Source organism: Carettochelys insculpta, chromosome 1, assembly GCF_033958435.1.
Source record: "Carettochelys insculpta isolate YL-2023 chromosome 1, ASM3395843v1, whole genome shotgun sequence".
NCBI classification, from domain to species: Eukaryota; Metazoa; Chordata; order Testudines; family Carettochelyidae; genus Carettochelys; species Carettochelys insculpta.
The window spans coordinates 78,999,196-79,071,284 of NC_134137.1; positions in this window are offsets into that span (position 1 = coordinate 78,999,196).

Genomic DNA, 72,089 nt, shown 5'->3' on the forward strand with positions numbered 1-72,089 from the left:
AGCAGCTGCCAAACTGCAGTGGTACTAACCAAGGACACAGGATTTTAAGCCTTCCACAGTAGTAGAATTCTAATATATATTTTTTCTGAAAGAACATCATCAGCTGTAGTTGAAGTACTATTTCATGTATAAATATTCTATTTGCAGCATACATAGATAATCAGTAAGAAAAGCTTTTAGTCTTTTAAGATTCCCATAAATGACTTCTAGCACCAAATGGCTGGTATGAAAGTTGCATTTAATTTTCAGAGGTTTGGAGTATAGGATTTAATAATTTTACATTTCTTGTGAGCACTAAGTAATAAATGTCAAGTTAGAGCTAAAAACTCAGTCATCCAACATCATTTAGTATTGAGGAAATACTAGCTGACTTCAGTATTTTAAGCCCTAATGTTCAATTGACAAAGAAGATGTAGCATGCATTAAAATCTATGCAGCATAAACCTAATACAAAATAATACTTACACATCTTTTCCCTGCAATCTATAAACTACCATTTCATTTAATAATACTTGAATGGCAGCGTGCAACCTGAATTCCAATGTGGTGCAAGGAATGCAATTTGATTATTGAGATCTTCATAGCATGAGACTTAACTTGACCTTTTCAGAAATCTCCCAATAACTCAGCCAGATTATGTGATTAGCAATCTTTCATCATGCTTTCTAAACTAAGAGAGTATTAGCTAGCTTCAAATAAATTAGGTATTTTTTCATACTGAATCCCTATGTCAAAAGTTTATATAAAAATTCCTATTCATATTAACAAGTTGGTTTGCAATCAAGTTTCTGACTTGATTTATCTTGTTTGTCTAGTCAACATGTAAGGACAGGAGGATTTATAATAGCATAGACCATTTTTACTGATTTTTTTTCACATATCAAATTACTACCTATAGATACAATATTTGTTAGAACTGATCAGAAATTTCCTGGCACCATTTTTTTTGTTAGAAAATTATGATTTGTTAATCCTTAAATCATATGTGGAGAGGGGTACATTTGACTGATCTCCCATTTTGACATCTTTAAAATTACGAGTTTGATTTTCCAGTTCAAAACTCCTTTTTCTCTAGTAATTTTATTTTCTTAATGTGAATGATTATGTTTAAAAATCAAGATTGAAATGAAATATTTTGAATCATTTTAATTAAAACTTTTTTCATATTGTTGTTTCATGAACATTTGTGAGATTTTGTTATGCCACATATTGTGTTGTGTCATATAGTCCAAGTTAGATTTCATAACATGAGAGCAACACTTTATCCACTTGGAGATAGTCTGTGTATTTGTGTTAGTGTTGCTATGTTAGGTTTTCTGTAGAGGGTTCTCAGTTAAAGTTTGTTTTCTATGTTGATCTCTAACTAGAGACAATTCTGGCGGTAGAGTTGCCCTTTGAGAACCAGGATATAGTATGCTCATCTCTTTTTAAACGCGTGCTTTACTTATGAATACTCATTAAAAAAAGGGACACATGTACTTACCTTAGTTCACCAGATGAGTGAACTCCCCCTGATAATATGAGCCTGAACCCACCTCCCCATGGCTCCAACCTGCCACAGCCTGACCCCTACCCCGCCGACTCCACAGCTCCAATCTGCTACAGCCTGAAGCCCCTGAGGCCCTGCACACAAAACACACTGCAGCCTGAACCCCACCCCTCCAGCCCTGCACACCCAACCTGCCACAGCCTGCCCCCACTCCCACCAGCTCTGTGGCCCCAACCCGCTGCATCCTGACACCCCCTCTGGCCCACACACCCAAACTTCTACATCCTTAACCCCCACCCACCCGCCCCATGGACCCAACCTGAAGCAGCCTGAACTCCCCCCGACCTGCCTGCCTGCCCCACGAACCCAACCCACCACAACCTTAACATTCCTCGTCCGCCCCACAGACCCAACGCACCAACAGGTTTTAACCCTCCCTCCTGCTTATGGCCACAAACTGCCCTCAGCCTTTAACCCTCCCCACACCAAACCCAACGTTCACTTACCTTTCAAAAGCAGCACCACATGCTGCCACTCCTTCGCTGAGTTAGGAGCACTAGGAACCAATCAGAGACTTTTTGTGTGTATTTTAATCATAATTTAGCATCCCTCTTATAAGTTTTCACATATGAGCAGAAAGCTGGGAACGAATTGTGCTCGTATATTGAGCGATGATTGTATTTGGCTGAGATTCCTGGAAGTGGTATCTTGCTTGTTGTTCTTCCATTTCTATTCCATGGATGGTGCATGTGTGAAAATAAAATAATTTACACTTAGATTACACATAGACAATATGTCACAGATTTCTCCTCCACTAGGAAGCCAAGCTGCAAGGCCCTGAACATCTCCTACTTAACAGCAAAGGGGCAACAATGTATATCTGATGAGTGATAAGCATGATGCAAATAAAAACTGAAATGGCCTTACTCTCCTTTATCAATACATACATGGATAAAGTCTTAAAATTTCACTTGCCCTTTGGGAAAGGAAAGTGTTTTTTTTTTTTACAGGCACTTAATGTTACTCAGTTAATTCATTCTCAAGGGCAGACATTTTCCTAAAAGACAGGATCATGTAGATTCCAGGACTATGTACAACTGCTAGCATATCAGCAAGTGTGCAGTCACACGTCTTTGGTATGGGAAGTCAGATCTCACATATCTATTTGTTATGATGTATTCAGGGGCATGCAGGGACAATAAAAATTGGTGACAAGTTGTAGTCAATAGCTTTTATCCCTAAGTATTTACTAAATGAATGTCCTGACTTGGTTCTGAATAATTTTGGAAGTAACTTTTGAATGACACATTAAGTAGAAGCCTGGACTAATTGTGACTCTTAGGGAACCCAGAGCACTTTCCCTCCCACAAATAAGGGCATTAGATGTGATGCCCCAGTCAAAAATCCATTTAGGTAGCTCTGGTCTGTTTCTGTAAACTTCCTCCACACTTTCTGCTATACAAGGTCAATTTCGTCGTCTTGAGCCTTTTGTGAAGCATTGGTATGCACTTAAAATAGATGATACATTCCCTCCCACAAGGGGCTGCACTGTCTTGTATCAGAGGGGTAGCGGAGTTAATTTATCTTCAAAAACAACAAGAAGTCCTGTGGCCCCTTATAGACTAACAGAAATTTTTGGAACATGAGCTTAAGTTTCTATGAAGCAGGTCTTGCCCAGGAAAGCTTATGCTCCAAAATATCTGTTAGTCTATAAGGTGCCACAGGACTTCTTGTTGTTTTTGCATCATCATGGAGACTAAAGTGATTCCTTTATCTTTGAAGAGTACATGTGACTCTTTTAGGATGTGTAGGAACAGTGCTGGACTTCAGAATACTTTTTCATTTAAAATAAAACCAGAAGTGATGATTTTTCACTAGAACAGACATTTTTGATAAGTGCCAGCTTGTTCAATGAGATGGGGAACTGAACATGCTGCCAACCAACTGTGGAGCAGATCACCTGGAGATTAAGGAGTCAGACGGTCTCGGGAATTTTAGCTTCCTGACTGCCTTCCTGGTATGCTGTTGGGGAAGCTAGGGCTTTCAGGAAGCTTGTGCAGCCCAGCAGCCAGCTAGATGAGCAGTGGCATAGCAAGTCTCTTAATATTCCAATGAGTGCGGCAGGGCTCTAGTAGATTGTCTGGTTGGCTACATCCTCTGATTGGCTTAAAAAAACAAACAAACAAAAAATGGAAGATCATCTTTTAAACCCAACTACAGCAACTGCTGTTTGAGGGATGCTCAGAGCATTCGCCCATGTGTGTGAGAGCTTCTGCTTGTTACTAACCTTGCTTCTGCCTTGGACCTATCCTTTTTCTTGTCTTATTTCACTCTAGGTTACCCAAGTCTGACTCTCACCTCAGATTCGTGACTTCTGACTCCATCTCTGAACCTAGGATCCAAATCCAGCTCCAGTTACTGGGCCTGACTCCAACTCCAGCTGCCCCAGCTATCAAGCAGACTGGGAGCACAGCTTGTCTGTTTAGATGGATGGCATGTAATGGAACTTTCATTCCCTGCAGCAGCAGCCACAGAGCTTTTTTTATCTCCAGGCATCAGTGGAGCTGGGAGGAAGCAGAAGGGGTGAGAAGAAAGTAACTGAGGGGGAGGCTTTGAGGAAGAGGTGGGGATGTGAGAAGAATGGGGGCAGGGCAACATGGGAAGGAGTGGAATGGGGACGGGGCTTGGAATTCTGTTGCTGTGGCCTCCAGACAGGTAGAATGGAGGAGGGGCTGAACTATCCACCCCCTGCCCACTGGCCAACTCCATGTGAAGGGCACAAAACTGAGCAGGAGCCTGGCCTCAGTTGGAACAGGCAGGACAAGAGGCTACCCATCCCAAGGGGAAGCTTCACCTGTTGCCCATATCTGTCTACCTGTTGTTCAATCAATACATTTTTGTGAAACTTTTCAATTTTTTTTTATAATTTGGAAAACTCATATTTCAGAACATTTGTGACAAGCTCTACTTTAGGATATAAGACCTTTAATATGTGTGTGGTGTCGGGGGAGGTGTTATGAAGCTGTCCCACACTTCTGCATTTATCTTGCTAGAGTGGGGAAGGAGCCATGACAGGAGGTTTTATGTATATTGACACAATGCTTCCTAGACTAACAGCCCAAGATCTCCCAGAAAGTGCAAAAAGGTGTAGAGGTGGATATAAACCCAAACTTCACTTCTTAACACTAATGAAGTTTAAATTCTGGCACATGGTTACTTTAACTTGTTTGCGATTCTCCCACATTATCAAGGTGCTAAAAGAAGTTCTGTGCAGGCAGTTGTGGATTCCTTCAGTGCGAGGAAGAGCTCATGCAATTAATGTCATCACCTCCACTGCGCCACCAACACTGAGAGATATCGGGGGTGGAGTGTGATGAGTGGCACTCTGGCAAGCCCCAGCCAGTCTAATGGCTTTTAAGGGTCCTTGCCATGTTGGTATAATTTAGAATAATACCAAGACTTTTTTGAGTTAATGTAAATGAACTAACCCCTGACAACCTTAAGGACAGAACTGCACAAGAGGCTGAAAACCACTCCTCTGACAGCACTGAGTGGTAGGTTAGCTCAACTGAAAACCTGGACCTCAATCTCTGCTTATTCCAACAATGAGCTGGAGTAATTCAAGATACCTAATAAACCATTCTGAGACAGAACACAAAATGCCTATGAAATAGTGTTCCTTACATTCATTTTTAACGATAAACTGGCAAAATATTACTGTGGACATTTTTATTTTCATAAAGTCTACATAAGGGACAAATAGTTTTTAAAGTTTTATTACTTGGAATTGCTCCTTACTCCTTACTTTGACATATCTGGGGCATGCAATTATTCACAAAGGTCACTTTCCACAGAAGGAAAGGACAGTGTCCAAAAGGCTGCATTTAGGCTGCAAACATGCTATGACAATTTAATCAGTGAGAAAACCCTAGTGTCAAGAACCACCTTATTTCTGGGTTGACAAAGACTGACACCTCATCAGACCCTGGTACAATTGTCTGCAAACCTGGAGGAAATCAGAATCCCATTGCAGTAGAAAAGAAGGTGAGAGTTCAACCATATTATAAGCATAGAAGTTTAGACAACTTCTCTTTCAGATGTTAAATTGATAATTAGCTTGGGGAACACAGGATATCATTCAGTAAACCTTGATGTGCAGCTGTGACCTGATGTCCACAGAGACTGTGGCCTCTGTCCCTCCTCATCTGGGATATCTAAAAACAGAAGTAAGAATCTCAGATCATACACAGAGATATATCTTTAGCCCTTTTCCTTACAAAAATAGCTTTGAAAATCCGAACAGAGCGTGCAGTTGTGGCATCGATACAATTCCCAATTGCCATCGTCTGCTAAAGAGGTCCATGTGTCCATCTGTGGGGTTGGGAAAGAATCCCTCTCTAAGAAACTGGCAAATGAAATCTATAGTGATCTATATTGCCCAAACCGGCTGTCCTCTGGGATCGGTTTCAAAGCAGGGAAGTAATCACTTGGGTCCAGACTGTAAATGCCTCAAAAATGTAGACAGCCTTCTTGAGTGATTTAAAAAGTACCTAGAACCTAACATAAAGACATTTAAGCTCCTATCAGCCCTTTTAAAGCACGTTAGGTGCTGATGCACACAACAGCTCATGTGCTGCTTGGCGCCTAGCTGACGCTGAAGCCCTGGAGTCAGAGTCTCATCTAGGTAATCTCTTCTCTGTCTCATGCATGGGATGCAAGCCCATAGGCATGTCCAGAGCACAACTAACTCATTACCTGCCATCCTCAAACCAAGAGGGTCAGAAGATGGCCACCAATAGGTGTAGGGGCAGCAGAGTCTCTTGGCAGCCACTCGATAACAAGTAGAATGTCTTCATGTCACCCTCCTTTTTGGCAAATACACAACAGAATACTCACATCAAGGATAGCCAAAGAACAGGGAAACCAAGCAAGTTCAGGCAGGAGAGAAATAAGTTTGATGCTAACTTATGAACTTCCTAAGCACCTAAGCCAAGCTGGCAGCTTAACACTAGAAGAAGATTCACAGCTGAGGGTCTTGAATGTGGGGAGGAACCCATTTCCACCTCCTCAATGAGGTGCACCAGGTCAGCAGTTTAGGTCTCTAAGGCCGTGTCTACACGAGCCCCAAACTTCGAAATGGCCACGCAAATGGCCATTTCGAAGTTTACTAATGAAGCGCTGAAATGCATAGTCAGCACTTCATTAGCATGCGGGCAGCCGCGGCACTTCGAAATTGACGCGCCTCACCGCCGCACGTCTCATCCCGATGGGGCTCCTTTTTGAAAGGACCCCACCTACTTCCGACGGGAATAAGGGGACTTCGAAGTAGGTGGGGTCCTTTCAAAAAAGAGCCCCATCGGGACGACACATGCGGCGGTGAGGCGCGTCAATTTCGAAGTGCCGCAGCTGCCCGCATGCTAATGAAGCGCTGACTATGCATTTCAGTGCTTCATTAGTAAACTTCGAAATGGCCATTTGCGTGGCCATTTCGAAGTTTGGGGCTCGTGTAGATGTAGCCTAAGTCTCTCTCCTCTCCCCATTCCCTTCCTGAGCATTTCACTCCTGGCCTTCTTAAGTGGCTCCCAGTTCAGCTTGCTGGCTTCTGATGATCCTTTCCTTGGGCACCTAACTCTTCCCCTACACTGTTTGGAGAATTTGGCTGCTGAAAAATCCACTGAGTGAATTCTGTTAGGCGGCAGAGAGCCTTGGGGTTAGGTGTTGCAATGCTGAGCAGAGAGATACTAATGTTATAGCCCAGTGGTTAGAGCACTCACTTGGATGGTTAAAAAAATATGGGATTACATCTTTGTTCCAAATCAGACAGAGTATGTCTGCATCATCTCAAGTAACAACTGGGCTATCAACAACATAGTAAGCTATCCAAGGGAAGCAGGAGCAGGACCAAGATTATTTTACTTGCTAGGATATGTGTTACCTAGAATCCAACATCAGGTCAGCTGTATGCACATACTAGCCCACCTGACCCAAACAGCATCATTCTGGGCTGTCTTTTGTGTGGTTTAGGCAGGCTTTGAGCACACCCCCCAGACCAGGACTTTCAATAAGCAAATAAGCAGAGGACTTTCTACTTTGAGATTCCCATCAGGGCTGAAGTAAGATGTACTTTTTTACTGTGTAAGCTGTGCCAATGCCAATGGGAACGTATATTTGCTAATAGGTCACAGGCATTAGAATTTTGCCCGCTCTGTGAATGTGCACTGGCAAAATAGTCAACACACAGGGGAGTGTCCTGGCGGCAACTGGGTCACTTACATGGTTAGGAAGCATCTGAGCTCTGATTCTGTGAACGTATCTATGGACCTAAAGAAGGAGTTTGGTGCCTAAGTCCATTTGAGAATCTAAAGCAAGGAAACCTGACATTGCTAATGAAGTGCTGATTGACAAATCTCATGCTTTATTTGCATAACCTTGTGTGATCACATTGTCTGGAGAGATTTTGGAAAAAAAAATGGATGTGTAGACAAGGTTCTGTCAGTGAAAACCCCCTTCTTTGACCAAAACCTTATCCCTGAAAAAATGAGGAATTAGGGTCCTGTTGAAGAAGGAGTTTTTTGCCAACAGAACCCTATCTACATAGCCCTTTTTTCCCAAAAATCTCTCCTGACAATGTGATCATGTGAGATTATGCAAATGAAGCATGAGATTTGTAAGTCAGTGCTTCATTTGCAGTGTTGGGTTCCCTCATTTTCATTGCTCTCTTGCAAGAGGAATGCCATGTGGACATAGCCTTAGAGTGGTTCATTGGTCTGTTGAGTGAACTGTCTTTCCATGCCCCAGGAGAATGATCTGTCTCACTGACTGTCTGCTGAGTCCTGGTCTATGAATCTAGTTTTCTCTAAACATGTATATTCCCCTGATCACAGTAGTGAATTTTGAGCCATGTTTACATATTGTGGTTTCCTTCTGATTATTAACTAAAGGTGAAAGGAGGACACTTCCTGAAGTCTTCTAAGAGGTGCTGCAACTTATTGAAGTCTGTCTTCAACACCATTCTGGTTTGCACACTTAAACACACTGATACCAACTGAGAAAAACTGACTACTACGGCTGAAATCTTGTTACTGATTTTTGGGTATTCATAGTTCCCTCATATCCTCCTAAGCTTGGCTATACAAACAAGATAAGCCACAGAAGTATGTCCCCTTCATTTTGGTGGCAGGTATTTCAGATTAGTTCAAAAACAGGGGCAATGTCACCAAGCCTATTATTGTTCTGGTAAGATAAAATGTACATACACTAATCACACTAGTTTGAAACAAGCAGAGGTAATCAGACATGTTTTGAAATTGATGGAAAAAAGTGAGGGTGGAACTACAATTTTATTAGTCTTTTTTTTTTTTTAAACCAGCTGTGGAAAGGGATAAACTTTAAAAATGCATATTTACTGGTTTTGCTATGTGCTGATTACATAATGGATTATTTAAATTCATTTCACAACTAAATTACAAAACCTTACATAAGCACCAAGACTAAAAGGATTTTATGGATACAAGTGTTCAAAATAACAACATTCGTATGCACATGTTTTGATAGAGTAATTGAATTTCACACTTCAAGGTATCATGTAATGGCCTCAGGTATTGGGAAGGAATATTCTTTCCCCTTTGTATAACCACCCAACCCCAGTGAAGCATGAAGCAACTGGTTAGTTCACTATTGGTTTTCACAGTCCTCATTTTCCAAATACTAGACATGAAGTACAATACAGTGTATTGTTAATTCTGTCTTTGAAAGATCATGATTCTATTTGTTACACCAGGGATGTTTTCTGGTCATACATTTCTGTTTTGGCTTTTTATTTTCTAGTGTCTGATTGTCTAGATCAATTGTATCCATGGTAAAGTAAATTTCCCCTAAATTGTGGCATTTTGGATACTTTAAGACATTTAGAGTCACACCCTGGTGTAGTATAGGCAAGGTAGCCCCTTTGATACAATGGGATTATATCAAAATGGCTGTTACTGGTATATTTAGCTTTTAATTGGCTAAATATGGTCCAGAGTCTTCTTTTAATTACATCACTCTTACTGTTACGTAAATCAATTGACATCAAATGTGCTATTTTTCATTTAAACCACCATAAATGAGTGGAGAAAGAGACCTTACCTTTATATTTTAGTTTCTCTTTAGATGAACATATTTTTTTCCTATTGAAACAAAGCCTTTCAATATCGAAGTAGAAGCCATGAGAGCGAAAGGTATATTCAACTGTGCTCTTTCCTCAAAAACCAAAACAAAACAAAACAAAAAAAGAAGAAAAGAAAAAGAAAACAACCTGAAGATTTGCTGTTGCTCACAACGTGATAGTTTGGGCAGGTTCGGCCAAACTCACTGGTAGGCTGTTTTGCTTTATTTCACTTTTTGTGATGCTAGTCAACTGTAAATTTATTTTAACTTAGTCTGCATATATATCTAATCAGCATTACCAGGATGGCATAAAGCAGTCAGAGAAAACTGATAATTATTTTTAAAACCTGGACATCTGGGCCAGATCCTCAGCTGGTTCACACCAGCATAGCTGCACTGAAAATAGGAGCTGCAGATCTCATCCTTTTGTATCAGTAAGCATCTGCAGGAAAAACATTAGAGATTCTCTCTAAAAATACTGCTGTGTGTCAAAGCATAAAAATTTAATTTCAGTATAATTATTTATGTGATTTTTACTTATAAACTGAATATCCCCTAGTGATTCCAGTACTGCTTCATTCACTTTGCTAACAAACCTATCAAAATAGTTTACAAGGTTAGTAACCCTTTATCAACAGGATCTGAAAATAATACTCCAATAAAGTCCATGAAAAATAAATTCCCTGTAGTTTTGGAGGAAAAATGCATGAATTTTAATCTGTCTGATTTATCCCCTGTTGACAGGATTTCTCTGAAATATTAATATTTACAAGGATTCAAATATTACAGTTGCACATGTGATGAATGAAGAATCCAAATAAATATAAATTTATGTGCAAAACAAATGTAAAATCTGTTCTTTCTTGATATCAAAGCAACAGATTGTTTTATTCATTTATTGCATTCCAAGTGAAAGTGCACCTTGTGTTAATAGCAGTTGAACACGATTTTAGAGGGTCCTAAAACATATAATACTTGTAGGTGCTTCCAAGTGTGAATGCAAAAAAGGATGAGCCTGGCCATTATGTTGGGGTAGGTAATTTAGATTTTAATTTATTTACCTAGAAATACAAACAAATACTTAATTCTGAATTACTTTTGGGTGACTTGTCTCTGACAGCCTAATAACTTTTTATTAACATATAACGTTTCACTGGTAAATAACTAAGACCTGTGTTTAGGATCCAGATTTCAATATTCCACATTAAAATAATGTGAATAAGTTTACCACTTTGGCTGGAGACTTTGGTTTATCATGATCTGATTTTCTTTAGTTTCTTGACAGCTTTTAACATCCTTTGTTTAATTTATTTGTTTCCACTTTGTGATTCCTTCATGAAACTTAAAAATAATAATAATAGAAATTACAGGCACAGCACATCATCTTATTAGAGACTTAGTGTATTTTTACTATTTGGAGTAAAACCACTGTGAAAATCAGTGGGAATGGGAATTTTGCCATTAGTAACAATGAGATTACGTTTTTAGTTTTCCTTTTTTCATTATTGCAGTATTGAAATGGTAGATTGTCTTGACTGACTAAGCCAGACATCTATTGGGCAAAAAGCAAAAAGCTGTAGCAGAAGAAGTAAAAATGATGCACAACAGAAGGTAGAATAGCGGAAACATCCAGATAAGACCTATGTGTTTCTCTGGATTTAGCAAAACTCAGTGGAGGTGGCAATGTTATCTAGATACTTTTGCACGCATGGTCTAGTCAGGCCAAGTTTTAGGGAACCAAAAGCTCAAAGGGGTTCTAGTTTATCCTGTGTCCTGAGAAATGATGAAATTGTTTGTAGCCTTGACAGTGAAGCTTACTTCGTCAAGCTGTTCAGTCTAGCTGCGTCTACACGTGCACGCTACTTCGAAGTAGCGGCACCAACTTCGAAATAGCGCCCGTCGCGTCTACACGCGTCAGGCGCTATTTCGAAGTTAACTTCGACGTTAGGCGGCGACACGTCGAAGTCGCTAACCTCATGAGGAGATAGGAATAGCACCCTACTTCAACGTTCAACGTCGAAGTAGGGACCGTGTAGACGATCCGTGTCCCTCAACGTCGAAATTGCTGGGTCCTCCAAGGCGGCCATCAGCTGGGGGGTTGAGAGATGCTCTCTCTCCAGCCCCTGCGGGGCTCTATGGTCACTGTGGGCAGCAGCCCTTAGCCCAGGGCTTCTGGCTGCTTCTGCGGCAGCTGGGGATCTATGCTGCAGGCACAGGGTCTGCAACCAGTTGTCAGCTCTGTGGATCTTGTGTTGTTTAGTGCAACTGTGTCTGGGAGGGGCCCTTTAAGGGATCGGCTGACTGTTGAGTCCGCCCTGTGACCCTGTCTGCAGCTGTGCCTGGCATCCCTATTTCGATGTGTGCTACTTTGACGTGTAGACGTTCCCTCGCTGCGCCTATTTCGATGTTGGGCTGAGCAACGTCGAAGTTGAACATCGACGTTGCCGGACCTGGAGGACGTGTAGACGTTATTCATCGAATAGACTATTTCGATGTCGCAACATCGAAATAAGCTATTTCGATGTTGGCTGCACGTGTAGACGTAGCCTCTATCAGATAAATTTAAATAGGTTGCCAAGTAACCTTCTGTAATGTCTAGAATGGGGAATAATTTTGACTTATCAAAACTCCATAAACCAGGGGTGTCCAATACATTCACCACTCACCACATGCAGCACATAGAACACTATGTTGTAGCAAATATGGGGGTGACTAACCTGCAGCTCTCCAGGCACTTGAAGCTCTTAGAACATTTAAATGTAGCTCCTTCTGAAAGCCACATGTGGGAAATGCTGTCTGACTGCTTACTGCATTCACCCCACTGCTTGGAGGGAGAAGAGCGTGGCAGCCCCAGCAAGTTGACAGCATTGAATTAGAATGGGGTGGGGCTAGGGGTGCCTGGCTCTGGGGGATAGCATTTATTTAGATGGTGCAGGGGGTTGGGGGGGTTGGGAGTGCCTAGCTCTAGGGGAGCCTGGCTCTGGGAGAAGGGGAGGGCATTTATTTAGAGCAGGAGGTGAGGTAGTGGGGGGAAATGCCTGTCTCTATAAAATTTTGTGTAATATAATGTGACGAATATGGAAAGATGACAAGCACAAATGTGGCAATCTTTGAATTCCTTCTGGATGCTGCTGAGCTAAACCATGTATGTGGAAATTACATTTAGCCCATTATGTCAGCTTGTGACTTTGCCAGGAGTTTTGAATATCATTGACCACTGTGGTTGTGCTGAGCTTTTTTTAGCTTAAACACATCTAATTTGTACTAGTCTGTCTCCAAGTGCAGATAGTTGTTAAGAATATGTTTATATTCCCAGCCAAGCTTGCCTTTCTTACTTTTTTTTTTTTTTTTTGCCAACCTTGGAAACTCAGTCCTGAGCAATAGGGATTTGGGAATCACTGTGACCCTAAGAAATGCAAGTATGTGTGGATGTTAGTTGCTAAAGGTTGCTAGTGGTGCTTTGAGCTTTCCAGTCAAGTTAAAGTCATATTTCTAGTGCCTTTGAAATGTATATGAAATGATTTCTCATCTTACATTTTGTGTGCATCATGACTTCGCTCCATCTTCATTGTTCACTACCTTTTTTTACTTAGAAAAAAGACTAAACAGGACTTAGTAGTGGAGGGATTTGCATTTTTATTTTCTCTCCAGTTTCACTTTAAATACATGGTTATGAACATATGCTGCCTCTCTTCTGTACTCTGGTGAAGGGATTTAGGTATCCAAGTCCTATTTTTTGGTGCCATCATGTGTCACAAAACAATTACTCAGCAGCTGCTAATCTTCAAGGTAGTTGCCTAAACTTACTCTGCATCCTAAGTTTTTTCAGTAAGTGATCTTTAAGTACTTAATTTCTTGCATTTGACCAGATGCATGGCTCTGCCACCTATAACCTGGAGTTTTCTTCCAACTAATTCACGTGCAAACCTTGATCTAGTAGGCACACTCAGAGGTCACTTAAGTCCAAACAAAAAAGGCAGGCCAACAGGAAGAGGAAAAGACCCTTCCTGATTACCTTTAGCACAATGGTTAGGGATATGGGATTTTCGACCCTTCCTGATTACCTTTAGCACAATGGTTAGGGATATGGGATTTTCTGACATGGGTTTCCCTCAGTTTCACCTATTTAAATTGTTCCACTTTGCATAAATAATTAAATAATTCCATATTCATTGAGCAAGACAAAGAGTGAGGATTGCTCTACAGCCCAGTGAAAGTAGTCAGCTGAGGTTCTAGATCCCTGTTCAAATCCAGCAAACGTGACACTTGAACCAGAGGTCTTCCACATCGCAAGGGCCACTGATTTAAAATTTAAAAGGGAGGAACTCATCACTCTCTCAGTTATTCTGAGTTGAGTTAGGCAGTTTCTGAGAAGGCCTACCAAACTGTGTCTCCAGAGCTGGTCTACTGAACAGTGTGTGCATGTAAGAACTATTTAGAGCTGTTTTAAAAAATAGACAAACACAAATCCATAGACCTGGATTTAATGCTTCTCAGGATACTGAGGGAATTGGCAAATGTCTTTGCAGCAGAGCCTCTGGCTATTATCTTTGAAAACTCCTGCATATTGGTGAGGTCCCAGGTAACTGGAAAAAGTGAAATACAGTGCCCATCTTTAAAAAAGGAAAGAAGGACAATCCAAGGAACTATAGACCAGTCAGCCTTACCTCAGTCCAGAAAAATTGCAGAATCCATTTTGAAGCACTTGAAAGAGGGGACAGTGATCAGGCATAGTCAACATGGATTCACCAAGGGCAAGTCATGCCTGAACCTGATTAATTTCTATGATGAGGTAAAGGCTCTGTGGACATGGGGAAGTGAATACCTTGACCTTAGCAAAGCTTTTAATACACTCTCCCACAATATTCCTGCCCACAAGGTAAGGAAATATGGATTGGATAAATGGACTGTAAAGAGGGTAGAGATCTGGCTAGATGGTTGGGTCCATTGGATAGTGATCAGGGCCTTGATGTCTAGTTGGCTGGTATTGTTCAACGTCTTTATTAATGACCTGGAGGAGGGAATGGATTGTACCCCCGGAGAGTTTGTGGATGACACTAAGCTAGGGAGACAGGTAGATACATTGAATTGTAGGGACAGGGGTCCAGAGTTACCTAGATAAATCAGAGGATTGGGCCAAAATAAATCTTAGGAGGTTCAACAAAGACAAGTGCAATGTCTTGTACTTGGGACAGAAGAAACCCAAGCACTCTTACAGACTGGGGACTGACTGGCTAAGTAGTAACTGCAGCACAAAAGGACCTGAGGATTACAATGGATCAGAGTCTGAACATGAGTCTAGAGTGTACCCTTGTAGCCAAGAAGGCTAATGACATATTAAGTCCATTAGAAGGAGCATTTCCAGAAGAGCTAGAGAAGTAGTTATTCACCTCTATTCAGCATTGGTGAGGCCACATCTGGAGCATTGTTTCCAGTTCTGCCCCCTGCCCCCCCCATTATAGAAAGGATGCAGAAGCATTTGAGAGGGTCCAGCAAGGGCAACCAAAATGATTAGGAGGCTGCAGCACATGACCTATGAAGAGAGGCTGAGGGATTTGGGCTTATTTAATTTGCAGAAGAGAAGAGTGAGGGGTGATTTGTTTGCAGCCTTAAACTTCCTGAAAGCGGGGTGAGCGGGGGGCTTCTAAAGAGGATGAAGATTGACTAGTCTCATTAGTGATGGATGGCAGAACAAAGAGAGTGGTCTCCAGTTACAGTGGGGGAGGTTTAGGTTAGACAGCAGGAAAAACTATTTCACTGGGACCATGGTGAAGCACTGGAATGCATTACCTGGAGAGGTGGCGGAATTTCCATCCCTAGAGGTTTTTAAGGCCTGACTTGACAAAGTCCTGGCTGGGATGATTTCGCTAGGGTTGATCCTGCTTTGGGAAAGGTGCTGTACTTGATGACCACCTGAAGTGTCTTCGAGCCATAGTATTCTATGAGCCTATGATCAGAGTGGAGATGGATACCTCCCTGCTTCCTGGGCTTAGAGTAGAGGTCAGCAACCTCCATCACAAGCAAATTTTCTTGTGCATGGAAGCAGGAGCTCAGACCCACCCCTTCTCCCCCTTACAGCTGAGCACTTGCTTATACCATGCTGCCTCTGGGTTAACAAAAGACCAGATAATGTTACCAACCACTACCTAAATGGTAAAGCTCTGCATCTTAATTTGTTTATTAATGAAGCTGTTGTAAATAGGACTATTAGTGACTTTAACAACTATCACTGGGACTTGGACCAAACGGAGAGGTCAAAAGGTCAAACTTCAGCACTCTGCTTCGGAAAGGCTGCTGACCCCTGGCTTAGAGGATCTCCCATTGGGAAGCTTAATTACAGTGGCTCTCTGCTAGTGTGCTGGCTCTGTGCATTGCATTCTAATGTCTTCCCCCATTCATTGTATAGTGAATGCATGTCCAAACTAAGATTTTATAGATCACAGTGTTGTTTCTGTGATTGTGTGTGGGTTAAAAAGTTAGGCCTTGTGACAATCACTATCTGAAAACCTGAGACCCTTTTTTATGTGGTCTTTATTTTTTGTTGATTTATTTTTAGGTTTCTTTACACAAACACACATAACCACATGTTTGTGCATACAATAACAGGCACAAAAAAAGTTCTCCAGTTAAAGTCCTCTGAACTCTCCTCTTCCAACAACCCCACTGATAAGCTCTAAACAAATTGTTTCAAGAGAAAACAAGGAAACCTAGAAATGATGTAGCTTATTTTGGAAATATTTTACTATTTCTTTGGACCTTTCCAAATGTGACATGCATTTAGCTAGCTAAATGCAAAATCTATGTAAAAAAACAACAGCCATACACAAAATCAAGGCAGACAAATATGCCATTCTGAAACTAGCTATCACCAGCATATAACTAAACCCCATACCTTCAGCCTTCTATGGAAGCCCCTCCCCCGCCACCACCTTTTCAAAACATTGCCTGAATATGAAGAAATGAAAGGTTCTGTATTTTCTCCTTTCTCTTTCTCATATCTAACTCTAAATATCATATTTAGTATGTAAATAACACATTGAGTTTACAGCATATTTTGACTTTCAGCTCCCACATTACACTTAAATACAAGAGGGATGTTTTAGTTGCTGGTACTTATGACAGTTTTCTTGGTTGTGGCTGTAGCTTGTATTCATAATGGAAAAGGGGTAACAGGGTTGTTTTCATCTTGTTGCAAAATCAAGTGAGAAAATCCAATTTTACCAGTTTCAGTTCAATTGCAAATCACTTTCTTTCTCACAGCCTAGCTCATGACCATTGCCTTGTTTTGCTTGTTTCCTTGTTTGTTTTGTCAGCTCTAAGCAATTCCAGAAAATTTAAATTTTCTAAAGCTTGTTGTAAATCCACAATGAAATTTAATTGCACAATGTTTTAATTCATGCTCATTTCACAAACCACAGTGGTTGCAACAGTAGAGGATATTGTAAAAGGTGGCAACAGGAAAGTGAGCACAGAAAATTAGGACTGTAAAGGGTTGGCAGTTGCAAGTATTTATGCGGAAAGCTGGCTAAGAACTTACTGACTATAGGCAGTGGAACTATAGGAATCTTTCAGATCTGTTTTAGAAAACAACACTATCCAATACAAAAGAGGAGACTTGAAACTGCAACATGCAGGAGAGAGTGAAAACTGGGGGGGCGGTGTAGTTGGAGAAATGAAGGTACAGAAAGAACTGGCTAAAAAGGTATCGATCAACAACATTAGTAACAGACATTAAAGTGGGTGTGGAGAAAAGTGGTATGAGAGAAATAAGAGAGAAAAGAAAGAAAGAAAAATATATCCATTAGCAAATGAAAAAGGTGAAGAAGGGAGACTGAGAACAGAGCACATTCTGAGGCACACAAAGTACTAGTCTCAATTATTTTCTGTTGCGCAGTTAGAACAATGATAATCACCCTAGAAATGCCTTGGGCTGGATATGTAAGTGCAGAGCCAGGAGTCATATAGACATGTTTTGATATGATATGCAGCCAAGTTCCAGTATGTTCAGACTGCTGAGACAGCCCTCTCTGAGATAGTGCAAGAGCAGAGAAGCACAAAAGTACAGACATATGGCATGAAGTGGCAAACGCATGAATGAACAAATTAGAGGAGTAACAGAGAGATAGCTGTGTTAGACGGGGCCAGATGAATACTCAGAATCCAGCTACTTCAAGGCAGGCCCAAAAAAAACAACAACTGGACACCACTGGTCATTACCTACAGCTCGCAACTCAAACCATTGCAATGCATCATTAAAGACTTACAACTTATCATTAACCAGGATGCCACACTCCAGAAGGCCCTAGGTGACAGGCCTTTTCTCTCCTACAGACAATCTCCCAACCTTGTGAGGATCTCACCAGCAACAGCAGGCTATATCACAATAATACCAATTCTGGAACTTTTCTTTTCAACAAGCCCCATTGCCAACTTTGTCCGCATACCTACTCTGGAGATACCATCACTGGACCTAACCAGGTTACTCACAGAATCACGGGCACATTCTCATGTTCCTCAACTAACATCATACATGCCATCATGTGACAACAATGCCCACATACTATGTACATAGGACAAACAGTAAACATTCTTTCACAAAGAATAAATTAACACAAAAGAGACATCAGAAAACTCTTAATTCACAAGCCTGTCAGCCAGCATTTAAATGGAGTGGGTCATTCTGTTAATGACCTGAAGGTCTGTGTTTTACTGAAAAGGAACTTTAATGACCGCCTGCAGAGAGAAAGGGTGGAACTCTCTTTTACATTCAAAGTTGACACATTAACACATGGTTTGAACCAGGATGGCAGTTACTGGCCCATTATAAGGATTTTTTTATATACTTTGCTTTATCTGTGTCTTGACTTTCCCACCTCCTACAACCTCTCTGCTCTTCTGATTTGCCCACCTTGCCCACTTTTTCTGATTTGTCTACCTTGATAACAATTTTTGCTTCTCTGTGCCTTAAATATTGACTTTGTTCCAGCGTGGCTATGATCTGAATCAGTGTGTCTGTCCCATGAAAGCTCGTCACCTAATAAATTATTTTCATAGTTTTTAATGTGCTATTGGACTGCCAAATTAGAAGAATGAGTGTCAGAAGGAGGGATAGTCATGAGCTGTGCTGCAACCACAAGACCAGTGAGCAGGTGGTTTCACCTAAGGACTACACTGTTAAACAGGTAAAAAAGAGTTACCAAGTTAAACAAACATGAGCCACTCACAATGCAGATAAAGAGTGTTGCTTCTTGTAAGGTTTTCTAAATGTCTAAGAGGTAAACTCAATTTTCAAATGACTGGGACCTGTGCTTCTCTCAAAGATCTCAGGTAGTCTCAGTATGACTTCTCATAAGAGAATCTGGTGCATTACAGCTTTCCTAAACTGAGGCTCAGTGACTGACAAAGCAATTTCTACTTTCCTACTTCAGTCCAAGAGACTGACATCTGGCCTGTTCTGCCTGATTTCTTCAAGTACGAAGGACACATGTAAGTAACTAGGGTTTGCTCAGCCACTGTACTGGTTCTTTTTCATCCCAAAATGTGTCTTTCAAGTAGGCAGACCTGCAAATTCTATCCATACAAAGCCGAAAGAGACCACAGAGACAACAATTTCTGCAATTAAACAGATTGGAGAGGTAAAATGGTCAGAATTGAGAGGGGACATGAAGGAGTTAGAGGTATAACTGAGAGTGCTTTTTAAATAAAAATGGGGAGTGGGAAGCAAATCAGTTGGGGCTAAGTGGTAAGTAAGCATGCTACCCAAAAAGAGATTTACGAAACATTACTTGGAAGGCTCTTTTCCTCATGCCTGACAGGGCCATCTACACAAGCCCCTACTTATCAGTCAGGCATCACCATTCTTTGGAAGTGCAAGCCTCAGACATTAATGTAAATTCTAAGCTGGACTAATCATCAGCAGGAGATAAGAGAAGTCACTCTGAAGCACATAACCACATCACAAAAGTCTTAGGTCAAGCAGAAGTCAAGTCCATATCTTTACTGGTGACAGGCACAGCTGTAACCATAGCAACAACAGGAATAACATGAGGAACACGAGAATTGTACTTGTCACTTTCTTGCTGGCTCCCTTCACCCTTTTTATGTTTGCTTTCAGCAAACACCTTCACTTTTAGGAGCAGATGACTGCCTTATCAGAGTTTAGTAAACACCTAAAAGTAGCTAATTTGTCTTTGGAGATATGTGAGTAGGTGATTTAATGTAACACAGCATCATTAAAGGACAAATGTAGCTTAAAGCAGTGCTAAAAGAGTTCCCTTTCATTAGCTGCCCCAACATACTCATAATCTCTAGACAATACTTCCAATAGGGGTATTCTTTAGGGTTCCAGAAAAAAAAATCAGGATAACAGGGTAACCCTGAGTATCTTTGTATTTGCAATTTGCAGTAGGTTTTCATGGGCTGGGGGAGTGGTGAGCGTAAAATAATCTAAACCTGACTCTTCTCATAGAATTTTAATTATCCAGCAGCTGAAATCCCTTGAAAACATCAGATCTCATTCTTTAGTTTCAGGATTATATCTCTGGGGTATTGAAAATAAAAATAAAGAAAGTGAGAACCAGATTCAAATAATCAGCTGAAACACAGATAAAACTACTAGCTTCTACAGGCTGAAACTATTATCAAATAGTTGAACTGGTACCATCTAACTGCAGTGTCCTTCTGCCCCCAATCTTTAGAAGACAGAACACTTAGTTTTCACCAAACAAAATTTGCCATGATCACTCCACTCACAGAGAATATGCTGTAAATAGAGTAGGATGTGAGGTTACCAGAATCTAAGGGCACATCAGGAATTATTTCACCCAATCTGAAGAAGGGGGTCTTACTCACAAAAGCTCATTACCTAATCAATAAATTTATTAGTCTTTAAGGTGACACAGGACTGCTTGCTTTTGTGAAGCTACAGACTAACATTATTACTCCGCTGAGACTATTAAACAAATTAAATGCTTTCAGGGTGGTAACACCTAATGAAATATATCCTAATGTAATGGCCAAAGAGATCTGAAAACTATTACCAATTATTTCTGAGTTGTGCAAGATTGGAGAGATATTTGAGCACTGGAAAAGGGCAAATATAGTACCTACCTATAGCAAGGAGAATAAGGATAATTAAGAAAGGTACAGACCAGCCAGCTTAACTTTGATACCTGAAAAGCTAATGGAGCAAATAATCAAACAATTAACTTTAAGCACCTAGAAGAAAATAAGGAAACAAGTAACAGTCAACATGGGATTTGTCAAGAAGAAATCATGTCAAACCAACCTATTATCCTACTTTGACAGGAAAATAAGCCCGGCGGATAGGGTGAAGCCGATGATGTTATAAATCTCAACTCTCATAAGGCTGTCTCACATGGACTTCTCAAAGACAAACTAGCCTAAATGAATCTACCACAAGCTGGATGAAAACATAAGTGTAAAGACATTGTTAGCTAAGTAGCATCAATGGCTCACAATTGAGTTGGAAGGACATATTGAGTGTGGGGGGGGATCTTACAAGGATGTGTCCTAAGTCTGGGTCTACTCTGTATCTTCAAAATGATTTGGATAACAGGCTAGAGATACACTCAGAAAGATTATGCATGTTAACAAGCTGAGGAAGGTTTACAAGCACTTTGGAGAACAAGGTTAAAATTTAACATTATCTTCACAAACTGAAGGATTGGGCTGAGGTAAAGAGGATGAAATTCAATAAGAACAGAGGAAAAATTCTAAACTGAGGAAGGAATAATGAATTGAACAAATGCAAACAGGAAATAACTGCTGAGAAAGTAAAATTGTACAAAAGAATTTGGAGTTGTACTTGATCACATATGAAATATAGGCCAACAATGTAACATTGTTGCAAAAGAAAAAGTGAATAGCATTCTGTGATGTATTAGCAGAGAGTTGTAAGCCAGACACAAGAAGTAATTTGTCCACTCTGCGCAGCACTGATTAGGTCTCAACGAGTATTGTGTCCAGTTCTAGGAACCACACTGCAAGAAAGATAGGGACAAATTGGAGAAAGTCCAATAAATGGTGGAAGGTCTAGAAAACATGACTTACAAGGAAAAATTGCAAAGACTGGGTTTGTTCAGTCTGAAGAAGGGAATACTGATAAGTCTTCAAATACATAAAAGGTTGCTATAAAGAGGAGAAGTTTGACTTGTTCTCCTTAAGCACTGAAGACAGGACAAGAAGTAGTGGTCTTAAATTACAGCAGCTGAGATTTAGGTTAGTTCTTTAAAAATTACTTGCTGAGTGTACAATTGTTAAGCACTGGAACAAATTACCTAGGGGAAGAGTGTTGGACCCTCAGCACACAGGGTTAGATGCTGGTGGTCCACCAGTTGGTTTGTTTACCTGAACATCCAGCGGCCCAGCTGATTGCAACTCCCATTGGTCATGGTTCACCATTCTCAGCCCATAGGAGCTGCAGGAACTGCTGACCCACCCCACACAGCTTTCCACAGGTCTCATTGGCTGCGGGCCTCCATGCCTGTGGATGCTCAGGTAAACAAAGCATATGGCTGCTCACCAGCAACTAACCCCAATGAACCATATGTGGAAGGTGCACCGGAGGTTCCTCATGCCTGACTGAAGGAGACTGAAGAATCTCCATCATTGGAGGTGTTGTAAGAACAAGTTAGCGGTTTTCATACTTATTTCATCAAGACCCTCTTCTTTGTGTTGTAGTCATTTGTGCTCCACCTCCACCCCTACCCAAGTACTTATACAGTCAGTGAGGAACAGTGAGAGGGCTGTTGTTACTCGCAAGACACCCAGCTCTGAAGGAAGCACTGCAGCAGCAGCAGTACAGAAATAAAAATGGCTATCTAAAAAGTCACTTTATTAATATCACTTTTTCACATCAAAGTTAATGTTCCCTTGTCGTATTTTCTTCTGTTCCGCGATGCCACCACTATCTCCCGTGGGGGGTGGGAGACAAGAGTTTGAACCTGGGCAGTAGGACTTCATCTACTGGCATCCAGAGCTCTTTTTAAAAAATGCACACCTTATGCCTCCCTTAACACATTCCCAGGCCTCCTCTGGGAGGCACACCCCTTGGTCTGAGAGCACCTGGATTAGAAAAAAAAACACTTATCAGGTATGGTCTACGAAATACTTCATTACGTCTCATTGCATAGGAGTGTAATCAATGCAGGGAACCTATCCTGCTCTCTTCCAGTTCTACATGTGTATGATTCTATACATAATGGAGTTTGTGGACTTCCTATACTGATGTACATACACATTAATTTCAAATGGAATTTATTTATTTTTTTTATATTTCCTTTCATACTTGGAATACTTTGAAGTGATCAGGTAAGTGCCAAATGCTCCTCACTGAGATGGCCTTAGACAGATACTAATAGCTGATTGGTCTGCATATTCCCTGTTTACTGGATTCCTGGAACAATCGTTTATTCACAGTCGAACATGAGCCTCACACACACACACACACAACTTGCCAAGCTCGCAAGTACTACCCATATGCTTCAGGATTTACAGTAGAAACTTATCTTTTCCTCATAAAAGATAGTGTACTATGTGTGTCTTATGATTATTGAGTAGTGCAGTCCACAGGTGCTGAAACTGAGAGTACTACCATGCCCTTGAGCTTGAAGTATATACAGGGGTGCAGCTTGATTCAATGGCTTTCAATGCCCTTTGAAATCTGGGGTTCCCGGGAGCCAGCTGAGGTCACTCAGTTAGGTTTCACTGCAAGAAATGGTATGGCCAATCCTCAAAGCTGGTGGTTAATCCCATATTTATATTTACCAAACCTGCACAACAGCTTCTGTAATACCCTATTGGTCAATCAGAAATCCAAACAATGCAGTCTCCCAGCCTCAGGCTTCCCCCCAGGTCAAATAAAGTTCTACTAATGCCAAAGAATCAGATGCATTACCTTACAGGTCAGTAAATATTTCAGACCTTATCCCAAACACACACTTATAGCTAATTTTTACTAACTAAACTAAACTAGCATAAAAAGAACAATGCATCTGTAGTGGTCACTTCCCTTTGTTGCTCAGCATAAACAAGTGCAGCCTACAGAGTCTTCCATCCCTCAGTAAGACTCATTCTATCTACTCTTTCTATTCCAATGTTATCATCTTCCAGGTCATCATCATTACCATGATGCACAAGCTCTATTATGTCACTGGCTATGTCTACACGAGCCCCAAATTTCGAAATGGCCACACAAATGGCCATTTCGAAGTTTACTAATGAAGCGCTGAAATGCATAGCCAGCACTTCATTAGCATGCGGGCGGCCGCAGCACTTCGAAATTGACGCACCTCGCCGCTGCGCGGCTCATCCCCACAGGGCTCCTTTTCAAAAGGACCCCACCTACTTTGAAGTCCCCTTATTCCCATCAGCTCATGGGAATAAGGGGACTTCGAAGTAGGCGGGGTCCTTTCGAAAAGGAGCCCCATCGGGATGAGACGCTTGGCGGCAAGGTGTGTCAATTTCGAAGTGCTGCGGCCGCCCGCATGCTAATGAAGCACTGAATATGCATTTCAGTGCTTCATTAGTAAACTTCAAAATGGCCATTTGCATGGCCATTTTGAAGTTTGGGGCTCATGTAGACACAGCCATTGTCAGTCAGCTCTTGTTGTTCATCTTTATCCATACATTCCTGCATGTCACCATTACTCACATTTTCACAGACTGATACCAGTTTCAGTAAAGACAAAAGCTTGTCACAATTTTTTTGCACTGTTTCTTGGAAGGCTGATCTTCATTTATTCTGTTTTCATCTTCTGTAAGTATCTGTCACCACGATTTTTCCAGTGTCTTTTTTTTAAATTTTTTTCTCCCAAGGTTGTGCAATCCAATAAATAACATCTTTTAGGTTTATTGTTTCAATATTTTTACCGTGCTATATGCATTGTCAATAATTTCTGTAAATGATTTCAGAAGCTTATGCTGATATTTTTTCTTCCTCACTTCAAAGACACCCAGGTCTATGGTTGACACACTAAGGTGACAGATAGTGGTAGAAATATCTTCCATATTTCTCCACTCTTCCGTCCATGTTCATTAGGTTGAGATGGTGTATTATCAATAAGAAGAATTACTTTCCTTTGCAGGCTTTTTTTTTATCTTAAGAAACTTTCTACTAAAGGAACAAATTTATGAAAATACCTGCTTTTAAACATTTCAGAGCTCACCTGTGCTTGTTTGCTTTGTTTGTTTGTTTGGTTTTGGCTGTTATACCAAACTAGCAGTACTGTAGGAGCTATATTTTTGAAGTCCCATGATTTTTTGGATTTTCCAATTAAAGTAAGTTTGAGTTTATGGTTACCTGGTACCTTACTACAGGCAAAAACTGTCACTCATTATTTGCTTATTTTAAGGCCAGGAGCTGAATCTTCTGCAAGGAAACCAGAGATTTTCATGGAAGCATTTTAAAATTTAGACCAGTTTCATCACAATTGTGTATATGTGCATCTGATAGCCTTTCATTTTTATAAGAGACTGAAATTGTTTTCTGAGTTATTTGAATGATTCTGTATCTGCTGATAAATTTTCTCCACAGACATTGAGCTGCCTCACTCCACAATGTCTTTTTCAGCAGCATAGCCAGCCTGAAGTAGTGGTGAAATTGGATTCTCCTTCATTACATTCCTTGTGAAAAGCCAGCACTTTGTCTTATAGAAGAGGTCCAGTTATTGGTGTGCCATTCTCTCTGTGTTGTGTGAATCACAAAAATAAAGCTTTGTTCACTTTTTCATACTCACATTTTTTCATCATCTTCCTTTTAGACCTTCATTTGAAGCCCAGCAGAGAACCACTTTTCAAGTTCACTTCTTTTCCTCTTCTAATCACCAACAGTAACACATGCCATGCCATATTCTGCCAACACTTTTTGCACAGGTTTGCCCTTATTTAGTCTTTGTAAGGCTTCAAGTTTTTATTCTATGTAAACAACCATTTTGTTTCTCTTTTCATGTGACATCCTGATTTTTTAAAAAAACAAAAAACTACTGTACTTTTCATAAAAATACAGGGCACATGCTGTCACACTAATATGTAAGCATGCTCTGCCTCCAATTCTACTGGCAGTCCAGCATGATTAAAAATAAGTGAAAAATACATCATCTGTGCATGTGCCCAAACATACGCCATCTGTGCATGTGCCATCACTCATGAATCATTCTTATGTTGGATAAAATGGAGCATTACTTAATCAAAGGTTGGATAATCAGGATTCTATTCTAATTCCATTCTGTCTTCTCAGAGTAATGTAGTCATATTGCTTCATGGGATAGTCCATATTCTGGAGAAGCTGCATGAAACAAAATGGAATGAATAATAATTGCTAGCTAGCCCTTATCATAGATTTTTCTTTCTGCAGTTTGCTAACATGTCAATCTTCTATTCTCAATCCCTTATTACATATAAGCTATGATCTTAGCACATCGCTGGTTTCAATCATGCGATTTTAGAATGAATTTGTCCCACTTTTTTTCTTCAAAGATACTTTATATATCTTTGAATTCTATAAAAAAATTCCATAACACTCCAGGAATGGAAGAGAAGTGAAAACAGATTATAATAGAACAGGGTAATGCTGGGTTCACTGTAGTCATTCTTCCCACCTCAAATAGACAAGAGGCTGTAATGAGGCAAAATAACAAAATCTACAGAAAAAGAATGGCCTCAGATTGTTTTTGTTGTTAATGTAGTTGGAATAATAGAGCATAACTTCCTCAATGTAGATAGTGAATGCTCCTGACCAGTCAAGTTAAGAGATTTTTGTTTGGAATATAATGAAAGAAAGAGTTGCTACTTTCATTGAACTACAGCTGCAAAGACACAAAGAGATACTATGTCTTTAAACAAGGTAGAAGTCTCACTCACAATTCTAAATAATGCTGTGACTCTGTCACAGAAATCATACACTCTGTGACTGTCCAGAACCACTGTGACATCTGCTGAGGCCTGCACTGCTGGGGCAGTCTTCAGCCATCACCCCACCTCCCCAGCAGCAGCGTCTCAGGCCACTGCACTCTACACTTCTCCAGTGGTCCTGGGTGATATGCTGCTAACCCCAGCAGCATGCAAAAGTCCCAGGCCATGTGCTACTGCCCTGCCCACAGAGCAGCTGCAGTGCCCTCAGGCTGCCCCTAACCCACATCCCCCAAAGTTTGGTCAGGTGTATATATATATATATATATAGTCCAACTCATAGGCAGGTTGTTGGCTGGGAATTTTTATTTTCTGCCCATGACCTGTCCATAGCTTTTACTAAAAATAACCATGACTAAAATATAGCCTTAGTTTTAAATGTGGTCAGATGTTTGTCTGAGAGGTACTTGTTTTCTGATTTCCTGTCTGTTCATAAGTATACCATTCTTCTTTTTTTCTTTTTTGTATATTCCAAAATGCTTATAGCTCCAGTGCATTTATTTTACCCATCTAAAGTTACATTTAACAAACTGAAGTCCTATTAATGGAAACTTACTGTGGCAGCAGTACAGTGCTTTCAAAATTCTATTTATGATTAATGCATCTGGGAGATGAACTCAGGTTACGTTAGTGTTATAAAAATTGTTAATCATGTAGCAAATGAAATCATTTTGTTAAGGGCTCAATAAGCACTGCTTGTAGGGATTTTGACTTGACAGAACATTGCAATCTGCTACTCCTTCATGTTCTTCTTTGGCGCATGTTTGAGTGTAAGAGCAAGACAATGTATGTTCACATATGTCGGTTTCGCCATGTGAAGTATGTGCCAGCAATGAAACAGTGTGAAAGAAGAAAACACTAAAGCCACTCTTAGCCAAAACTTTGAAATGGCTATGCTAATGGCCAAGTCGGAGAATACTGATGAGATGCTGAAATGAATATTCAGCACCTCATTAGAATGCTGCCAGCCATGGCACTTCAAAAGTGCTGCATTTCGCTTGCATGCAGCTCGCCTACACAGGGGAGAGGACCCCACAGACTTGGAAATCCCCTTATTCCTATCAGCCTTAGAAAAGGACCTCCACGTAGATGAGCCACGCGTGAGCTAAACTCAGCACTTTCAAAGTGCTGCAGCCTGCAGCATGCTAATGAGGTGCTGAATATTCATTTCAGTGCCTCATTAGTATTCTCCGATTTGGCCATTAGCATGGTCATTACGAAATTTTGGCCAAGTGCAGCCACAACCTAAGAAGTTGAAAGGTGATAACCAGAAAAGGTTAAAGGTTTTTAAGAAGAGTGGTGATCATCAGATTAAGAATGCCGCACTTCTGAGACGTGAATTTCTCATGATGTGTATTTTACTCGATGTAATGATTTTTATTACATTTTACAAATCTGTACTATGCAGTATATAAATCACATTATCAATAGACATAGACAAAATTTTGGTGATTTCACTTTTTTCTGGAAAAAAATCCACTCTTTTAAGGCCTTCAACATAGGCTTGATTCAATATTTGCTGATATGATGCCTGTTTTTACCAGTGCAAACAGACACAAGGCATGCTACTAACATCTCAAGTAAATTACTAAATCTAGGCAAACTACATTGAACTGAGGAGCATTTTGTCATATTCCCCTCAATTTAGGAATCACTCAGTTATCCAGCTCCTGCAGAGGCTCCACTCTCTCCTTTTGTTACCCAACAAGATTTTTTTCTTGAACTCTTTAAAAGAATGGAGATATGAAACTCTCTACCAAGACTATGAACATCCTCTACTATTTTTTGTGATGCAGGGGAATGTTCACGAGTCAAGCCAAAATGAATACTTTCACACAATTTAAATTTATATTTCATAATAATGCATTCTATTTGGAATTTGTATAAGTGAGTTACAATAACTTACTTTGCTCCCATTGAAATCAGTGGAATTTTACCATAAGACTGCTTTAAGAAAATTAAGAAAATGGGGATTAACAAAACTTTACATGTTATGTTTCACAGCCACCACTGCACTTTTGAACCTCTGAGGGAAGCAAAGGGGAGAAAGCATGAATAATGGGCACTTGCATGACATGTGCAGTATTACCTAATTCTTAAAAGTACACAACTGTTTGTCTTGTTCCTCATTTTGATTGGTTTAATTTACTGGCATTTATCTTTGTTTATTCTTGGTCTTTAACACAGTAAAGATCAAAATAAATAGTAAAACTCACTTTAGTCTTTAAATTACTGTTATTCTTAGTGTAAAACAGGAATATATCAATTTTCTAAACAAAAGTAATGGTTTACTAGGTATTGCAGACTCATTACTTATGCCTACAGAGTAGAATTCTTTATTTTCCTTTTCAGCAAACAATTTCTCCTTTTCTCTCTCCCTGTTTCTAAATCTTTATTTGCAACCCAACCATCAGTTGATAACCATCTAGTTATTTGTGGGTTTTGAATATTTAATATGTGATGTAGACATGGTAACAAACTACAGGTATTTTGCTCTTAGTCTTGGGTAGGGGTGTGTGTGTGTGTGTACACTATACCTGTAACTAAGAAATTTTTACAGTGATGGAGAACACCCTATGGACCAACCACCTTCCTTTTTGATCCAGATTTGGGACCAGTACTAGCAGAATTAGCGATATCAGGCACTTCAACATGAAATGGGAGATTTGGAAAGAAGGGCAGATGGCAGGCAAAAACGGCAAATGTATTTAGCCCAACATGCAGAAAAGCAAGGGATGGACTGAGATTTAATATATATCCAACATTTATTTTAGTTTTTTTTTTCTTGATGACACCTTACAGTCTTTTAACTAACTTGTTATTTGTAACATACTACTGTTCCAGAGACTGCTATCCCAATGTACATTTCTTCACAAGTCCTTTTTAATATTGAATAATTATCAAAAAATTAACATAAGACTCTAGCTGTTGATTTTGGCATGCGGTCTTCCTAGTATCTGTCAGCTTCAAAAATACAATGTTCCTATGAAGGCAATTTAAACAATCACACATACAATTTTTTCACCACCACTGAGCAAATCATGTTTGAATACTTTCTCATAGTGGATTTTATATGTTGTCAGTAGAGAACATTAAAACAACTCTTCTCGAAAACCTGGCAAAATGAGACAGCATAAACAGATAGAGTCCTTAGGTGACATAGAGTAGTTTTATTAATACAGGACTGGTTGGGCAGTTTCTGTATTAATCTCAAAACTTCACAATCAGTCTCATGGTGACTTGCCAGATTTTTGTGTTCCAAGGAAAACTGACCTTGTTAACTGGTGGAGTTATTTCACGTTTTCCTAGAAGTTCTATTTAAAAGTATCTGTGGAAGGTCCACCCACCATTTGCCACTCCATTTCTTTGTCTTCCCAGCCAGGGAAACTGAATCCAGTCTATCCATTTGAAAGGAACCCATGCTGAATAATTGCATAGACCAATTGTTCTCCATCTGCTGCTTGCTTGATCTACAAATGCCTTTTCTAGTAACAGGGAGAAAATTGCAGATACTCAGCTATTCCACGTTTCCATCAGGGAAATTGCTGGTTGCTATGGTCTGATGTCTAGAAGAAGAGCCTGTTGCAACATACAGTTAAATACAGGGGAAATGTTGGGAAGGAAATCGTAAAAGAAACATATTATCAGGTATCAATTTGACTAATACTAACTGGCAATTAGGATAAATCACGTAAGAGAAAAGCTGTATATTAATACATATATGTCAAGATGGTGCTGCAGAAGCAGGACCACAAGCTGCACCCTTATGAACTGGGGAGCGTAGTCATCCTTCTGCTGAGTACTCTGGCATTCCAGGAGGTGTTGCATTAAAGTCATGCACAGTGCTTCTAAATGCTTCTGCTGGACTATTATGCCTCTCTATTGTCCCCATTGGGGCTATTTCTTAAAGAGACAAATGTGCCCCCCTAATGTGTGTGCTGCAGCTTGAATTGCCACAGTGAAATAGAAGGGCACTGAAATAGAAAGGGTCATTGATCTTATTTACCTAACCACTTTATTCAGTATCGTTAGCCCTAAAAGTGTGCAAATCTTTCCAATGAAATCTGTAGTCTGTTTCAGTGACATCATTTTATTAGGGTAAAACAATAATCATCCATGTCAGCACTGATTGTGTATACAGCTTGTTCAGACCACCTGCGTCACTCCGTGATCCAACAGAAGTTGCTTAAATCAAAACAATATAAGGCAGAGTCTACAAATATAAATGCTCTTCAAGGCTTCCATTTACAGCACCCTTCCTTCCAGGATGTTCAAAGTTTCCTCAAGGCAGCCTAATGGCAGCTCACTTAAACATATTTAGCAGATAGCAGTTACTCCAATGAAGTCCCAAACACATTTTCACTCTTTCTGCTTGGGCTTGGCCTCATCACCAGCATCAGCTGAGGGCACTTCTTCGCACAACTGACATTTCTCCCAGCCAAGCCAGATTTAAATTGGTTTTGCTAACTAGGAGCTGAGACAGTTTTCCCCATCCTTCTTCTGTGGCTTTTTTTTTTTTTTTTGGGTGCGGGGAGGAGGAGGTTGTATGATAACCAGATACAAAAAAAAAATTAGGAGAATTAAAAAGGAAGCCTGTGTAATGTAACAAAAATATATCAATATGGGTTAAACATTTTAGTCTGGCACCCTCAGGATCTGACCTACACAGAACTGGAGTCTTTGCCAAACCACAGAAGATCAATATTGTCTAGGACATTACCAACACTTTCACTGCTTACTGGGCTCTTAGAAGACATTTAAGAGTAATGTAGAGCTAAATAACCACACAGAACACTGAGATTCAGGACTTGAGGCAAAAAACAAATTTTATGGGGCTGTCCACCACATCCAGGATAAGTGGAGATCCCACTAACTCGAATCATGTCAGACCATGGATGTTACCAGACCAGAGAGTGCTAAACTAGAGAGGTTCAACCTGCAAACAGAATTAGAAATAAATATAAGGAGAGAAGTAGGATGGGTGATATGTAAGATATGAATTAAGAAATGCATGTACTAGAAACTGTGTTTTAGGGAGTACTTTTAACTTGTCACTTACAGAGGTTACATCTACACTACAGCCCAGATGGACAGTCTAAGACTGATCCACTGATGGTCAATTTAGAGGGTCTACTTAACATTTGACAAATCAGCCCAGATTCTTCTCCTGTTGACCCTGTTACTCCACCCCAGAAGAGAAGAGTAAGGGAAATCAATGGGAGAGTTTTTCCTGTTGAACCCTTGTGTAGAGGTTGCAGTAACCCAACTTAAGTTATATCAACTTCAGCTGCATTATTCATGTAGCTGGAGTTGTGTAGCTTAGGTTGACTTTCTGTTGTAATGTAAAAGTAGACAAAGAACATACTTTCTAGCTTCCATACCATACACTTGGAAAATGCCATGCAATGTGCATAATTTTAATTCTTTACTCACTCAACAGAAAGAACATTTATAGCAGTGTATCTGGGTTGCCATGATTAAGGATGTACCATCATTCCCTTTATGAACTTCTATATTCAGAGAGATTAGAATAATATGGCATTAAAAATTCCTTCAGCATCAAAGGAAAAATACAGTGCTAAGTTTCTATGGACAATGTTGTCTGTAAAGTTATGGTGTGTTGTGACTGCTAATATTAATTTCTCTAGCATTCAGATTTAAGTTCAATCCACTCCTGAAAACTACAACATCACTGTTACTATAAAAAATGGCTACTGTGCTTAGGTACGCCATCAATTCAAATGAATTCTTTGGTAAACAATAAGGTAATTTACTTTAGTACTTAAAGGCTACGTCTACACTAGCCAAAAACTTCAAAATGGCCATGCAAATGGCCATTTCGAAGTTTACTAATGAAGCACTGAAATACATATTCAGCACCTCGTGAGCATGCAGGTGGCTGCAGCACTTCGAAATTGACGCAGCTCGCTGCCGCGCGGCTTGTCCAGACAGGGCTCTTTTTCAAAAGGACCCCGGTTACTTCAAAGTCCCCTTATTCCTATGAGTAGATAGGATTGCATGGCCATTTCAAAGTTTATGGCTAGTGTAGACATGGCCAAAGTTAGGGAAAGGGAATCAAAATTAACGGCTTCTCTAAGTCAGTGGTGTAGTTTCCTAAGTGATTAAAGCAGAATCATTAAAGCATCTGATGAAGTGAGTCTGTGCTCACGAAAGCTCGTGCTCAAAACTTTTCTGTTAGTCTATAAGGTGCCACAGGACCCTTTGTTGCTGTTACAGATCCAGACTAACACGGCTACCCCTCCGATACTTAAAGCAGGATGTGTTCTTTAACAGGTGGTTAGGGCCTCCATTGTACACTGGATCAGAAAAGCAGCATGTGAAAAGCATCACTGTATGGTAAACATGTCATCAGAAAGAAGACTACAAAATTTTTCCTCCTAATATTCTTTCTTTGTTTGAAATAACTCACTTTTCTGCATCCTTTCCATGAATAAACCAGTAAATAAGTTTCCTGTCAGCCACATTAACGGAACTGTTTTAAAGAATTTGTTTTAAAGAATATGTGTGGAAACCAAATTTTGAACATGTAAATGTGATTTGCAAAGTCCTGCAGGCCAAAGCGTAGACCATCAGTGCCTAAACTGGGGCCTATTTTTGAACCCTGCGAATAGAATTGTCAACAAATTTAGGGAGGTTAGGATTTAAACCCCCAATTTCAATAGGAGTTGAGCACATTTCTCCCTGAGGTCATTCTAGAAATCCCAACCTTAAGGTTATAGATGCAAATTTATTCTGGGCTTGGCCTTAACAGCATGGATGTAGAGTTCTGCATATATAAGTTTTGTTATTATTATTATTGTTGTTATTATTATTATTATTATTAATAATAATAATAATAATAATAATAATAATGTAACACAGTGGGCATTAAGGAACCTGATCTTACTTGTCTTACTAAAGACAAGTGAACACTACCTTATTCCTGCCCCATAGCAAGAATGAGGTCTTAGACCTGAGATTGACCTCATGGAAGTTAATGGCAAAAGTCCAACTGAGGTCTATGGTACAGAGTCAAATCTTGAGAAAGAGAACACAGCCAAGCACTTCAGGAGAATGTTAGGAAAAATCTTGGAACCTGGATCTCCTCACACACACATAGGCTATGTTTATATTTGCATTCCTCTTTTGAAAGAGGCATGCAAATGAGGTAAATTAAAAATGCAAATGAGGCATAAATTTGCTTATCTGTCACTTCATTTGCATGTTCTTATTTTGAAAGAGCTTATTTCAAAAGAAGAAAACCAGTGTAGACACTGCTTTTTCAAAAGTAAACCCCATCTTCAAAAGAATCCTTCTTTCCTCTATTTAATGGGAAGAAGGATTCTTACAAAGAGGGGGTTTACTTTTGAAAGAGCAGCATCTACACTGGTTTTCTTCTTTCTAAAGAAGGTCTTTTGAAATAAGCATATGCAAATGAGGTGCACAATATGCAAATATACACCTTATTTGCTTTTTCAGTTTACCTCATTTACATACCTCTTTCGAAACAAGAATGCAAGTGTAGACACAGCCCTCAATAAATAAATAAACAAACCACTGCATATTTCCAGTCTGTTCCATATCCTGTACCATTTCAGTCATGGAGAGGATTGCATAAGGCTTGAAACTATTCTTTGCACTTAGACTTATCTGCAGACCAAGGAGGAGTTTAGATTTATACTAGAGCACCCTGCTAAATCAATGTGCAGGATCAAGACCTCTATTTCTCCATGACAGTGATATATATTATTTAAGTAGACTCCAAGATATCAGTAATAGAAGAATCTGCTTTTATTACAGAAGACACAGACGCACAGGATATTGTGACTTCTTTAAAACTGAGCTGAGCTTTGTCCTACACAGAACTTTTATGGAAGAATTATATTCTCAAGAGAAAGCACAGTTATAAAAACAGCATTTTGGGAAAACATGAAGTCTGTAAAGAACAACTTTTTTCCCCCTAGGAGACGAAAAAAGAGTTTTTTGTAAATTTTTGGAGAAGTTTAATCTGCCTTCTTTTATATCACAAACGTCTCTTTAATTCAAGTATGCCATATGAAGTGTTGAGAAGGGGTTTTTGTTGTAGCTGTTTGTGTTGTGGTTTTCTCATGAAAACATTTCTTATGTGTTGCTTGAATTTGCATGTAGAGTTCTCCAAGAAATGTAAATCTGTTTCAAGTGAAAACAAGAAAAAGCAAGTTTGATTAAGCTGTTCATAAGAGGTGTTGATACATGGTGAAGATATACTAAAGATGTTAATTAAAGTGTTTTTATTAAACTTGTTCTCCATTCTCTGTCTTTCAGCTTGGCAGGATAAATTATTGCTACAGGTGTTTTCATTGCAAGACTGAGCTAAGAAGATGAAGGATTAGAACTACAAATCCTTGTGGGAATGTATCCTTTTAGTTCCTGCACTGATGTTGCTATTGTCTGCTGTGAGATGCATAGCAGACACATTTGCCAGCTTTTCCTTCCTTACAAAGTGGTAGAACTAATCTCTATCCACAGGCAGATTTAGTGCTCAGGGAATTTATCCACCATTTGACAGTAAGTTAAATAAAAGTTGAAAATGCTTAAAAACAATGACTTAAAGAGCATATGCAATATGGTTCAATTATTTCAGTATTATGTATGTCATAGGGATTCACAGTAAAATAAGCTTTTATACAAGTTCAAAATCTGTAGATATTATAGACTCAAAGACTCCCAGGCAGAAGGGTCCACTATGACCGTTTAACCTAATGTTCTGAATAATATAGTCCCTGGAATTTCCCAAATAATATACCTAGAACCGATCTGTTAGAAAAAAATATTTAATTTTGATTTAAAAGTTGTTAGTGGTGCAGAATCCACCACAGCAATTGGTAAATTGTTCCAGTGGTTAAAAACTTTCATTTAAAAATGTTTTCTTTCTGGTTTAAATATGTTTAGCTTCAACTTCCAGCTATTGGCTCATTTACCTTTCTCCTGTTGAGAAGCCCATTATACAATATTTGGGCTATATTGGTTGCTCCCAGATGTACATACCTTTACTCACATTAATATTCAAAATGTTTACTTGCACTTAGTTTATCAAATAATCCAGAACACCCTGAATCAGAAACCTGACCTCTTTATTGTTTGCCTCTCCTCCGGTTTGTGTGTCTGTCACATTCTGGGTTGCAGGAAGTCCAAGAGTCTGCAAAAATCCCATAAATAAGCAGGTCGACTTCTTATGGGAGAAGATTGTGAGAAGAGAGGAATGAGTGGCTGTGGAATACCTATGAAGCCAAGCTCAGTGAGAGTAAAAAAGCTGGATGGGTCAAAGGTATCTCTGTGTTTAGTGCAAGGGTAGTGCAAATTCATTAGCCAGTCATTACATTGTTTCTTTTGCAGTAGTGCCTTAAAATCTCATATAGGGCCCCGCTAAATTCAGCACCCAACAGACAAATAACAGAATGAGAGTCCTTCTTGAGGGAAAAAAAGAAGATGCTTGTGGCAACTACTGCTGCCCATCATGAGTCTGAAGATAAACACTTACTTGGGCTGTTTGTTGAGACATTCACACTTTTTTAATATGCATATTATCTCATTGCATGAGGCTTAATTATGGCCTCAGTTATGCAAGTATAACTAAGTAGAATTCAGCTCATGGCATATTGTTATATTATGAATGTTAGGCTATGGATTTTTAAAATATAGCTAAGAAATAAATTAACATGGACTTAATAAAAATGGCATTTTCAGCATTCACTAACTTCTGCTGCATGAGTTCACACTATTTAGTTTATCTGAATTAATTTATTCTCTTTTCAATGCAGCCATTTATTTTCAAGGTGTTACTGCATAGAACTATTCAGCTTCTTTAGTGAAAAGAATTCCGTATGTATAGGGAATGATGCAATGTCTCACCTTTTTTAAGTTAAAAGCCTTGCAACTTTGTGTAATGGAAGTGATGGGGAAAAAAACTTTTAAGAGAAAAAACATTTCCTCAGTTATGTTTATTGATTATAAGCAGTATATTGGATATTGGATTTGGGAGGATAAAAGAGCTATGTCTGCACAACAGAGTTATTTCAGAATGACTTAGCAAATGTCTAAACAAAGCTCACACAATTTTGAAATAAAATTGAAATAGTGAGCCAGTTATTTTGAATCTGGTAAATCTCAAAGTTTCAGGAGTAACATTTACTTCACCCACAACCACTGTCTATTCTGTAGGAACACCAGTCCTGGAAATTTCCTTGCAACAAAGCCCGCTGCCAGCTTTGCTCACATATCTATTGTGGAGATACCATCACTGGACCTACCCAGGTTATTCACAGAATCACGGGCACATTCTCATGTTCCTCAACTAACATCATATATGCCATCACGTGCCAACAATGCCCAGATGCTTTGTATATTGGAGAGACTTCAAGCTGTCTTAGACAAAGACTTAATGAGCACAAAACAGACATAAAAACACTCCTGATCCACAAACCTGTTAGCCAGCATTTTAATGGAGTGGGCCATTCTGTTAATGACTTTAAAGTTTGCGTCTTACTGAAGAGGAATTTTCACAACCGTCTTGAAAGAGAGGCTGCTGAATTCTCTTTTATATTCAAATTTGACACATTAACACGTGGTTTGAACCAGGATCTGAATTTTCTGGGTCATTTTGGGGGCTCTTTTGCATACTTGGCTTAATCTAATTCTTGAATCCTGCCCCTCTTATGCCCCTCTACTTTCTGATTTGCTCACCTTGATAATTTTTTTTCTGATTTGTCAACCTTGATTACCATTTTTGGTTCTCTGTGCCTTAAATATTGAGTTTGTTCTGGTATGTCTATGGTCTGAAGAAGCAGGTCTGTCCCATGAAAGCTCACCTAATAAATTATTTTGTTAGTCTTTAAAGTGCTACTTTACTGCTTTTTTGTTTTGATAGGAAATAGAACAGCACGGCTTTCTCCCTGTTACTTCAAAATAGATACTTCAAAATAAGTGTCATTTAGACCACTAGAAATAAATAGCCTCCAGCCCCTCCCTAGCATGGCAGACTAATCACTCTGGCCTAGAGCTGTAGTACTGTATGGTCTTCCCCTGGCCCAGAGCCCTTAAAGGGAACGGAGAGCTCACAGGTTGCCAGTGAGCCAAAGCAGCCCGCAGGCCACACGAGCCACATTCTGCCAGCTCTGCCAACCCAAACCATCATGAGCCAGTGCAAGGGTGGTTAGCTGCCTCCCTCAGGTCCCCAGGGGGAGACCCCAGCCTCCCAGGAGACCATCCCAGGTAGCAAGAGACAGGGTTCCTCCAGATCAGGTGCAGAGATCTTGGACCTCATCAAGGTCTTGTGGGAGGATACCAACCTCCAGGATCTCTGCATCCAGCATAGGAACACAGTTGTCTACACCTGCATGGCTGACAGCCTAGCACTGAGGGGCCATGTCCACAATCTGGAGCTGGTGCAGATGAAGTTGAAAGACCTCTGATTGGCCTACATCAGGGCCAGGGAGTGCCAGGCCCACTACAGGGCAGCATCCACCAGCTGTCCCTATTAAGCAAAGCTACACTGCATTCTGCAGGGTGGTGACTTAACTATCCCTGTCCCAGGTGATTGACTCTGGCCTGGAGGACCCAATCATCATCCGTGAGGAGGAGGAGGAAGAGGCTGTCAAGTGGGGCTGGGAGGTGGAGGAAGCCAGCCAGGTCACGCCAGGGAGCCAAGCCCAGGCACCAGAACCTTCCCCATTGTTATCCGATGCAGGTGAGGGACCATCCGGCTAGAGCCAACACCATCCACCCATGCAGAGGTCAGGTGGCCTGGCTGGGCAGGGAATGGGGGGCTATACATCTGGCCCTGGCTGGCCATGGAGCATGCAGCAACCGGTGCTTATGGAACCACATACTGTACCGCTCCTGGGCATGAGACCCTGGAGGGCTGCCTCAGGGGATCCAAGGGCTATGGAGTATGGAGTGGATGGAGCTGCCCGTCATGCCCCTAACCTGGGAGTGGGACACTCTCCCTCCCTGGGCCCCCAAGAAACAGAGGCAGGGGACAGTGCAACATGTGCACTCCCAGCAGTCCCTTGCATAGCACACAGACATGACTATTGGCTCATTGCCACTCCCAGGGACAACAGGTCCCCTTGGCAAGAGTGCACAGGCTTTGGTGTCAAGCATAGTAGCTGCCATAAATCCAAGAACTGGCCCTCTCAGCTCACAGGTGGGTGCTGCAAATCACTCACTGGGCCTCCTGGGATGAGTCATCCTCTGTCCTTGCCCTCCACAGCTGGACCGGCAGCTGCAGGAGGTCATCCAGAAACCCAGGACCCGGACTCCAATTGCCAGGGCCACCCCATGATGATGGACTACCAGCACCTGAGGGAGTTGTGGGCCATGCACAACCTCATGATCCACAGGGTGAAGGAAAACCTCCAGCTCTTCTGGGGGCACTCCTGGGTTCAGATGGCCCAGGTACAGGCCCAGGTGGAGGTGGCCCAAGCCCTGGTGTGGCGCATACTGGTTTTCACCATTTGGGCCCGTGCCCTGTCATCTGAACCATTGGCCCAGGATCCCCATACTTTCTTGAGCAGGAACCTGATGGTCATGCCAAACTGGTTCCTGACGGATTGCATCTGTCCATCATGTTGACTGTCCACAGGGTGATGGTGACCCTTTTCTGCAGGGAGATGGTGTTCCTCATGTTCATGTCCTGCTGCTGCTGGGCAGGGGTGAGCCATTCACAGAGCTCAAGAAAGGTGGCCTTCATCATGTAGAGGTTGTGGAGCCATTGATATTCTCCCCAGCACACCAGAACAACATGGTCCCATGCGTCCACACTCGTGTCTGGTCACCTGATGATGCTGCAGATGATTATGAGTCTGTAGTCAGGGGCCCTTGAGCTCCTGGCTCCAGTGCCCCTTACACTGGAGCATAGAAGGGTACACTGGATGGTCTCCTGTTCGGGTTCCAGGGGTTGGAGGCCAGTCAGCAGTAAGTGCTGCATATCCTGCAGCAGTAGCAACAGGGGCTCAAGAGTGCCTGGGGGTCAGCTCCAGATCTGCCTCCATAGCAGGGAGTGTTTTGGTGTCCAGTATCAGGGCAACCAGGACATACAGTGTGAATGCTGTGCTGTTGCTCGACAAGGTAGGCAGGTGAGCAGGCACACCTGCGGAATGGATGTCCAGGGAGTTCCCTTAAAGCACAAGTCTCAAATAGCCTCCAGCAGCAGCCAGAGGAAGCAACTGCTGACTTCCTGCCCTGCCTGAATTGCTTCCTGGTGGCCTTCATTTCAAGACAATTTCAAAGCCTATTTTAAAGCCTATGCTCTGTTTCAAAATAGTGATTAGTTATTTCAATAGGCATAGCTAAGTAGAACTGGGTAGGAAATAATTTTCCCATCACGCAAGAATTATTGTGACAAAAAAAAAAATCCCACCCTGAACACAGACAAAAAATCAAAACTTTACATTTTCACAAACCCGTGACCCTCGCCCCGCCAAAAAAAAAAGGTCCATCAATATGTTATATATCGATAATTTTGAAATATTTCATTTTAATTTTGGCATTAATTCTTTTAGTACGAAGTGAAATTTCATAATGAAAAATCAATCTCCAACTTGAAAAGAGAAACTTCATTTTGAAAACTCAGTGCGTCCACGTGCAAATAATCCCTAAACTGATTTAGGCACCGATCCTTTAATACTGATGCACTGAATGATTACTGATTTAAATCTCACTGACATTAGGTCAGATACTCCAGTGAAACCAAATGGATGGAAGCATAGATAACTTTTCACTCTCCTTCTGTGCCTCATCTTGTAGTGCAGCTGGGGTCAATTTTACCTTCAGAGCAAGTTAGTGCAACCTCAGGTCTGAGCTAATTTGTACTGGCAGAATAGGCCTGCCACCCCTGGCAAATCTCCAGAATTTCCGTTAGGCTGCAGGGAACACAGAGCCTGTGTCTACACTACCTCCCTCCTTTTGGAAGGGCCATGGTAGTGACAGATTTTGGCAGATCCTAATGAATATGCAGTGCCTTATTAACATAGCAGAAGCTGCACGTGATTCATAGAATCATAGAACAATACAGCTGGAAGAGACCTAAAAAAGCCATCGAGTCCAGCCCCCTGATCTAAGCAGGACCAAACCCATCAGATCATCCCAGTCAGGGCTTTGTCGAGCTGAGACTTAAACACCTCCAGGGATGGAGACTCCACTACTTCCCTGGGTAGACCATTCCAATGCTTCACCACCCTCCTAGTGAAAAAGTTTCTCCTAATGTTCAGCTTGGACCTTTCCAACTGCAACTTGACACCATTGTTCCATGTTCTGCCATCCATGACCACTGTGAACAGCCTCTCTCCAGCCTCTTTGCAACCTCCCTTCAGTAAGTTGAAGGCTGTTATCAAGTCCCCCCTCAGTCTTCTCTTCTGTAGACTAAACAGTCCCAATTCCCTCAACCTTTCTTCATAAGTGATATGTTCCACCCCTCTAATTATTTTGGTCACCCTCCGCTGGACCCTCTCCATTATATCCACCTCCTTCCTATAATTGGGGGCCCAGAACTGGACACAGTACTCCAGATGTGGCCTCACCAAAGCTGAATAAAGAGGAATAATCACTTCTCTGGATCTACTGGCAATGCTCCTCTTGATGAAATGTAATATGCCATTAGCTTTTTTGGCTACAACAGCACACTGTTGACTCATGTCCAGCTTGTCTTCCACTACAACTCCCAGGTCTTTTTCTGCAAATCTACTACTGAGCCAGTTGGACGCCAACCTGTAATAATGCTTGGGATTCTTCTGGCCCAAGTGTAGGACTGTGCACTTGTCCTTATTGAACCTCATCAGATTTCTTGAAGCCCAGTCTTCCAATTTGTCTAAGTCAGTCTGGACCCTGTCCTTACCCTCCAGCACATCTACCTCTCTCCCTAGCTTAGTGTCATCTGCAAACTTGCAGAGGGTGCAATCCAACCCCTCATCCAGCTCATTGATAAATATGTTGAACAGAACAGGACCCCGAACCAAACCTTGGGGCACTCCACTAGAAACCGATCGCCATCCCAACATCGAGCTGTTGATCACTACCTGCTGGGCCGACCTTCTAGCCAGCTTTCTATCCATCTTGCCATCCATTTATCCAATCCACAATGCTTTAACTTGCTGACAAGAATATTGTGGGAGATCGTATCAAAAGCTTTGCTAAAGTCAAGATAAATCACCTCCATTGAATTTCCCATATCCACAGAGCCAGTTATGTCGTCGTAGAAACTAATCAGATTGGTCAGGCATGACTTGCCCTTCATGAATCCATGCTGACTATTCCTGATCACTCTCCCTTCCTCCAAGTGCCTCAAAATGACTTCCTTGAGGAGCCCCTCCATGATTTTTCCAGGGACTGATGTAAGACTGACCAGCCTGTTAAAGATGGGCACTACATTTGCCTTTTCCAATCATCGGGGATCTCTCCCGATCTCCACAACTTTTCAAAGATAACAGCTAAGGGCTCATCAACAGCATACGCCAACTCCCTGAGAACCCTAGGATGAATTAGGTCTGGGCCCATGGACTAATGTATATTTAGCTTTTTTAGATAGCTCCTAACCTGTTCTTTCCCCACCAAAGGCTGTCCACCTTCATCCCACAATGCATCACTTATCACATTAGTCCGGGAGCTGTCTTTGTCCGTGAAGAGAGAGGCAAAGAAAGCATTAAGTACTTCAGCTTTCCCTACATCATCTGTCACTGGGTTACCTCCTTCATCCAGTAGGGGTCCACACCCTCTCTGATCACCTTCTTCTTGCTAACATGCCTGTAGAAACTTTTCTTGTTATCCTTCACATTCCTCGCGTGTCACAATTCCAGTTGCTCTTTCGCCTTCCTGATAACTGACCTACATTCTTGAGCTATACTTTTATACCTCTCCCTAGACATCTGTCCAAGTTCCCACTTTTTGCAAGCTCCCTTTTTGTGCCTAAGTTTTCCAAGGATTTCCCCATTAAGCCAGTCTGATCTCCTACCATATTTACTTCACTTGCTGCACATTGGGACAGTTTCTCTCTGCGCCTTCAATAGGGCTTCCTTAAAATACTGCCAGTTTTCCTGGACTCCTTTTCTCTTCTTGGTAGCATCCCAGGAGATTCTGCCCATCAGGTTCCTGAAGGAGTCAAAGTCTGCTTTTCTGAAGTCCAAGGTATCTAATTTGCTGCTCTTTTTCCTTCCTTTGGTCAGGATCCTGAAGTCTATCATCTCACGATCACTGCTTTCCAGGTTGTCCCCCACCTCTACCTTCCCTATTAGTAATTCAAAAGTGCTGCTTTCAGAACGCATGCCGCCTGTGTAGATGGGGGCCTTTCAAAAGGGGCCCCTGATTTCAAAAGCCCCTTCTTCCCAAAACCATAGTGTATGTGTAACCCACATGCCTACATGTGGTTAACTGTCCCATATAATGGAATCTAGAACATCTCATAGAGAAAAAATGTGTCCTCTACAGCTCAAGCTGAGCTCAAGCTGTAAAGGCACCTGCATAGAGCTTCAGAGGTCCCAGGTTTGGGCCTGCCCAAAGGCAGTTACCTATAGCTGGGAGATCTATGATATTGAACTCAACCTAACTGTTAATCTTCACATTACAGTAACATGCTCAGAAATTGAGAGCGCATTGTGCTAGGAATCAGCAAACATAATAGGTGTCAGTTTCTACTCCAAAAATCTTATAGTCCAAAACAAAATTGATAGCTAAACAACAAGAAAGGAAACAGGCAGAAAAGTGATTTGTGTTGCCTATATCCTTTAGCAACTCAGTCAGAAAAGTGAGCACAAAATCCAGATCTGACTTTGAGTCCAGAGCCCTAACTAGCGCCTCTGGAACTACTAAGAGAAGAAGGTACCACAACACATTTAACAGTGTCAGGATCTGACCCTGCATTTGGCTCTGGCAGCAGGCATTTCAGTCTTTCTCCTTTTGCACCTGTTTATCACACAAGACACTTTGGTGACTAGAATAAGGTCTTATTTCTTATGCTGATATTTAAAAAATACATAGAACTTCTATTTCACATATGGTGTTCCAAATGACAGTGCCAAAATAGCAAATAAGCCCCTTCTGTGCAGTTAGCAGTGATTGAATGCAAAAATAATTTTCTTTACACTCAACATTTTAATTCTATTTCCCTATTTATTTTCAAAATGAAGAGAGCTAATTAAATTCCCTACACCTGATTCATTTCACATGCTGCATGAAAGGCAGGTAAAGACAATTTGTGAACCCATTGTCCTTGATGTACTGCAGGAGCGTTTCCAGCTGGAACCGATTATGCTTCATGTTCTCTGTTATCCGGTTAAAAGTGATCTAAAAGACAACAATGAATAATTGTGTTTCTACCTGTATTTAAATCTCTGCTGCCACCATTATTGAACAATACAGATAAATAGCTAAAGATGGCTCACATTGTCCACAAAGCAATTTCTTAGCAGTACTAATGTTCCTGTATGTGACCCTGAAATGCCTGCAGTATATAGCAGTTTAACTGATTTAAGAGGGGAGAAAAAAAACTCAAGAAAAAGAAATTTAGTCATTTATGTTTCTCTGAATTTATGTGTTAATTGATATTTAAAAGATTTGTACACTGAACTGACCAAGCTTAAAGGGAGTGGACAAGTGACCAGATTTTTTAAAAAAGAAAATAATAACAGTAGGACATGCATAATGGTGTGTGAGTCATAGGATACGTTTGCAGTACAAAATAAAAGCAATTTTCATATATTTGACTTTTTAATATTGATCTTCTAAAGTTAACTGTGAACAAATGTTCTGGAAAGTCAATTTGCCATTTCTCCATATTGACTGACTGTGTTTCCATTGCTTTACCCAAGTTTGACTGTGTGAGCAATGCATTATAGGTTCCTATCCCACAGGGCCTTAGCCCTGTTGCATTCTGGGGGTTTTGTACCATTGGGTTGTGGGGAAAAAATGCCACAGTTGCTTGTGCATGTTGAATGTCACTACCCCAGAATGCAAAGCACTATCCTAGAATTCAGAGCACCCACTAGCCATACAAAAATGAACAGGAGATCACAGCATTTTCTCTGGCACAGAGCTAGCCCTAGCATGGATCTTCAAATGCTTCAAATCATTGCACAGGCCATTACGGCCACTTCCCAAAATGTTGTGCAGTATTTGTTTTGGGAAAGGCAGTGGGATGAAATGAGGGTTGTGGATGAAGAGGATGGAGATGAAATCAGCAAACTGCAGACCAGGAATTTAGAACTGCTTGCTGCCCTGGATGCATTACTGCTCAGTGGCAAATCAATTAGGGTGCACAGCTCTACAGTGGAGGTCACAGTGGTGTAGGTAGCCAGTGTAATCTGTTGGCTGAGGAACACCATGACCCTGGGAAGTGTCCAGCATATAGTTGATGGCTTTGCTGCCATGGGGTTTCCTAACTGCAGCGGGGCAATAGGTGGCACGCACGTGCTCATGATGCACCCAGACCACCTGGCCTCTGAGTACAAAAATCAAAAGGGATATTTTGTGATGATGTTACAAGTAGTAGTAGATCACAAAAGTCATTTCACCAACATCAGCATGGGATGGTTGGGAAAGGTTCACAATGTGTGCATCTTCAGAAATTCTAGTCTATACAGAAAGCTCCTGGGTGCGATTTTTTTCCTAGACTGGAAAATCAAGATCAGCAACAGGGAGATGTGTGTAGTAATAGTGGGTGACCCTGCTTACCCTCCTCTTCCCTGCCTCATGAAGCCATACACAGGCATCCTGGACTGTAGCGAGGAGTACTTCAACTACAGACTCAACAAGTGCAGAATGGTGGTGGAATATGCCTTTGGCTGTTGAAAAGTCAGATTCAAGTGCTTATTGACCATTTTGGACCTTTCAGAAACTACTGTCCCCACCATGGTTTCAGAATGCTGTATTTTGCATAACCTTTGTGAATCCAGGTGGGAGAATTTCTTGACAGCCTGGAAAGCAGAAGCAGATGCCATGAGCAGGGCTTATGCACAGCTGCCCACAAGGACATTCACCAATGTGAACGCAGAGGCAGTGGCAATCCAGTTGTCTTTGCTGTATAGGTTTGTTTCTCTTGTGCCCTTCAGAGAAGCACTAGGAACTTCTAGGGAACTCTCTGAAAGAAAGGGGAATAATGGATGGTGACATGTCTACTGAGAAGTCTGCTGTTGTTACCTGCATTGCATGTGCCATGTTTGTCTTTCTCCCAGGTGATAGAATAATTTTGTATGTCCCAAGTGCAAGATGGTTGCCATTTTGGAAGAGGTCAGAGGACTTGAGGTGCAAATATCAACCCTCAGATCCATCAGAGAAGGTGATGATTTTCTGGATAGAACTCACCATTTAGTACTGCAGGAACAGCAGGCTGTTCAAAATAAGGAAGTGAACTGGAAGCATGTTACCTCCAGGATAAGAAAACCAATTCAGGTCTCTCCAACTGCAGTGGAGATAAGCAGGCACTTTCAGCCTCTCTGCATAAGTGATATGGTGGAGATAGCTGGGGCAGATACCTCACAGGGAATGGATCAGAAGAAGACCCCATGGGTTGTAAGGCATGGGATGCACAGTCCTAGGGATGGGGATTCTATGACCACCACCCTCCAAGGAAAAAGATGGGTGGTGGTGGTTGGGGACTCCATCCTCAGATGGATGGAGTCATCCATCTGTTGTCCAGACCTAGAATCCTGGCAAGTTTTCTGTCTCCTGGGAGCTGGAATCCAGGATGTTACTGAATCTCTTCCAAAATTCATCAGACCCATAGACCTTTACCCCTTCCTACTTCTCCACGTAGGAACTAATGATACAGCCAAGATCAACCCTGATGAGACTACTGTGGATTATGTAACCCTAGGAAGAAAGATCAAGGAATATGGACCACAAGTGGTGTTCTCATCCATCTTTCCTGTGGAAGGAAGGGGTCCAGTTAGGGATCGTTGAATTGCCAAGGTAAATGTGTCGTTGCATAGGTGTGTAGCAGAGAAGGATTTGGTTTCTCTGACCGTGAGATTCTGTTTCAGGAGCAAGGATTGCTAGGAGAAGATGGGATTGACCAAACTAAGAGAGGAAAGAGTGTCTTTGTGGGCAGACTTGCAAACTTAGAAAGAGGACATTAAACTAGGTGCATCAGGGGATGGTGACACAAGCCCTGAGGTAAGTGGGGAAGAAGTAGGGTAGAAAAAAGTAGGATTCCTACGTGAAGAGGAGAAAGTGGGCCAATCAGCCACTTCTCTAAGGTGCTTGTACACAAATGCGAGAAGCCCAGGAAACAAACAGGATAAACTAGAGGCTGGCACAGTCTAAGAAGTATGAAGTGATTGGAATAAAGGAGACTTGGTGGGATGGTTCACATAACTGCAGCACAGTCATGGAAGGGTATGAACTGTTTAGGATGGACAGGCAGGGCTAAAAAGGAGGAGTTGCAGTCTGTGTGAGGGAAAATTACAATTGCTCAGAGTGCCAGTATTAGGAGAGAGATAATCCAGTTGAGTGTCTTTGGGTTAAGCTTAGAGATGGAAGCAATTGAGGTGATGTTGTAGTTAGTGTCTGCTATAGACCTCTACATCAGGGAGATGAGGTAGATGATGATTTCTTGAGACAGCTAAGAGAAGCTTCCAAATCACAGGCCCTGGTTCTCATGGGAGACTTTAATTATCCAGACATTTGTTGGGAGATCAATACAGCAGCACACAGACAATCCAGGAAGTTTTTGAAGAAAACTGGGGATAACTTCTGGGTACAAGTGCTGAAGGAACCAATGAGGGGCTGTGCACAACTTACCTGCTGCTCACAAACAAGGAAGAACTAGTAGTAGAAATAGAAGTGGGTGGCAAAATGGGCTGCAGTGATCACAAGATGATAGATTTCAGGATCCTTATGATAGGAAGAAAGACAAGCAGTAATATACCAACCCTTGATTTCAAAAGAGCAAAATTCGACTCTCTGAGGGTACTGATGGGCAGAATCCCCTGGGAAATGAAGATGAAGGGGAAAGGAGTTCAGGAGAACTGGCAGTATTTTAAAGAAGTCTTGCTGAAGGCACAGGAACAAACAATCCCACTGCATAGTAAAAAATGCAAGTATGGTAGGCAATCAGCTTGGCTTAACGGGGAAATCCATAGTCAGCTTAAATTAAAAAAGGGTGCCTATGAGAAGCGGAAATGTGGACAGATGACTAAGGAGGAATATAAATATACAGCAGGAAAATTCTGGGCACTAATCAGGAAAGCAGAGTCACAATTGGAACTGCAGCTGGCGAGGGATGTGACGGGTAAGAAGAACGGTTTCTACAGGCATGTTAACAGTAAAAGGGTTATGAGCGAAGGTGTGGGGCTGTTACTGGATGAAAGAGGTAACCTAGTGACAGATGATGGAAGAAAGGCTGAAGTAATCAATGCTTTTTTTGACTCAGTCTTCACAGGCAAGGGCAGATCCCACAGTACAGTGCTAGACAAGGCAGCATGGGATGGTAGATGGCAGCCCTCAGTGGGGAGGAAATAAGTTAGGAGCTAATTAGAAAAAAATAGATGTACACAGATCCATGGGTCTGGATTTAATGCACCCAAGGGTAATGAGGGAATTTGCAGATTTCTTTGCTGAGCCTTTCGCCATTATCTTTGAAGGCTCTTGGAGCTCAGGAGAGATCATGGATGATTGGAAAAAGGCAAATGTTGTGCCCATCTTTAAAAAAGGAAAGAAGGACAATCCTTGGCAATATAGACCTGTCAGCCTTATTTCAGTAACTAGGATAGTTATGGAAGGTATATTCAAGGAATCCATTTTGGAGCACTTGGAAGAAGGGAAAGTGATCAAAAGTAGTCAACATGGATTCACCAAGAGTAAGTTGTGCCTGACCAAACTGATTAGCTTCTATGATGAGATAACAGGCTCTGTAGACATGAGGAAGTCAGATGGATACCTTGACTTCAGCAAAGCTTTTGATACAGTCTCCCACAACATTCATGCCCATAAGTTAAGGATTGCATACATTAACTATAACATGGGTAGAAAGTTGGCTGGATGGTTGGGCCCAACACGCAGTGGTCGGTGGTTTAATATCTGGATGGCAGTCAATTTCAAGTGGAGTGCCGCAAGGCTTAGTTCTGGGGCCAGTGTTGTTCAACGTATTTATTAATGACCTGGATGAGGGATTGGATTGCACCCTCAGCAAGTTTGCAAATGACTCCAAGCTAGCAGGAGAGTCAGATACATTGGAGGGTAGAGATAGGATCCAGAGTGACCTGGATAAATTGGAGGATTGGGCCAAAATAAATCAAATGTGGTTCAACAAAGAGAAGTGTGGAGCCCTGCACTTGGGACAGAAGAATCACAAGCATTGTTATAGGCTGGGTACTGACTGGCTAAGCAGTATTACAGCTGAAAGGGAACTAGGGATTATGGTGGATGAAAGGCTGGATATGAGTAAATAGTGTACCTTTGTAACCAAGGGTGCCAACCAAGAGTGCCAACTTCTATCAGGGTGCATTAGAAGGAACATTTCGAATAGACCTAGAGAAGTTGTTGTTCCCCTCTATTCGGCACTGGTGAGGCCACATCTGGAGAATTATGTCCAGTTTTAATCCTTCCAGTATAAAAAGGACGCAGATGTGCTGGAGCAGGTCCAGCAGAGGGCAAGGAAAATGATTAGGGCACTGGAGCACAAGTTCTATGAGGAGAGGTTGAGGTAATTGGGCTAATATGGTTTGCAGAAGAGAAAACTGAACAGTGATTTAATAGCAGCCTTCAAATTCCTGAAGAGGTGTTCTAAAGAGGATGGACAGAAACTGTCCTCAGTGGTGACAGATGGCAGAATAAGGAGTAATGGTCTGAAGTTACAGAAGAGAGGAGTAGGCTGGATATTAGGAAAAACTACTTCACCAGGTGGATAGTGAGGCACCAGAATGCTTTGCTGAGAAAATTCAACCCTAGAGGTTTTTAAGTCCCGCCTTGACATAATCATGGGTGGGATGATTTAGTTGGGGTTGATCCAGCTTGAAGCAGGGGGTTGGACTCGATGATCTCTTGAGGTCCCTTCCAGCCCTGTGATCCTCTTATTCTGTGAATCAGCGAGGCTTTAAAAATAGCTTCATGAATGTTCATACAACCACATGATTCTGCTGTGTGATTTAACTGTTGTGATACCACCCCCACTTCCCACAATGATTTGTGCATCCCACCAAATGTGAACCAATAAATCAGACTATGGATTTCATAGAAAGGATACTTTTATTTATGGGGGAAGAAGGTTAAGATGCAGGGGAAAAAATGGATGTAAAGGGAGGGTTATTTTCACAAAAAAATAATGTTTGTATTTTTGGGGGGAAAGGGTAGTGGGTTTTTTTTGTTTTTTTTAAAGCAGCGGTGCACACAGGCATGACATAATCCAGGTTTGGCCCTTGGCTTCCCTATTCTCAGGGGCAGGCACCAGTCATGATCCACCAGCCTCTGATCCTGGACTCTGGGTGGTTCCTCTGGGGTTTTATCAGTGTCATTGGCTTTGGCAACCCCCGCCTCTGCTCATGTTCTTGTGCCATGAGTCTTCTGGGGACCTTTGCACTGCGGCAGGCATCTGCGCTATCAGCCCTCTCCACTCCCACCCAGGTCCCTCTGCTGAACTCCTCATAATGATTTGTGTACCCCATTCACATGTACCACACATGTAAAACAAGAAATCAGACTGTTGTTGTCAGAAAACAGTAACAAAGTGAAGAACTAAATTTCAGGACAGAAAAAATAGGTTATTATAGCAGTAGTTATCCTACTATAGTTACCTTTTTAATGTATGCTTTATTATACATTATCTTCTGTTTTCACTCCCTTTATCATCTTTGGCAAAATTCATACCACCAGCAGCTTCCTATGGATATTCTTCTAATTAGGGATGACTGGTATACATTGCAGTATGGTGCCACTGCCTCCAGTAGACCTGATGCTAGTTATGAGTTGGGGTTTGGCTAGAGAGCCACCTCTATATCACCAACGATTACTTCACCATGAAGGAAATCTTCAGCTGCCTTCATCACAGAAAGTGGACTTGTCATAGGGTAAGATTTGATCACTTGTGTCTAAATTGGAAGTTGACTGTGGGCTTGGGGTTACCAATTTAGTTGTTGATAAAGATAAAAAGGGGATTTATAGTCATCATGGGGCCAGTTCTTCTATATTACAACTCATTCAAAAGTTGTACAGACCTGGCAGCTGAATGATCTCTTAATACCATTGAAAGAGACTGGTTCAGTATTGACCAGGAGGCTGAAGTGTTGCCTACTCATCACCAGTTCTGCTCAGAGGCAAACTATGTTAATTCATTTCATCCAAGCTCTGTTTATTCCACCACAGTGGATGACAGAACAAGGTGCAATGTCTGTTAGGGTGTATCACAGGAACTTGAGAATCACTAGTAAATACCTATCTTGATACATATTCAGATTCATAAAACACAGCATTACACTCCAATTTTAAACGGTTAATTATGGATCTAAATCCCTAAGCCTCTTTAAGGGTCATTAAAGTATCATGTAATTTTGTATTACTTTCCTTTTCCTGTAAAACATTACGAGGTACCTGTATAGCAGAGAGCGGAGTGGTGATATTAGTATGCATCTACATATTTTCTTAAAATTAATGCATGTAGACAGCAGCCAATTTTCACATATAAGTAACATAATTAAATATCTGCTAATTAAAAACCAGTCATTTTAAAAGTAGATGCAGAAAAAGTGTCTAAAGAAATAATAAAGTTCTCCTTCCCCTCTCTTACAGATTAAAGCAGCAGATAATTTGAAACTAAAATATTTTAAATAAATTTAGTGCATTTAATATACTTTCAGTATGAGATTCATTATGCCAAATTCTAAACCCTGGTGACTTATTTTAGTACTAAATGCTCTTGGGAAAATAAAAGACATTTTTCATGGAAACACTGTCAGAGCCTGTTTAAGCAGCTCTATGAAACTGTTGAATAAAAATTAAATAAATGTGGTGATTTCTCCGTACCATACACTCTGAAACTCAGTATTCCCAGAGGGTAGTTTCAACTAGATCACTATCAGGTGCTGCAATATGTGTACTGATGATGTGAGAATTGTTATCTTTATTCACATTCTCTTTCAGCTGATCTTCTTATCACACCAGCACTGTAAAATCATTTTTTTTATGTCAGCAGGTCATTGACTTAGAACTACAGCTCACACTGAACATTTTAGATAGATAGATAGATAGATAGATATACACACACACATATATATGTACACAATACAATGGATGAATCCATTCCAAAGAAGACTACTGCCACTGAAGTGGTGCCCTTTTTTTTGACACTGAAGCACTTCTATAGTTTACATGAGATATAATCTTTGTTATGAAATCTTTCACTTTACAAAATGAGTCCCAAGAGCTCTAATTAACTTTTGAAGTGCATCCAACTGATAAAAATGTAAAAATAATTATGGTTCTCTATTTGTATTACAATGGCACTTAGGAGCCAGATTCAAGGAATCGTGGGACTAGAAGGAACATCAAGAAGTCATCTAGTCCAGTCCTTTGCACTCATGGTAGTACTAAGTATTATCCCTAACAGTTATTTGTCTAAACAAAAAAACAGTAAAGTAGCACTTTAAAAACTAACAACATAACTATAATTTATTGTAAATTAATAATTCATTAAATTATTTTGCTAGTCTTTAAAGTGCTATTTTACTGCTTTTTTTGTTTTGACTGTATATAGACTAGCACGACTTTCTCTCTGTTAGTTATTTGTCTAATATACTCTTAAAAATCTCCAGTGACAGAGATTGTACAACCTCCTTATTTATTCCAATGCTTAGCCAATCTGACAGTTAGGATGTTTAATCTAGTGCTTAACTATTCTGACAAGAATTTTTTTTTCCTACTATCCAGCCTAAATCACCTTTGCTACAATTTAAGTCCATTGCTTCTTGCCCTGTCACCAGAGGTCAAGGAGAACAATTTTTCTCTCTTCACCATGTAGCACAATTTTATTGCATTCCCCCTGTCCCAGTCTCGACCTCCCCATACTAAACAAGCCCACTTTTTTCAGTGATCCCTCACAGGCCATGTTTTCAAGAACTTCACTAATTTTTGTTACTCATCTATGGACTTTGTCCATTTTGTCTATTTTGTCTGCATTATTCCTGAAATTTGGTATTCAGAGATGAACAACATATTCCAGTTGAGGCCCAACTATATCATGATTCCACAGATTGGTAGTCTGAGAACTGCTCCATACAGTGAAGGAGAACTTTCTATAATTGAGATTCTGGTTGTTAGCTGAAGAAGATCATGCACACTGAAACATAGTGCCACTGAGGTAATATTTTCTAGATCCACCTCCGTTATAAACTGAGGTTCGGTGTCACTGAAGTACTTAGATGCACTTTCTATGGTTTATTAGAATCACCCGGGCAGGCAACTAAGCTAAGAAAAAATGAGGCACTGAGATTCTATTGTCCTCCAACTTCTCTCACTCAGTTCATGTGACACAAAACAGAGGAGTCATCTCTGACAGCTTTCATGGCATTTAGCCATCCAAAGCAGGCAATACTTGCCAATATCCAGTGCAGTTAGAACTTCACCTTTGAATTTGGGACAGGGTACTGGACTCTGACCTGCCCACTTTACCTCTGAATTCGTAGATTCATACATTCCAAGGCCAGAAGGAATCATTGTGATAATTTAGCCTCATGTCCTGCCTAACACAGGCCATACACATTCCCCAAAATAATTTATATAGCAAATTTTTGAAAAATGAGCATGTATTTTAAGAAAAATAATTGAGGTCTTCATGCTACCTCCACTAACCATTCAATGGCTTTTAGAGTATCATCTGTTTTTGTGCAAATGCTTTTTATACTCTGCATGACTGAGGTAAATCCTAAAAGCATTTTTAGAGATTATATATTTGTTAAGGGCCCAATGACAAATATATTTCTTATGCATCCATTGTCTACCCAAACTTACAAATATCAGCTAATTTACTCAAGCCAATGTAAATCCTGTTGCTCCTCTGACAAAGGAAAAAGTCAGATGTGACGTGACTGCAGTTATGTTACACAAAATAAGTGCAGTTTTGGAGCTGGCACTTCATTCCAAAAAGGCTAATTCTGAACTTGAAAGATATGTAGAAATCATGTTACTCATCACACTTCCCTTCCAGGTCCCAGGAAAACTGCCCCATTATGCCAGATTGCAAGTCTCATTCTAAAATGGCTGTTGAGAAAGCTTGTACTGTGACTGCCTGTACTGGCTTGGCTAGTGGCATCAGATGGCTCATTATGCATATGCATATTAACCACCCTCCTCAGTATTTAAAAGGAGCTATAACTCAAAGTGTGGGTGTAGATGCATAGTAATAGCCCTAATACTGTTTCCTGTAGAAGAAGGCATGCTGCCTATTAGTATGAACTCTATTTAAAGTTCAATTATTACTATAAAATGTTGGCTATATCTGGGTACTTTGGACTGGAAAGAACTGGTCACTGTAACTAGTGTTCTCATATTACAAATAAAACATTTTGAAAATATCTTATTGTGTCTTTCACTGAACACATCAACACAAAATTATTCAGCCCAAGGCACAGGAAACAAATATTGTCAAGTACAACATTATTTTTGTTATGATTTCTCTTCTGTCCTCAAGGACTGTCATGTTTTTCATACCAATTTCATTCTATCACCTTTTGTAACAAGTCTTTATGCCCTTGTATGCACTCAGTCTGTTCTTATGAGATCACAACAACTGTGGACTTTCAAGATCTGAAGGACAACCAAGGGCAATACTTTTTTGCTAAGGCAGTATCGCCCTACTAAAACTCAAAGGAAAACTACATCATTTGTGACAGAAACTTGTTAATCTAACAAACTGGGGCAAAGCTGAGAAAAATAAATGTTTCAGTGCCCTGAACAGATTCATAATAATATTGAAAACCAATTATTAGTAGCTGTTTATTCTCTTTCATATACATGTATGTTCCAATCCAATTGTATTCTGATGTGTTTTACACAAAGCTTATTTCTAAAGGCATTTGTGGGGAAAAAGGCATGAATTTCACCTTCAATATTATTAGCACTAATAAAAAATATATAATCATAGTAACTATCATACTGCTAAGTCATTCATAAAACCTACAGCTACAGCAGAGAGTTTTGTCAACGAAACACCAATTTGTCAACAAAACTCAAAAAGCATCTACACTAAAAATGCGTTCTGTCAACTTACTGTTGACAGAACTTGGCACTTTTGTCAAAAGCCTTCTGCCTATCCCCCATGAGGCAAAACACCTTTCTCAACAGACTCTGTCCACAAAAAAGGCGTATGGGTGCTCTGGGGGACCCTCTGTACACAGACAGGGTTTCTGGATCACTGGGTGGCTCTGTCTGCTGTGCTTCCAGTTGGCTGATCTGTAGATAGAGCAACTGGGCCATCTGGCCACTCCCTGTTGACAGAGTGGATCGACAGAGTGATCCACTGTCATGTGTGGCTATGATCTGTTGACAGAAATTTCTGTCAGAAGATATGTTCTGACAGAAACTTTTATTGACGAATCACTGTAGTTTGGACTTACCCATAGAACAGTAGGTATATGTTATGCTTTACAAACAGAAAGATGGCCCTACCTATACCCTAAAATTTTATAATCTAAGACAAAAACAATGGGAAAAAGGGGAAGGCATAAGACAATCATTCCAAAGAATGAGGATTACGAATTTTCACAAGATCAGGGTGTGGATCACTTAAAGACCTGGATTTTAAAAGGAAAGATTTGGAAGAGAAAAAAGTGAAGGTACCCGGGCAAACCAATATAGGGAGCATTCTATGCATATAGTTTTCATTATATCAATGCACCCATTTTGTTTTATCATCTAGAAGGCTGGTACTTCCAGACAGGATTTTGTAGGCATGTGGAAAAGTTATCTTTTCTTTTCTTTTCTTTTTTGTACAAAAATTGTTATGAAAAATGCTCCATTAAAAATATTGCAAAATTAAACACTGAACAGGCGTCTACAAAGTTAACTCTACCCCTCTTGTGTAAACGCATTATGCCAAATTCTCTGTTGGTACAAACTGTCAGTTTAGAGGAGCAGTGAGATTGGTCTAATCTTTACTTACGTGATTATACAGTATAGCTTATGACCCCTGACTTCTTCAGTGAGCAGACTGGACAAGGTGCAATGAAAAATGCTCATAACATTTTTAAACAACTTCCAAGAATTAAATAAAAAGGAAGGATGCAAATAATGCAGTCATTCTCTGCCCACCACAGATAAAGTTATTTTCTGTGTGTAATTTAAATTAAATTCTTACTTGACTCTAATAAACAGGAAAGATTAAACAAAATAGCATCAAGTAATTATGTACTTAAAGACTAAAATCCTGGCCCCACTGAAGGCAAATGAAAAAAAAAAACCTACCACTGATTTCCACAGGGCGAGGTTTTAACCTTTCATCTTTAAGGCATACAAATTAAGGGGGCATAGCTGTGCATCAGGTACTCCATCATTTCTTGATTTATTAGTGTTTAATTTTGTAACCTCAACTTTTTTTGGCCTTTTGATTTTCTGGGCATTAATATATATAAATAACCAACTATATCTGAATTTTTTGCAGATGATGCTGACATTGAAGGTATCACACAGTGGACTCGCTCCTGCTTCTGTGGAAATAACTGGCAATATTCCTGTTGAAGATTCCTGGTGCATTGAACAATGCAACCAGATTTAGAAATATTTTGATTATGTTGGTTATTCATCAGCATGCACCACATGCATTTCAGTTCATTGTGGCATAATGTAAAAAAGATATTTACCTTTTTGTGATAGGTGTTCTTCAAGATGTGTTGCTCATGTCCATTCCACATTAGGTGTGTATGGTCACCACATGCATGGGTGCTGGAAGGTTTTCTTTCAGGAGTATTTGTAGGAAAGTTGGCTCTAACAACCCCTGGAGTATCACATTCATGGCACAGGGTAAGGGTTACTGCATGCTCCTCCTACCCTGAGTTCCTTCTTGACAGAAACTGCAACAGTGAGGAAGGAGGGTAGTATGTGTAGTGAACATGACCAACAGAGCTCAAAGAACACCAGTTACAAAAACAGTAGCTGACTTTTCTTGTTCAAACGCTTGCTCATGTCCATTCCACTTTAGGTGACTCTAAAAAGTACCCACAGATGCAGATAGGAGATCAAGAACATATTGATTAAAACACATTTCTGCTGAACCCAGTGTCATCCCTGGTTTGCTGAGTAATGGCATAGTGAGACATAAAGATATGATCAAGGACCACGTTCCAGCTCTACAGATACATTAGATTAGCAAGTGAACCAGAAACCCCACAAATGAAGCCTAAGCCCTGGTTGAATGGGCTTGAAGAATAGGCAGTGGAAGGCTCTTTGCCAGCTTGTAGCACTTCTGAATACACGAGGTGATACACTTTAAAAGCTGATGAGCAGACACCTGTAGAGCCTTCAGTCAATTAGCTGTAGCACCAAACAGCTGCATCAATCTGCAAAAAGGCTTGGTCCACTCCAGGTAAGAAGTCGCCAGATATCCAGCTCATGGAGTTGCTTTTATTTTGTTGAATTGTGAGGTTTGGGACAGAACGCTGACAGGAACATGTCCTGGTTGACATGGAAGACAGAAAAAACCTTTCGCGGGAAGGTTTTAGCAGGAAGCAAGGCTGTAGATGGACTTTGCCCTTATAGAAAAAAGTGTACAGGAGCTCTGAGGCAGGAACTCTGATAGCTAAGACATGTCTTGGCAATGTTACCACCAATGCAAAGAAAGCTACCTTCCAGAACAGGTGGGAGAAGAAGCAGGAACCCAGGGGTTCAGAGGATGGACCAGTGAAACAGGAGGGGCCAAGTTGAGGTCCCACTGCAGAACACAGTCCTGCATCTTAGCATAAAGTTATTCATGGTTTGGCAGAAACCTCTCCACCATGTCATGGCAGAAGAACCTCCTGCCCTTGGATCAGGTCATGGAAAGTGAGGATGGCTGCAAGGTGCACTCTAATGCAGGAATGGGCCAGCACTTGGTTCCTAAATTGCCAGTGGTCGAGGACAGACTACACTGGAGCATGCTTGAGATGTTGTGTTGCAATGCCCAGAGAAAGAAACTCATCCATTTCACCAGCATTCTGGATGGCTTCCAGAGACCTAGCAGGATGAGATGGACCTTCTTTTTTAACATTTGTTAATGCAAGTGAATCAATTAACAAATACCAAAAAAACAGAAACAAACAGCAAGCCAGCTATTCCGGGAGATGGACTGGAGTGTAATCATCACTGTTAATCTACTACTTGTGGGATCCCCACACCTCTTGAACACTGGTTTTATTTTGGTTTCTGCATACACTATTACATCTTGATGAACTGAGTTTGTTGATGTGAAGTGGTGTCTAACATCTGCAGACTTCTATTTTATCTTTTATTTTCATCACAAAACACTTTCAACAAAACAAAAACTATTTGTGCTAGCCAAGTGAAAGTTAATAGCAAACTTCTCATGGAGTTGGGGATCTAGCTTTTTATGAGAGAATATTTAAAGTGCAGTGTACTGTACAAAGTATTTTCCAGTTAATAGTACTGAAATCACTTATGGATGAGTCTCCCTTAAGGGTCTATGCAGGCATAATTAATTTCATGTAAGAGTACTTAGTTTTGGACTGTATTATATATGATTTTAATATACTACAAAGCTGCAACACATGAAATAATTAGTGATAAAATTTCAGAAGATATATGTGTCTCTGGTGAGTACAAAAGTGTTCTACCCAGCAGTCTGCTCAGTTGCCAGAAGATGTGTTATTCTGAATTTTTCCCATGTCAAGTATTAACTGTTGAATGAATTCTCTCTCTCTCTCTCCCTCTCTCACACACACACATGCACACACACACACCTACCTTGCTTGCAGAGACAATAAAAAGTGACTACATGAAAACTCTATACAACTGAATTAGCATAATTAAAGAAGCCACTGTCATAGTGCAACATCTACATTATTAATCTCTGACCCCCATCTCAATAGAAAAACAATTTTCTTGGAAAGTCATTTTAATATTTAACAATATCATGAGTATAAGCAGAGACAGCAAAAAACAGAATAAGTGTGATCAAAAATATTAATTTTAGTTCATACTCATTGCCACAGGAATCACAGTTCTGTACATAGTTAGAGGAAAATACTGTTTTTATCATGTGTTTCCAAAGTGTGTAGCCTTCTTAATAATCAAACCAAATATATTTGAAAAACGTTTCAGACTCTCCCCCTCTAGAGGCTCATCCCACATTTTGAAGTCCAAATTATTTTTCCCAAGCAGAATTTATATTATTCCACTTTTTATCGTTAGGGTTTTTGATAAGTAAGATTAGCCCTATAAAGTTGATCAGACCTCTAACATTACCCTTCCTTCTTCTATTATACCCCGTGTCCGAGGGGGTTTGGGCAGCAAAAATGCAAGACCTGGTAGTGAAGTAGGTGCTCCAATCACCATGACAACTTCCTTAAAACAGAATTCTATCCCAGGCATGTGTTCATTACTTTTGGCCCCTTTGTACTTTCATAGTGGTGATGCAAAAGGGCTGTAGCTCACATCATAGCTCTGGAGCAGTATCCTGCTTTGTGTTGTGATAATGGGGTGATGAGGCTGGATTGCCTATGAAGCCTTTATCTTTTTTTTTCATGGACACAAAACTATCCTCTCTTTCTGTGATTCGTTGTGGCATTCAAAGAAAATGTGCTGCGGAGAAATTGAAGACCTTGTGGGAAGAGTTTTGGAAGATTTGCACTGTGTGTTGGTAGCACAATGCTCATTGACATTAATGGACGTCAGCCTCAGGATCCCTTCCTGCCACAGGTTTGGGGCCCCCATCAGGGCTGGGCTGGGGACAGCAGCAGAGAGAGGTATGGAGGCGGTAGGGCTGCAGTGGTGACTGGGTTGGCAGGGGGGAGCAGGGGCACCTGGGGAGTGATGAGTCATGAGGATTGGGGAGTAGTGGGGGTGGCCACAGTCTTCAACCATTGAATGAGGTCTATGATTCCCTGTGGGATGATTGGCAGGAGCGGGGCAGCAAGAGCAGGGGGGCCCAACGTCAGGGGCAAGGGAGTGGAAGGGGCAGCAGGGTGGGCGCAGCAGTTGTGGGCATCTGGGTCATCATGTTCTGCCAGATGCCAGAAGCAGCGTCAAAGTGGGACATGAGTTGGTCCCAGGCCAGCTACTGCCACTCCCAGTAATCCCTCATCCACTGCTGCAGGAGCTCCATCATACTTAAAAAGGTCGCATTGTGGTCTCTCTAGAGGTCCTCTTGCACCCAGCAATGGTGCCTCTGGCTTCAGGCTCATCCCGGTGTTTGTGTGGGGCTGGCTCACTTCAGTGCAGCAGTGGAGCTGGCTTGTCCTGGTGGTGTGGTAGGGGTGGCGTGGCACTCAGATGATGTGGGTCCAGCTGTAAGAAAGACAAGTAGAGATGCTCAGTCATTCACGCAACATAGCCCCTGAGTCCACTCCCCACACCATGAGCAGAAAGCAACACCCCCTGTGTCAAGGGATGGGAATGTCCCAGGAGCAGAGACATGTGTGGACTGCACAATGGGCTCTGCTGCCTGGGGACTCTCCAGGGCCAGGCTGAGAACTGCATGCCCACCTCCCCCACCCCGGGTAATGGGCTAGCATCCAAGGGTGGGGACAGGTGCCTGGCCACAGAGAGGTCACTGCATGGGTGGCGGGCGAGCAGGGAGCCTCCCCACACCCCTTTGGCTCACTGCACTATCCACAGGAGTGGGTGCTGCCTCATGCCTGTGGGCTTGCCCAGGTACCTGGAGCCACACTCCCTGGTGTGTCTGGGGTCAGGCCAATGCCATTGTGGCTAGCCTGCTTCCAGACAGGCAGATGTTGGCAGGCAACCCCCTACCCCGGTGCCTGGGGCTTGTCTGGCCCCCTGTGAGGCCAGGAGCAGGCTGGTGCCCATGCCCAGGGGCTGCCTCCTTGGTCTGGGTGGCATGTGCTACCTTGCATGGAGTGATATGTTCTGGGACCACAGTATATGGTCCAGCCCCAGCCAGTTGGATGACATCTGCACCCATATCCCAAACCCTGGTGTGCGTGACACACAGGGTACTTACCGGAGGGACCCTTACCCACCTCTGATGATGTCTTGGAGGTGGTCTGCCTTGCAGAGACTGACTCCAGAATGATCACGAGGGTGCTCCCACTCCCCTCAGAACCCATGTTCACCTACAGCTCTGGCAGGCATTGGGTCCTGGAGTACTCCTGCTCCTCCTCCTCTAGGGGATGCAGTTGTATGCGGGGTGGGGCTCCTGTGCTTTGTCAATGGGGCCAGTCAGAGGGGACATGTCATCAGCCCTCAGGAGCTGGTGCAGCTCCCTGTACTAGGTGCAGGTGTCAGGTCCTGCTCCAAATCTTCATTTGGCATCATGGGTCTGGTTGTAGCCCTGCTGAAGTTCTTTAACCTTTGCCTGCACCTGCTCCATGAAGCAGGTGGGGTGGCCCCATTCCACAAGTGCAGTGGCCATCCAAGCATACACAGGGGCATTGTGCCACTTAGCCTTGGAGTCAAAGATGGTCTTTTTCTTGCCCCACAGGTCCAGAAGGGGTCTCGGGGTGCCTGGCTCTCTTCAATCAGATAACACTGGATGTAAAGGAGTGGCTACAAGGATGTGGAGAACTGCAGCCTGTAGCTCGGCTGTTTCCATGCTCTCAGCTTCCTGCCACAGGGTTTTCTGGTCTCCCTGCACCTTTAAGAAGGGCTGGAGGCAGGGGCCATAGAACTCTGATTGCTGTTTACAGGGCATCCCCCGGGGCTTCTGCACAGTGCCCTGGACACTTTTTCTATTGATGGAAGGCACCTTATAATGTCCAGACTGGCTTTCTGTTGACAGAAGCGTTCTTCCTCATGGGGAGCGGGATAATACTGTCAACAAAAGTGCCACATTCTGTTGATTGACTGTCAACAGAATGCCTTGGGAATCTGAGCGCTCCACCAGTTTTGTCAACAAAATGCCAGTTTTGTTGACACAATCCTGTAATGTAGACATAGCCATTTTGTCTGTCAGTTAAGATCCAAGTTTCCTTGTACTGAAAAACTTCTACAAACAAGGAGAGGTGATAGACGAGGTCACCTTTGAAATCTCCCCAGTCCCAAAAGAAAGGACTCTTTGAGTAAGAGGGATTTCACAAGTTATAAAGATCAGGGACTGGGGGGGAAGAAAAAGTTTTTTTTTAATTAAAGAATTCAGATTTGTTTGAAATCCTCAAGAGAGAAAGAAGTGAAAAAGCTGCTTCTTTGGGTTTGAGCAGTGGTCTTACCTGAAGTTTTGGCAAAATAGTATCAACTTTGCCAAGTGTAATCATCTCAGTTCAAGGAAACCAGACTTGTCTATTTTATAAGTGAACAGATGACACAGAGAACATATCTTGCCGCTGTACACTGTTACTTTCCTCCATCAAGAAAATAATCCGTAAGGTCCCAAAGTCTGCTATTCCTCAAAAAAAGAAGCAGGAATATGAAATTACCCAATTGATTTAAAAAAGTACCTTAAATGGAAACTGGGAGAAAGTTTAACAGCAAAGGCACATATGTCACTTTCAATATGACACTGCAGTAATTTGTAAACCCACAGAAGTCTTTGAAAAGTGAACATTTGAGACCTTTGGCCAGATTGCCTGGTGAGTTTGGTCCCTTTGAATCACTAAGGAGGTAATCCGTAAATAGGCCATAATCTGTTCACAAGTGTCTGGCAGAGAATTTCCTCATAAATTTTGTTGTGTGGCAGAAGTTCATGATTGCATGCTTCTGTTCCACTGCTGTGGGCAGGACCATAGAGAGGAGAATAAAGGGTGCAATTGCCCAGGTGCCTGGAGATCCAAAGGGGACTGGAAATCTTGGCCATTGCTGCTGCTACTGCTACAGCAGTGATGGCTGGAGCCCTAGGCCCCTTTGAATTGCCTCCAAAGTGATACTCTCTGCAGCTCTGGGGGCCAAAGGAGTGGGTGTGTGTGTGTGGGCAGGGTTGATGCAGTTTGGGTGGTGCTGAGGGCTGACTGCCCTCAGCCCTATCTCCTTCATTCAAGGCTCCAGTCCTTCCCTGTGTGTGAAACCAACCCACTTCCCTCCATCTCATCCCAGAGCTCACAGTGGCCATCAGCCCCACTGAGTGTAGTGTCCACTATGAATTATGTCAGTGGTGCAACTAAGATGTCCAGCAGCTTTCTGATGGCCTGTGTACACATGGAAATTTTAAACGATCTAAGTAGCATAATTATCTTTATAGTTTAATCAATATAATGGAATATAATGGTGCGTATAACTATCCATGTGGACAATTTTAGCTATGAAAAAGAGTAGCTTCTTTTGATTTAGCTTAAACCCCTTCAAATATAATGTGTGGCACCTCACCCACCCCCTACAAATCCCATAGTTTTACCAGAATAAGAATATTCACATAGACAGATTATATCATAATAGATATAAATTTACATTCACACCACCTTTCAAACTAACATAGTTTTCCTAAGCAGAAAATCTTAAGTATTATAGAAATTCAATTTGAAATCCACGTACCAAGAGGAGCTCTGGCTCAAGAGACAATATAGCCCCTTATGTGCATGAAGGAAATTCAATAACATTCAAATTAAGATGTTTTCCTTTTTGCATTGCAAAAGAGCCAAGACCAAGTAATAGGGAAAGCATGAGCACAGAGCTGGGAAATTTTAGAAGATTGGTTGGCAAGTTGTTCCAAAGAAAACATCTTCCTACATCTCATGGAAAGAAGCAACCTGACTAGGAAATGGGACAAAGTGAGGAAGTGGCATTAAAAGAACTATAAGCTGCACTTTTCTTTTGCCATTCAATGTCTTTGTTAAATGGTGTGCATATTGATGTAGCAATTCTTAGGCTATCTGGGTCTGTTACCCTCCAGAGAGAGGAAAACTTCATGGTTGTTAACTGGCTATCAGCTTACTACCACTATTAGAAAAAAATCTCCTCTGGGCAATGCTAGCCCACATTTTGTCTTTTAGGTTAATAGTAGATGTATCCCAATCCCAAGCTGCTTTGAAGCTTTCCCATGTGATATCCCCTCCCACCACACCCTCCCATGGTGGACTCACAAATACCATATTTGCTATCTCCAAAGCACAGGTACACACCAGCTGGCTTGATTCAGCTATGATCCTGTTCCTATAAAGCATCACACTAAGACATATTTATAGTGAAAACAATCAAAAGTTTATTTTAGAAGACTAGGATTTATTCACTATTCCTTAAGGATAATGGAAGCAGAAAGGTCTTTATATATATAAAGTCAATTCACACTTTCTTAAGAGACTAAACTGAATTTGTCTGGATAATCATCTGTTTAAGGACATCCTTGTGTCACCTACACATCCTTTATGGCAGGTTGGAATTCTGTTTTCATGAGTGTAATCACATTGGCTGATCATTTTCTCAGATGCAGGATAAAGAGATGAGCTTTCTCTTTATACAAGGTCCCCCTCTTCCCCACATAATTGTTTGTCCCTAGTGTCAGGATGACTCCTTGAGATTCTCTGGTTTGCTTACATCACCTTGACTTCATCTCCTCATCTTGACTTCATATGCAAATGGAGATTCTATCACTTTTGTTTAATGTACTTAATTTACATGTGTATCAAGGCAGAGGAGTGAATACGCACAACTTGTTTGACAGAAGCCTGTTTTCTGAAGTGTAGTTGTAGCCGTGTGGGTCCCTGGATATCGGATATCAGAATGACAAGATGGGTGAGGGGTTTTATTATTATTATTATTATTATTATTATTATTATTATTATTAGACCAATTTCCATTGGTGACAGAGCCACTTAGAGCCTTTTGAGCCGCAAAGATTTGGGAAGTGTACTCACACATTGTTTCTCCAGAAACCTGGCTTCCACCTGCCTTAATGATATTTGGAACATATTTTCAGAATATTTTGATCCATTTATAGATGTATAACTTATTATATATGCTTCGTAATTACATTTCACAATTATGTTAAATATCAAGCTTTGAGGCAAGAGCCTACGTAATATAATTTATGGATAAATCCCAGGAAAGTGGTGTTCTAGTTGTGGTGAGTTTTTCAGGACTGTGTGAACTATTACAGAACACTGAATCCTTAACCAGTTGTCATCAAGAGGTTCTTATGGTCCTATACGTGAATTAGACTGAGTACATTGCCAGATTCTTTTTTCTTGTTTTTTGGACATAACTCTCCTTTAGATTCCAAAACTTTTGGACTGCTTGGAAACCAGTGTTTTTTTTGTTTTTTTTTTAAACTGATATCGGAAATCCTGCTTGATTACACGCTACTACTTTCAACTGATTTTCTAAAATTTATAGAAATCTATTACCATTCTTGCTTTACTTACTGATGTTTCTAAGTATTTTAGAAATGGATTACCATTTGTTTGAGCCTTGGCCTACTAAACCCAGGGTAGTGAATTCAATCCTTGAGGGGACCATTAGGGAGCTGGGAAAAATAGAAGAGAGAAAAAAAAGGAGGTGGTGGGGATGGTGCTTGGTCCTGCCAAGAGGGCAGGAGACTGGACTTGACCCCCTGAGGCCCCTTCCAGTTCTGTGAGATTTGATGTATATAGTGATAATAAAACTGAAGCATTTTCAAAAATGTGTAATTTCTGATATTGTCAGTAGAATTATTTGATGCAGTTCAAAAGTTGACAAATAATCACCAGCCACATCATTTTCTTCATTACACAAAATTCTTGTTATTTCAGTCATGAATAGGATTTTTGCTTAATTCACCTAGGCCATGGCTACACTAGCCCTTCCCCCTTTCAAAAGGGGGATGCTAATGAGCCACTTCAGCAGATGCTAATGAGGTGCTGCCATGCATATGCAGCACCTCATTAGCACAATGGTGGCCATGCACTTTTCGAAAGTGCCACTTTCTAAACACATGCCACCTGTGTAGACAAGTGCCTTTTGAAAGGACCCCCCAGACTTTGAAAGCCCCTTCTTCCCATTTAGTTTTGGGAAGAAGGGGCTTTCAAAGTCTGGGGGGATCTTTTTGAAAGGCACCTGTCTACACTGGTGGCATGTGTTTAGAAAGTGGCACTTTCGAAATGCACGCGGCCACCATTACATTAATGATGCACTACATATTCATGGCAGTGGCTCATTAGCATCTGCCGATGTAGCTCATTAGCATCCCCCTTTTGAAAGGGGGGGGGTGCTAGTGTAGCTACAGTTCTATGATATATCAGTTTCATCTTTTAAAAGTGAGACCACTGTGAGGGATGACACGAATATGCTTAAAGAAAGTAAATAAGGAACTTCACCACTTTCTCTCCTTGCTCCCTAGACACCTCTTACATACTACTTTTAATCCCAGTTTAGACTACAAACTCTTCAGGATCTTGTCTTCAGATCTCCCTGTAAAGGGCATAACGCATTGGTAGTATTTAATAAATAGTATTTTAAATGCCTCCATAGTTCTAGAAAAAAGCCCTAAAAATAACAAGTACAACCATCATGACCTAATAGTAGAAAATAGGCAGATATCTTTATTCATATGAAAGAAAGACAGCCTTGGATTTTAGTCCTCACTTGGCATTCAGAAGAGCTGAAGTCTATTCTGAGTTCTGTGTGATCTGTATCAAAGAATTTAATTTTTCTGTGCTTTACTTTCTTGTGTGTAAAATGGAGAGAAAACTTCCCTAATTCACACAGGCATTGTGTTCACTAGTGTTTGTGAGGGGCTCAGATACCATAATAATTTCCATAGAAATAAACTGTAAATATTCATGTTCAGGAATCCAATTATGCAAAAAAACTATGTATATCTTTTACCTAAAGATAATCCTCAGTGTTCTAACTACTCTTACAGACTATTGATATTCTTGTAACTGGGACAAAGAAAAATTTGGCTTCTGAGGTAGTAGCATGGGACTTATTTTTTGACACCCCAACCTACTTCACTCAACCTTTTCTACTCTTACTTCTCTACAGCATGAGTAAAGCAAAGTCTACCAATTCCTTTGTTCCTTCCCTAGGTGCCAAGAATAGGGGAGCAAATGAAGATTTTCTGGTGGCTCGTGGAAGATGATTTATGGTTAATATGCTGGTCCCTGTGATATCAATGGCAAAATTCATATTGATTTCAAGAAGCCAAGAATTTTATAGACACCTCTGTTAAAATCTTTCTGTGGATGTCTGAAAGGGGAGAAACATCCTTCCTTAGGCTACAGTTCAAATATAGATGATCAGGCTTTCCAGAGCAGGCAAAGACGAGAATGTTAATCAATGTACTTGGCTCTAGTCTGCTTTTGACAGCCGCAGCAAGCCTAAGAGAACTGAACATCTGGCTGCATTATTATTATTTGTTACGGATTGCCAAAGGCAGAATATCCCAATGAAAGGATTGTGATTTAAACTCATAAGGCAGGAAAATGTACAGTTAGGGGTGACACTTCCAGTGTGCCCTCCAATACCTTGGCACACCTGATTGTTGGTTCACCTTTTCATGTCTGGGGAAAGGAAAGACATACAGATTTTCCCAGAACTTTCAGAACTAATTTGTGTGTTTTCAGATATCTGTACTTGGAAACCTAAGTACTGCATCTGATGGGATCAAGGACCATATTCCCTTACTCTATATAAAGAATTTTTTTCCTTTGTTAGTAATTCTGGTTAGGTTCCATCTATTTCTTCAGGTGCTGTTGATCCTGTAAACAAACTTTCCAGAATCAGTAGGGTTGTCTCATCTCATTCCCAGGGCTCATTGCAAGTGTGTTCTGCAGATCACTTTGGTATACAGGTGATTCAGGAAACTGTACAAGAGCATTTGGGAGATCCCTGAGCTAACATTTCCATATATCGTTAGTTATTTCAATATGTCTTCACACTTTTCACCCAATATCATCAGTGAGAATACTGAAACACTTCCACTCACTTAGGCTACGTCAACATGGAGGGCAGTATTCTGGGATATGGAGGTATCCTGAAATAGCTGCCCTCTCCTAATTAATGCACTTGTTGTCTTGAAACAATTTTGGAGATAATAGATGCATAATACCAGCATTCCTGTACACCTCATTGCAGAAAAAGTACAGGGATGCCTTGAAATAGTCCTTTATTTGACATATGGTGCCGTTTAAACGGAACTGCGTGCCAAAATAACCTATTTCAAAATAAACTCGAAATAAGTTATGCATAGCACAAATTTTTTGGTTTATTTCAAGGTTAGACTGTCACATAGACATAGCCTCAGATACTGAAGGTGACATTTTAAACCCTACAACAATTGCTGTACTGTTTAGACAGGTCTAAGGATATGTAGTATCATCATTTTAATTTCTTTGCTACTTTTGAAAAAATACCAAATAGGTTACTTTTCTTCTTTCTGATCATCGCCAAATGAATCCATGAAACCATTTTAGTGTATTTGTTCAAGACGTTTTCCTTCAACCTCCTAACAAATCAATTGCTAATTTTATTAGAAGCTGGCTATATGGGAAGATTTGGGAACCTAAACAAATGTCTTGTTAATACACATGAGTGCCAATGTTATAGATTTTTTTTTCTGGTCACGTGTATTCCGAAGCTAGGAGCATGCTGCCTGCCTCATGTAGAGAGACTTGCACTAGCTCCGCTTGAGCAGTGCACTGAAAATAGCACTAGCACTTCTGCTAGCTGCGCAAGTACCTACTAAGAGAGTCTCGGCAAGACTTATACTTACGTGGCTAGCCCAGGCTGCTAGGTGTGCTTCCTCTGCTACACTACCATGTTCAGAGCACTAACTTCAGCAGAACTGTTGCATGTTTGTCCATTCATGCTGGGAATCATATGGACAGCTGTAGTGTAAACATACCCTTTACCTCAGAGTTGTTTCCAGACTTCATTTTCTCCTTCATATAGAACATTGTATATCAGTCTGTAATCATGTTTGGATTATATGATGCCTGTTTAGTGAGATAGTCACTGCATTGGGTAGGTGAGGTTTCCTGCGAAGTAGGATGAGGATGATGAGGAAGCATACAAACAACATACAGGGGCTATAAATAACAGGTGTTACGTAGGGGACTGAAGCCCAAGCCCCAGTTTGAGAATAGTATAATGCCATGAGTAAGGTGAACATAGCAAGGCATGTTACCCTAAAAAAATGCTCTCAGATACTGGGAGGGGACAGAGGAGCAGTTAATGGGCTACCTGTGGCACTCCTAAAAATGAAAACATTGTGCTGATGCCTACACTTCTAAATTTTTCATTCTATGGCTGTGTCTACATGAGCTCCCTACTTTGAAGGAACTGTGGTAAATAGGGTGTCAGGAGATTATTAACGAAGTGCCGTGGTGCATATGCAGCACTCCATTAAGCTAATTCTCCCCCATGGCAAACTTCAAAGTGCCAGCTCGCATGTAGCCACGGCTAACCTGCCAGTACTTCAAAGTTCCTGGGCAACTTAAAGGGACTTTGAAGTTGCCCAGGCAGTTTGAAGTACCCGTGCGTTAGCTGCAGCTACTCATGAGCCAGCACTTCAAAGTTGCTGCGGGTGAGAATTAGCTTAATGAAATGCTGCATATGCACCACAGCACTTCATTAATAATCTCCCAACACCCTACTTACCAAGCTCCCTTCGAAGTAGGGAGCTACTGTAAACACACCCTATAATATTTATTGATTAGAAATGCTTAAAAATTGCCATTGAAATATTTTTTGCAATTAAAAACCAGTTTTGTCAGAGCCAAAATGTAAATGAAAAATTCTAAAAACTACAGGTTTTTATCCAAAAACCAAAACTATTGATTTTCTGCTAATTCTTGCAATGAAAAATAGTAATTTCCTAATCTATGCATACATCCATTCTCTGCTCCTTGTCATGGTACTTCTTGCCCCGGTCAAGTTACTGTTGATGACAGCCACTTAACACACCTAGCTTTATCTAGGAAACTCAGTTCATTGTTCCTTTGCTGCTAATGGTAGATGACAACAGGTCACACTGGATTAAGAGGGAGACAGTTTAACATCTAGCCTGAAAGGTGCAAGGCCAATGTTAGCACTGCTGCAGAAAAGTGTTGCTCCTGTGAAAAGGGTTATGAACTTTGCTTGTTCTAAGAAAATGACCCATTGCCACGAGTAGTTCTTGGCCAAGGGCCTCCTTGCAGCATCTTAACCATATAGCATAGAAGATGATAAAGAACTTTTCAGAAGGTAGACAAAGTATTCTTGAAATGTACTTCCATCAAGTTACCAGAATGGTTTTTCTGAGCATGCTGAAGTGGTATTTGAAATCTGGATTTTATGGATATTTTTTTCCAGTCCCACAATCAGTGTTCATGTTTAAATGTGAGCATGAATCCCTCTTTGATTCAGAAATGTATCGGTGTGCATAATGAAGGCTTTCCTATTAAACCTGCCAGTACACGGATTGTCATGATACCCGTGAAGGTGTGACCTTATATCAAAATCACATAATGAGGCCATGCTGCAGAGCCTAATAACCATTTAAGAGGTAACACCATTAAACAAACTAGCCAGCATGAAAACTGCAAGGGTGATCTACAATTTCATTTTATGCTTAATTATCTATTTGAAGGTATAACTTTGGATTTCTTTTGTGTAAATCATTTTGTCTTTCTATCTTAAAAAGTGGGTCTTGTCCATAACTGAAGTCCACCTACGTTACTATATAGTGAATAGTGATGTTGCATTTTAAAAATGTATGTTTCTAGTCATACCTGATTTCCACTTTAAAGTTGTGCCAGTGTAACTATTTTGATTAGATGTCTGATTGTTTTAACCAATATAATTATGGCAGTGTGGGCACAGTTATATGGATATAAAGATACCCCAGGCCATGTTGAAGGCACAGCTATACCAGCACTGTAGCTATGCCAGCATAACCCCATATTACAGATATAGTTTGCAGTGACAGAAGGAGTTTTCAAGGGGGGTTCCACAAGGATTGGTTTTAGGACTGGTATTGTTCAACATCTTTATTAATGACCTGGATGAGGGAATTGATTGCACCCTCAGCAAATATGTAGATGACACTAACCTATGGGGACATGTAGATATGCTGGAGGGTGGGGATAGGGTTCAGAGTGACCTCGACAAAAGAAATCGGATGTGATTCAACAAGGACAAGTGCAAAGTCCTGCACTTGGAATGGAAAAATCCCAAGCGTTGTTACAGGCTGGGAACCAAGTGGCTAAGTAACAGTGAAGCAGAAAAGGACTGTGGATAACAGTGGAGGAGAAGCTGGATATGAGTAAACAGTGTGCCTTTGTAACCCAGAAGCTAAATGGCATATTGGAGTGCATTAGAAATAGCTTTTCCAGAAGATCTAGAGAAGTTATTATTCCCTTCTATTCGGCACTGATGAGGCCACATCTGGAGTATTGTGTCCAGTTCTGCCCCACCCCCCACCCTAGTATAGAAAGAATATGGATGCATTGGACAGTGTCCAGCAGAGGGGATGGTGTAGATGGTGCTTGGTCCTGCCAAGAGGGCAGGGAACTGGACTTGATGACCTCTTGAGGTCCCTTCCAGTTCTAGTGTTCTGTGATTCTATGATAAGCCCATGAAACATCAGATTCTGTCTAAAAACGCATGTAAGGAAGAAAACCTACAGCTCAATCATATGTTGCATCTCAGCCTTCCAATCCCTGGATGAGGAAAAAGTAGAGAAATCCTTCTCTTTTTCTGTCCCTTTTCCTTCCACATGCACTAATTATGGACTAATCCAACTCTCCAGTTAAAAAAAATGAGAGCAATTTTACTGACAAAAGATAGTTCTGAATCAGTTCATGAATCAGCAGCCTTCAGCACTGGGTCCATCAGTATGATATTCTGTTGGGCCACAAACCATTTTGTTTACACTGGCCATCCACAAGCATGGCCCCCTGCAACTCCTAGGGGCCATGGTTCACTGTTCCTGGGCAATGGGAAGCAGTGGCCAGCACATCCTTGCAGTCCATAAATAAAAAGGTCATCACCATTAATATAGAGCGCGTAGGATTTCATAACCATGGGAGTTCTCACTTCTGCCCACCACCCACATGCCCACGTTGAGATCGTGAATTTGGGGTGACCATCTGTCCCATATTTGATAGGACAGTCCCATTTTTAGGGTGCCAAAAAGGTGTTCATACTCATTTTTATATGGGACTAATTGTCCTGTATTTGGCCCATACCCTCTGACCTTTCTCTGTGTTGGCCAGAGACTTGCAGGGCCTTTTTTCCGTCCAACACCACTTTTAAAATGTAACTCCAGGCCTGTTACACCACTGGGATGCCACTGCCAGCCCCAGCCTTGCTCAGGTGAGTGGGTTGAGCTGGGGATGGAATTGGGGGCTGGAGTGGGGGAGCCAGAGCTGTCACAATGTAGGGCTGGGGCCATTGCCAGAGCCCCCTCCACCACCAGTCCCCACTGCAGGACTGTGGGGTAGCCAGAGCCCTACTGCAGCTGGAGACTTGCACAGCTTGGGGGCAGGGCTGAAGTCCTCTATGGTGTGGAGCTGAG